The sequence below is a fragment of the Nicotiana tabacum genome, chromosome 16 (genome assembly GCF_000715075.1).
Source record: "Nicotiana tabacum cultivar K326 chromosome 16, ASM71507v2, whole genome shotgun sequence".
In the NCBI taxonomy this organism is placed as follows: domain Eukaryota; kingdom Viridiplantae; phylum Streptophyta; class Magnoliopsida; order Solanales; family Solanaceae; genus Nicotiana; species Nicotiana tabacum.
The window spans coordinates 25,518,920-25,591,008 of NC_134095.1; the positions used below are offsets into that span (position 1 = coordinate 25,518,920).

The following is a 72,089-nucleotide window of genomic DNA, read 5'->3' on the forward strand; positions in this document are numbered from 1 at the left end:
CTGAAGTAGTCATGCTTGTTGCTACCGGTCCTTTGGATCTGGTTTGATAAGAGTGTGTTGCCAGAGTTCTTTAACAACTAACTTGTCTGGATCAGACAACAACAAACTTTGTTAGCGTTAGAGTTTAACAAATTGGATCACAACACGTAGAGGATGCAATGCTCCTAGGCAGTTAACCGTTTCTACATGCTTTGCTTCAAACAACATGCGTCATCCCGGCTTGCTCATTTGTCCTTTTTATTTGTATTTTCTTTTCTTTCTTTATTAAAAGCGGTCGAATCTTATGGGGATTGCCTACGTATCACGTCCCCGCGCGAATCAGACCAGGCGTAGTTCTGCCATCAAGTAAAGACACATAGAAATTCTTTTGGAGTCACTTAATTTCATTATCAAAATTTGCTATTACACATTACTTCAAACAAGAATAGCAACAGTACAGACTCCACAATTTTTAACTTGGTTTGACTAAACGAAAAGAAAACAACATATGGGAAAGCAACAAAGCCAAATAAACAGGACTCGACCAAAGACTAATTTTCCAACTTAGGGGCCCACGAGGCATCTTTCGGCCCTTTCGCGGCCCTAGGTGTAAGGTCTCTTTGCAAGCTCTTCAACTCGTTCATAATCCGGTGGACGCAGCCCATGATGGAAACAAGGAGGGTCTTTCGAGGTGTTCGCTCACACGCCAGGCATTTCATGTAGATGTAATGCCCGATTTCATCAATCCTTGCTCGAATGTTATCCCTTTCACTGAACAACTGCCTGATTTTTCGGCTCTTCAATCCCAGTGCCTGAGCATTGTCGGCAAGTCGATCCTGGAACAACTCCATTTGTCTTTCCATGCAGGCCATTGCATCGTAACACTGTCTTCTGTCGGCCTGGGCATCTCGTGCTTGTTTGATGATCCGATCATGTAGAGTGGAGTTCGTCTCTCTTAATATCCCGATGCTCATTTCATAATCCCTTATGACCTGTTGCAGACGCTGTCTTCGGGCTGTTGTACCTTTTGCCCATTTGACCTTCATCCTTGCGATGCGAGCTTCTGATTGTTCTAATTCTTCTTGGCTCTCGATGACCTGATTTCTCAAACTTGCTATCAATCTTTCGTCGGAGCGACGTTTCTGTCGGTCAATGTTATTCCTACTGGCTAGGCGAAGGCGGGCCTTTAGGGTCTGGTTCTCTTGGGCTAGCTTGTTTTTTTCAGCCTGTTCCTGGGCGACTTGCACGTTGTTTTCGAATACAAGCCTTTCAACTTGCCGCTTTAGCTTCCCGATTTCAACCCGGTAACCTTCCTCCTTTGCGAGCCAGGCCCATTGTTCTTGTGATGACCCAACAAAATCTTGGAGGTGAGGCCGTTTGGTTGACCGCTCTGCAATGTTCTTCTTATCATGCCAAGCGAGATAGGCTGGCGAGACTTCACCCCTAGACACATCACCTACCCGAGTATTTGCTGTCAGGTACTGACATTCACTACATATGCAACGAACTGTCTTTTCAGGGAATTGGCCGTCACTGCTGACCTCGACTGCATAGGTGCTGAGATCTTCGTCCGGGTGTATCACCTGACACCTTCCTAACTGCCTCATCACCCTGTAAGGGGCATAAGGTTGAATACCCCTGAGTCCCATTAAGAGGAAGTGAGGACCAGTGGCGGGCATGTATATAATTTCTTCCACAGGGAGCCAACCCAAAGTCCAGTTTATTTGTTCTGCAGTGATGGCCCGGAGATAGGATGTCCATTCTTCGAACCCTTCTGGTAATCGGAAACCTGAAACCCTCAGGTTATAACCTTCGATGCAGTCCTCGTTTGTAGACATGTAGCGCATACACTGAGGATGGCGGCACAAGTGTTCGATCATCCACATCTGTAATAACAAGTTGCATCCTTCGAAGAAATCTGCCCCGGCCTTACAAGCCGTGAGGGCTCGGTATATTTCCGACACTACCATAGGAGCAAGGATGCTTTTATCGTTGGTAATCAGGACTTTAACGACTCCAGCCACCTTCAGATCGATATTTCTATCTTTTCGGGGAAACACTACAAGGCCCAAGAATGCCACCATGAAAGCGAACCGCCTATGCTCATTCCACTTTACCAGATTTCCCCTACTGCAGACACCACTTTCTGGATCATTGAATCCTCCTATGTTCCCGTACCTCTGGTATATGAATTGCAGGGTAGAAAAACCTCTATCCAGTTCAGCGTATGGGACCCCCTTGCTTATCTTCAACAGATCCATGAATTTGTGTGAATTCACAGCTCTTGGAGCGATCAGGTATTTGTGTCTCAAACCTTCAGTGACGTCCATGTAACCCGCCACTTCTTCTAAAGTTGGGGTGAGTTCAAAATCCGAGAAACGGAATACGTTGTGGGCTGGGTCCCAGAATGTAACCAAAGACTTTATGATGTCGCATCGGGGCCTGACATTCAACAGACTAGCCAGACCTCCCAGGTGCAGTTTGATCTTGTCTTGTTCTGACTTTTCCAGATCCTCCCACCATAATCGCACCTCCAGAGGGATTTTGCTCCTAACCGTTACTGGAAAACTTGGACTTATGCTCATTCTGCATGTTTATTAGGGTGATTAAGCAAAGATCCAGACTCATTGGACTCAAATACCAAATTGACACACCCTTTTTTCCTAAAAAAACGAAATTTGGTTGTTTCTGAAAAGCGTGATGTCACCTTGACTATTTAAAACTTTTGTTCTTTTGGATAGTACCTATACTTTGAAAAATAAGTTGAGCCCGATGGGGGTTGCCTACGTATCTCGCACCCTGCGAGAATCAAACTGACGTAGTTCGGGCGGAAAACATAAACCAAATTTTGTGAACCATGTTTCTCATGACAAACTATTTTTCCTTTTCTGTTCAAAGTGAAACAAAAATCCATTTTTCTCTTTTCTATTTTCTTTGGTCTTTAATAAAACAAATTAATAAGACACTTTTTTTTTCACAACATTCCCGATATTCAAAAGCCGGTCAGCATGCAAGCCTTGAAACAAGTAAATGCACACAGCAAACAAGATGTAGCAGGATGATCTTTTATTTTCAGGTTGCCTGTCCTAGACGGATCCAACCCCCGTGTTGAGTCCCCTTAGTTAAATGCAACGTGATGCAAATAAGCGTTCCTACTAGGGATCCGGCATGAAGTCATGTCATACTAAGCTGTAAAACCTAGGTGTTTGTTCTAGACCTGGCTTTCCCGAGCGGACAACTCGAGCCAAGGATGGGAGCTGTGTACCGGTAACCAAAAGGCCATCCGATTTTGCAACTCCTCCGAATCCTCGTTCTATTTTGGTATATGACACTAACAGAAAGAATCCACGACCAGCGTGCGCTCCTCAAGAGAGAGAAGAGAAGGGTTTCGGCACAGTTTATATGTACAGTTCAAATAATATCAAAGCAATAAAAGCAGCATTTAGCACATTAGGCGCAAAACATGTAATAAAATCAGATAATAAATAAAGCCAAATAATAACAATTATTCTAGGCTCGAATTCTTAATCCTGAACCGGTGGTTCTGGGTTTCTTCCCCAGCAGAGTCGCCAGAGCTGTCACACCTCCTTTTTCCGCACCCGATAGGGTGCAAGGGAGTTTTTCCAATTAAAGGACAATCGAAACGGGATTTGTTTATTTATTTCCGAGTCGCCACCTGGGAGATTTAGGGTGTCCCAAGTCACCAATTTTAATCCCAAATCGAGGAAAAGAATGACTCTATATTACAGTCTGCGTACCAGAAATCTGGATAAGGAATTCTGTTAACCCGGGAGAAGGTGTTAGGCATTCCCGAGTTCCGTGGTTCTAGCACGGTTGCTCAACTGTTATATTCGGCTTGATTATCTGATTTTTATACAAATTGAACATATGTGCAAATTTTAACTTTTAACCGCTTTTGTCGTTATTATTATTTTACAAGAATTGCAACGTCGTGAAAACATATCTCGAACCACGTTACATCAATGCACTCGTGGTTATCGATATATCTCGACTCGGTTGAGATTTGGATTTGGGTCACATAAATGTGCACCCGAATTAAGGAAAATAAATTGTTAAAGGCGCGCCTAAAGCAACTAGCGTCTTGTTATTTTGGGGAAGGTCGTAAAAATTCGTTAAACGGCACATCTCGAATTCTAAATACTTTAATATATACATACATTTAGAGGGCCCCGCAGCTTTGTACATTTTTGTTTGTCGAGGCTCGTCTCATTCTTATTTTTAAAAGGAATTTGCGACGTCATGGACACGCATCTCGAACCACGTCACAACCAATGTACCCGTGATCAGAAACACATCTCGAATCCGTCGAGATTTTGATTTGGGTCACATAAATGTGCACCCGAACTTAAGAAGGTAAGATTATTAAATACGCGCTTAAAGAGGATATCGCGTTATTATTCCGGGAGGTTCGTGAGATTTGCTAAACGCCCCACCTTGGAAACTGAATGCTTCGATATATACATTTAACGAGGGCCCCGCAGCTTGTTCTTTGTCTTGTCGAGGCTCATCTCGTCCTTGTTTTAAAAGAATTTCCTATAGCAACTACGTTTCTTGTCGCGTTTGTTTCTACTAATTGGAAACCGAGATATTCCTAGTTAATTACATGCTTGCAGGCTTATTTATAGCAGGATTCAAAATGCTTTTATAGAATAAGAAAATATGACTACGCACACGGACATCTGATTGAACATTACGGGCCCAAATCCAGCTCATGCGGGATGGGCCAGACCTGGGCCACTGTTTGTTCGATGCGGGCCTGCTTGGTCTGTTTCGACCTGAGCTCGACCCCTGTGAGGTTGAGACCATAAACTTGTGTTTTTTGTTCTAAAGGTGTGGCTGATCAATAATTATAACAAAGCAATTCATCCAAAGGAGATGAACTTGGATAATTTCATGCTTGGCATATATTAAACGATATGTTACACAATTAAACCAAGTCTGGGATACAACCTATTGTATTGGGCATATTTTTTACCTAACGGTATACATATATAAACTAACATCCAACTAATCTACATTGATATCTACTAGACACGCAGGCTACTTCCAGTACCCAAACAGGAACGAAAATTATTATACATTACATGATATTTAATGTAACAACCTATGTATAAAAGACATTCTTCAGGTCTTTTCCTTTGTATTCATGCTCAATTTCCAATTACATTGACAGTGTATTAGTTGTGTACCTGGTATAGAGAACAGAAGAAGGAAAAGGATCAGTTGAGTGGTACACAACAAGCACAACAGCAGCAGGTAAACAACACAACACAGCAACAACCAAAACAGCCACAATGATGAAGCTCAACAAGTGATCGAGCAATGGACAGACAATCCCAGAAAACAGAGCAGAGAGACAGCAGGAAAACCCAAGATATCGAATGTAACAGCAACAGAAAATCCAATAACCACAAAGCTCAGCAAATACACAGTACAGTTCCGACAATCAGGAAGACTGAAACTCAATCCACAGCACACAGAAAACTTAGTGTAGTAACAATCACAGCAGAAGACACACAACCTTCTCTTAATGGAACAGTAATAACCCTAGTTAGAATAACTGACTTGGCCAGAACAGCTCAACCAACTTAGTACCTAGTGCAGTTTTGGACAGTGTTTAGTTAAAGTGTTCTGGAAATTTTTCTTTGTTTTCTCCTTTTCTGAAGACTAAAAATCCAGCCCTTTTAAGTTCTGAAAATAGCCTATTTATAAGCCAAACAACCCAGTGCAGCTAAGCTGCCTGGATTCTGCCAATTGCAGACTGCCCATACCTATTAAACCCCATGCCTAAGCATCTTCTTGATGCCAACCATTTTGTTCCCCACGCCTGGCTTATTCCTTTTGTTCAAGAGTTATGGGTTCATTTAAGTATTCTTTTTAATTCCCATGCTCTTATGTCTTGTTCCCCATTGACATTAATTTAATCCTAATTCAGTACCCTACTTGTCAGCTCACTTAAACTAAGCTTTTCCTGTTCTTTTCGAACCCCATACTACCCTTGTTAAACCTTGATTATTACTGCCCTAAACCCATTGCAACATCAGGGCATTTTGAACTTCTGAAAGTTCAAATTCAGGACTGCCCTGGAGTGAACCTTTTCAGTCGTTTTTGCAATGCAAACAAACCCATTTCAAACAATGTCGGGCATTTAGTCAGTGACATGGTTCAATTAGTCATGTGAAATTATTAGCTCATTTGATCCATTAGTTATAGAAAACTAATCGACGACGTTTATCGAGTCGACGTTTATTGAGTCGACGTTTATCGAGTCGACGTTTATCGAGTCGACTAATCCATTAGTTATAGGTCAGGGGAATGTCTGGTACGAAGATGGTGAGGTTTGGTATAGGTCAGGGTTCGACTCGAATCTTCAAATGAAGATTCGAGATGAAGGAAGGTGATTCGAGGCAAATGGATGGAAGATCCATGTTCAGGACAGTGAGGTGGTCCTAGGGTGTTCAGGAGGTGGTCACCGGCGTTCATGCCGCCGGGTTCTGGTGAAAGGGAAACCAGGGCGGCTGCTAGGGTTTCGGGGGGTTCAGGGCTTGGTGAAGACGATGAGTGGAGGGGGGTTCGAATAAGGGGCGTGGGGTACGATAGAAAGCTTATATACGATCTAGGGGTTTAGATCCTGGCCGTTGGATCAAATGAGATCTATGGCCAGGATCTATTCACTTAGGGAAGACGGTGTCGTTTTGGGTTTGATAGTGGGTGAGACCGGGTAAGGCTGGATCGGGTCAAAATTTGACGGGTTTAGGGGGAAGGCCTGGGTCCGTTGGATCAAGGGGTTGGACGGCTCAGATCAATTGCCTAAGACGACGTCGTTTGGGGTTGAATGAGTGGCCTGATCGGGACCGTTCATTCGAATCAAATCAACGGCTCCAATAAGGACGCTGATACGGCGTCGTTTGAATTAGTGTTTGGGCAGGCCGGACTTGGACTGGACTTGTGTGCCGGTTTTGGGCCTATTTTTGTTTCATTTCTTGGGCCCAAACCGATTTTCATCACTTCTTTTCTCTTGTTTTTCCTAATTTTAAAACAAAAATGAAATAAAAATAAAAAATGAAATTAAAATAAACAACAATGTAACACTTTAACATAATTATCACACACATATAAAAATATTCAAGTAAGTTAAATCACAACCTAGAACGAACGATGCATATATATATTTTTTGAATTTTCTTTCAACGACCGAATTGCGGTTTGATTACTATGACAGACATACTTTGTATTTTGATTGATAAGATCAAAAATGCAAAAAATGGGACGAACCACAAATGACTAGTAGTACATGTCATGAAAAATTAAAAATTTGTACAGCGAGGCCACTGGTCACTATTTTTGTTTTCTTTTGGAGTGATTGTTCGTGAAGCAAAAATCACGTGCTTACACATACCATTGCATACATCAAACTTCCGACAGCAAAGGAATAAGGAATCTTGGCCATTCTCTCTTTTTCCTTCGTTGTTGTAGGACACATCTTCTTACTCAACTTCAGATGACCAGGAAAGGGTATGCGAACCAACTTAGCACTTTTCATTTTGAAGCGCTCCAGCACATGTTCTATGTACTTCTCCTGTAATAAGTAAAGCTTTCTTTCGTTTCTCGAACAAGTCTCATGCCCAAAATCTGCTTAGCATGACCCAAGTCTTTCATTGCAAAAGACTTATTCAACTGTTTCTTCAACTCGTCAATCTTGGAAGAATTCCTACCCACAACCAACATATCATCCACATATAGCAAGAGGATGATAAAGTCATCATTAGAAAATCTTTGTACAAACACACAGTGATATGAGGAAGTCTTCTTGTAGCCTTGCTCCCCCATAACAGACTCAAACTTCTTGTACCACTGTCTGGGAGCTTGCTTCAATCCATATAGACTCTTCTTAAGTTTGCATACAAGATTTTCCTTACCGTTTGCCTTGAAGCCCTCGGGTTGTTCCATATAAATCTCCTCTTCTAAGTCACGGTGAAGAAAAGCAGTCTTCACATCCATCTGCTCAATCTCTAAATCAAGACTGGCAGTCAAACCAGAACTGTCCGAATGGAGGACATTTTCATGACAGGAGAAAATATTTCGTCAAAGTCAATACCTTTTCTTTGACCAAATCCCTTGACAACCAATCTAGCTTTGTATCTGGGCTTCAAACTATGTTCTTCAGCTTTAACTTTGAACACCCACTTGTTTTTCAACGCTCACATGCCCTTAGACAATTTCACCAACTCATAAGTATGGTTCTCATGCAGAAATTTCATCTCATCTTGCATGGCTTCAATCCATTGATCCTTGTGCTCATCTTCTATGGCCTCCGCATAACATTTAGGTTCTCCCCCATCAGTGAGTAATACATACTCATTGGGTGAATAACGGGAGGAAGGAGTACGAGGTCTAGAGGACCTCCTGAGTAGAATATCTAACTCGTCTACAGCTTTGTGAGTATGAGCATCTACCTCATCAACATTATCATTGTTATCACCATCACCATCAATATGTTGATCTGGAATATGATTTTGGGCATCACCATCATCATTGAGCCCACTAATGCCATCCGCATTTGTATGAAGAACTTGATCAAAATTAACTAAACCTTCAGAACTTGGAGATTTTAACTTCTCCGCTTTGTTAATATCTTCAATGGTTTGATCCTCCACGAAGATAACATCACGGCTTCTCACGGCCTTCTTCTCAATTGGATCATATAGCCGGTAACCAAACTCATCAAGGCCATAATCAATGAAGATGCACTGTCTTGTCTTGGTAGTTAATTTTGACCTCTCATCTTGAGGCACATGTACAAAAGCTTTGCAACCAAACACTTTCAAGTAGTCATAGGAAACATCCTTGTCATACCAAACTCTGTTTGGAACATCACTTTGCAAAGCAACCGTAGGGGATAGATTAATAACATGTGTGGCGGTCAACAAAGCCTCACCCCAAAAGGAATTCGGCAACTTTACTTCAGAAAGCAAACATCTCACTCTTTCCATCAAGGTCCTGTTCACCCTTTCTGCTAAACCATTAAGCTAAGGAGTCTTAGGAGGAGTCTTCTAGTGTCTGATACCCTGTTGCTTACAGTATTCGTCAAATGGTCCACAATATTCACCACCGTTATCAGTACGAATACACTTCAACTTCTTTCCAGTTTCTCTTTTAACTAAAGCCTGAAACTGCTTAAAGACACCTAACACTTGTTCTTTCGTCTTCAAGATGTAGACCCAAAGTTTTCTAGAGCAATCATCAATAAAGGTAGAAAAATAAAGTGCACCACCCAAAGTCCTTGTCTTCATTGGACCACATAAATCTGAATGCACCAACTCAAGCAACTCTGTCTTTCTTGAAGGAGGATGAGACTGGAAAGAAACTCTTTTTTGTTTTCCAGCCAAGCAGTGCTCATATTTTTCTAATTTTGCACTTTCAAAATTTGGCAATAATTTCTTCTTGGCCAGAACATTTAGTCCTTTCTCGCTAATGTGGCTAAGCCTCTTATGCCATAACGCTGAAGAGTTATTGCTCTCAACGGCATTCACCATATCAACACAGGTAGAGGTCGTAGTCCAGTATAGACCCACGACATTTTTCCCCACGAGCCACAATCATGGAACCCTTAGTGAGCTTCCACTTTCCAGCACCATTGGTACTGACATATCCCTCATCATCCAAAACATCAACAGAGATCAAGTGCAAACAAACATCAGGTGCATGTTTTACATTGTTTAAAACTAGTTTAGTTCCAATACTAGTTTCCAAACAAATCGTTCCAACACCATCCACCCTAGATACAGTCTCATTACCCATACTCAAAGTTCCAAAGTCACCTTGAGTATAGGATGAGAAAATTCCTTCCTTGATATCACATGAGATGCGGCACCACTGTCCACAACCCAGCTTGACTCATCACAAGCAATATTTATCAGATCCGCATCAAGGACGGTAACAAGATCTTCTGTAGTGACGGTGGCCACACGATTGTCATTTTCTTTCTGTTCTTCCTTGTCTCTATTCTCCTTTTTCAAAATCCGGCAGAACTTCTTTGTGTGCCCTTTCTTCCCGCAATGATAGCACTCAATATCTTTAAGTCTGCTTCTAGATTTGCTTCTATTATGTTCTCTATTTTGAGAACCCCTATTCTTGCTTTTCCCCCTAGAGTCAGTCACCAAGACATCTGATGAGGAGGAACCTTGAGATTTTCTTCTCATCTCTTCATTTAAAAGGCTGCTCTTGGCAAGATCCATAGGGATCACACCATTTGGAGCAGAATTTGATAATGAAGTTCTAAGAATTTCCCAAGAATCTGGTAGGGAACCAAGTAGAAACAGGCTTTGAATTTCTTCATCAAATTTAATGTCCATAGCAGATAACTGGTTCACAATCCCCTGAAAATTATTCAGATGATCTGTCATCGCGGAACCATCATGGTATTTTAAACCCAACATCTGCTTTATTAGAAACATCTTATTGTTTCCAGTTTTCCGAGCATACAAACTTTCAAGGTGCTCCCATAGGGTCCGAGCATGTGTCTCCCCAGAAATATGGTTCAAAACATTATCGTCAACCCACTGTCTAATAAATCTGTAAACCTACATATGTAACAGATTTCACTCTTCATCTGATTTATTATCAGGCTTTATAGTGGTGAAGACGGGTTGATGAAAATTCTTGACATAGAGCAAATCTTCCATTTTGCCCTTCCAAATGGCATAGTTTGTGCCATTCAAAGTAACCATTCTACTAGTGTTGGCTTTCATTGTTTATCACGAATACAAATGCTATTTATTATGAGACCAAAATAATTCTTTTCTGATGTGGAAGTTCAGACTGTGTTGCAACCACAGAGCATACTCAGACAGAACCTTGGCTCTGATACCACTTGTTGGGAATAAACCCCGTAAAAATAATATTCACGGTATTAGTGAGAAACGCAAAACATTAAGTTATGGTTAAATCAGCAAGAATAGAAATGTAGAAATAATGACACCAAGATTTTACGTGAAAACCCTTCTGAATAAAGGAAAAACCACGGCGAAGAAGAGCAACTGATATCACTATAGCGAGAAATTTTACACTGTGTAGTAACGAGTAAAAAATACTCCTAAGACCACTACACCCTCAAAAGAAATAAACACTCTTTTGTTTTTTCCACCTCACTACAATATCTCTCACACTCTATTTTTCTTCACAAACTATTTTCTTATAGTTTATGGAATACCTTGCTCACTCTCTCTCTTTCCTTTCTTTGTTGGTGTATAGAAATGAGAGTCAAAGCTCTCCTTTTATAGCCAAAACTTCACTCTCTAAAGCTTACAATATTTGACAATTTGCACACCCTTTTCACAATTTCAACAAGGTTGACTACCAAACCAAACCAAATAAATAAAATTGACTACCAAATCATACCAATTCAACAAGGTTGGCTACCAAACAAAACCAAGTCAACAAAATTGGCTACCAAATCATTTGAATGAGATGGACACCATATCACTAACTTTGAAAGAATTACATGTCTCTTGAACCCTTCAAAGCAAAGAGATCCTTTTGCTTCTTTACTTCCAACTGTTAAATCCAAATAAGTAGTAAAGTTTCTATCTCAAAAAAAGAAAATATACTTACCAATTGAAGAGAGAGAGAGTATAACCAAATAGACCCTTCAAACATAATTAGAACGCAAATTAAAGCTAAGCATTTGAATGCACGATGGGTTTCAAATCACTTGATCCAAAATAAAGTTTATTTGACAAGGTAATTTTCATATACTTTACCAGTCTTACCTATCTGACAATACATTAGCTACATTGTCCGAACATTATCTTATACGGAGTCGATCCTGTTGAAGTTTGGCAAAATGCCAAAGTCCCACGTCGGTTGGGAGAAGAGTTGGGGGGGGAATTTTTCCTCCTATAAAAGAAGGCCTAATGTTTAGGATTTAAAACACACCTCTCATTTGCCTTCTCATCTGTTTAAGGAATTTGTATCTTCTTTCTTTAGTATTATTTCACTTGTATTTTGGAGTGGAATAAAATATTGGTGTGTCCTAGGAGTAGGCAAAGTTGGCCGAACCTCGTAAATTCTGGTGTTCCTTTTATTGTTGCTTTATTGTCTTATTTATTATTTGGTGGCTGTCATAATTTTTGGTATATTAGTTGTGACTTATTCACACTATATACATTTGACTTCCGCTACAATTGGTATCAGAACCAAGGTACTGTCTAAGTATACTTTGTGGTTACAACATAGTCTGATCTTCCACATCAGAAAAGATTTATCTTGGTAACTGAGTCAAGGTTCTGTCTGAGTATGCTCTGTGGTTGCAGCTTAGTCTGATCTTCCACACCAGAAAGAAAATAATCTTGATTTGTGTCGTCAGCTATTAAATAATATTTGTGTCAAAAATGGGAGATAATAAACAAGAAGAATCTACATCAAGTGTCAACAATACGTCATCATTGGCATCTTCGCTTATGACAAGAATCGTGTCAAATGCGAAATTTACGGTAGAAATATTTGACGGGTCCGGACATTTTGGGATGTGGCAAGGCGAGGTTCTAGATGTCTTTTTTCAACAAGGGCTAGATCTTGCCATTGAAGAAAAGAGACCAGATGTTATTGAAGAATAAGATTGGAAAATTATCAACCGTGTTGCTTGTGGTACCATTCGATCCTACCTTGCTAGAGAGCAGAAATATCCATACACAAAGGAAACTTCTGCAAGTAAATTATGGAAAGCACTGGAGGATAAATTTTTGAAGAAAAACAGTCAAAATAAATTGTACATGAAGAAGAGACTGTTTCACTTCACATATGTTCCTGGTACCACGATGAATGAACATATCACCAGTTTCAATAAGTTGGTCACAGATTTGCAAAATATGGATACAACTTATGATGATGGTGACTTGGCCTTGATGTTGTTGGCATCACTTCCTGATGAGTACGAGCACCTTGAAACTACTCTACTCCATGGAAATGACGAAGTTTCTCTCAGAGAAGTTTGTTCGGCTTTGTACAGCTATGAACAAAGAAAGCGAGAAAAACAGAAGGGCGGAGAAGGAGAAGCACTATTTGTGAGGGGTCGTCCTCAAAATCAAACGAGGACAAAGAAGAGAAGATCCGAGTCAAGATCCATACCCAGTAAAGATGAATGTGCCTTTTGTCGAGAAAAAGGACACTGGAAGAAAGACTGTCTGAAGTTGAAGAATAAGACCAAACATAACAATGGAAAGGCCATTATGGATTCAAATGTAGCTGATTGTGATGATTCAGACTTCGCATTAGTTACAACAGGGTCATCAACATCATCAGACATATGGTTGATGGACTCGACTTGTAGCTATCATATGTGTCCCAACAGGGACTGGTTTGTGGAATTTCAAGAAGGAGAATATGGAGTCATCCACACAGCGGACAAAAGCCCTCTTACCTCATATGGAATTGGTTCAATACGATTAAGGAACCATGATGGAATGATCAGAACATTAACAAATGTTCGATTTGTACCGAATTTGAAGAAGAATCTCATCTCTGTAGGAGCCCTAGAATCAAAAGGGTTCAAAATCATTGCAGAAAATAGAGTGATAAGAGTATTCTCCGGTGCACTAGTTGTAATGAAGGCTAATCGTAAGAACAATAATATGTACCGCTATCGTGACAATACAGTTATTGGGACAACGACAGTGACATCCAGTGACGACAAAGAGGCAGAAGCAACAAAGCTATGGCACATGCGCTTGGGACATGCTGGAGGAAAATCCTTGAAAACTCTATCAGATCAAGGATTATTAAAAGGAGTAAAGGCTTGCAATTTGGAGTTTTGTGAGCATTGTGTCAAAGGGAAACAGACAAGGGTTAAATTTGGTACAGCGATCCATAATACTAAAGGCATTTTGGATTATGTACACTCTGATGTTTGGGGTCCTTTCAAAACACCTCCATTGGGTGGGAAGCACTATTTTGTAACCTTTGTTGATGATTTTTCCCGAAGAGTGTGGGTGTATACAATGAAAAGCAAAGATGAAGTCCTGGGAATTTTTCTCAAATGGAAGACGATGGTGGAGAATCAAACAGGCAGGAGGATCAAGTGTATTCGCACAGACAATGGAGGTGAATACAAAAATGATCATTTCAATAAGGTCTGTGAAAATGATGGCATCGTCCGACACTTCACTGTTAGACATACACCACAATAGAATGGAGTGGCAGAACGTATGAACCGGACCTTGCTGGAGAAGGTACGGTGTATGTTGTCCAATGCTGGCTTGGGCAAAGAATTTTGGGCTGAGGCAGTTACATATGCATGCCACCTCATTAATCGCTTACCATCTGCTACTGTTGATGGCAAGACACCATTTGAAAAATGGTATAGAAAGCCTGCTGTAGATTATGAATCTTTGCACGTGTTTGGCTCAACTGCATATTATCATGTGACAGAGTCAAAATTGGATCCAAGGGTAAAGAAGGCTATTTTTATGGGAATTACTTCTGGAGTCAAAGGATATCGCTTATGGTGTCCTATGACAAAGAAAGTAATATTCAGCAGGGATGTTACCTTTGATGAATCTGCTATGGTAAATAAGGTAACAGAAAATACCAAACAAAATGAAGGTGCTTCTAAGCAGGTGGAGTTTGAGGGAAAATTTATTTTTCCTACACAAGAAGCAGAGGAGGAAACAAATGAAGATTACCCACTAGAAGGAGAGCCAGTAAAGGAGATTCCAACTTAGGAACCTCAATAACAACTTGAATCAATAGCAACCAGCAGGCCAAAAAGAACAATAACGAAACCTGTTCGTCTCATAGAAACGATTGCTTGTGCAACCTCAATTGTAGCTGATGATGTTCCTACCACTTATAAAGACGCAGTCCAAAGTTCAGAAGAAGATAAGTGGAGGATTGCCATGAATGATGAAATACAGTCCCTTCATCAGAATCATACATGAAGATTGGCCAATCTCCCGAAGGGAAAGAAAGCAATTGGGTGCAAATGGGTATTTGCAAAGAAGGAAGGATTTCCTAACCAAGTAGATGTTCGCTACAAAGCAAGATTGGTGGCCAAAGGATATGCTCAAAAGGAGGGAATTGATTACAATGAAGTGTTTTCTCCAGTTGTAAAACATTCCTCCATTAGAATTATGTTGGCTTTGGTAGCACAATTGGATTTGGAACTAGTTCAGATGGATGTAAAAACTGCATTTTTACATGGAAACTTGGAGGAGGAAATCTACATGACTCAGCCAGAAGGATTCAAAGTTGCTGGAAAAGAAAATATGGTATGAAAACTTGAAAAATTATTGTACGGATTGAAACAATCTTCTAGACAATGGTACAAGCGATTTGACGAGTTTATGTTGTGGCAAGGGTACAAGAGAAGCAAATACGATCATTGTGTGTATTTGCGCAAGCTTAAAGATGGTTCCTTTGTATATCTTCTCCTATATGTTGATGATATGTTGATAGCTTCCAAGAATTCGGAAGAAATTGATAAGTTAAAGATTCAACTGAAGAAGGAGTTCGAGATGAAGGATTTGGGTGAGGCAAAGAAAATTCTTGGCATGGAGATAATTAGAGATAGACGTTCAAAGAAACTTTGTTTATCTCAAAAGGAATATTTGAAGAGAGTACTTCAACGTTTTGGCATAGATGACAAGACTAAGCCAGTTAGTACTCCACTTGCTTCCCATTTTAAGCTAAGTACTACTATGTCGCCAATGGATGAAGCTGAACGAGAGTATATGTCAAAGGTACCATACACAAATGTTGTAGGTAGCTTGATGTATGCAATGGTCTGTACGAGACCTGACATTTCACAAGCTGTTGGAGTTATTAGCAGATATATGCATAATCCAGGAAAGGAGCATTGGCAAGCTGTGAAGTGGATTCTACGGTATATTCATAATACTGTAGATGTTGGGTTAGTTTTTGAGCAGGACGACAATCAGTCTGTAGTTGGATATTGTGACTCAGATTTTGCGGGTGATCTGGACAAACGAAGATCAACTACTGGTTATGTGTTTACTTTTGCAAAGGCACCAGTTAGTTGGAAGTCTACTTTGCAGTCAACAGTTGCTTTGTCTACAATAGAGGCAGAGTATATGGCTATTACAGAGGCTGTGAAGGAGGCAATTTGGCTTCAAGGATTGCTAAAGGAGCTTGGTGTTGAACAAAAAAGTATCACAATTTTTTGTGATAGTCAAAGTGCTATTCAATTAGCGAAGAACCAAGTTTATCATGCAAGGACGAAGCACATTGATGTTCGGTATCATTTTGTACGAGAAATCATAGAAGAAGGTGGAGTCACGATGAAGAAAATTCATACTACAGAGAATCCTACTGATATGCTGACAAAAGTGGTGACTACGATCAAGTTTCAACATTGTTTGGATTTGATCAATATTGTTGAACACTGAAGATTGAAGATGATGACACAACCAAAATTTGTTATTGAGAGAGAATTGAAGATGTAGAATTTTGCCAAGGTGGAGATTTGTTGAAGTTTGGCAAAATGCCAAAGTCCCACATCGGTTGGGAGAAGAGTTGGGGGGATTTTCCTCCCTATAAAAGAAGGCCTAATGTTTAGGATTTAAAATACACCTCTCATTTGCCTTCTCATCTGTTTAAGGCATTTGTATCTTCTTTCTTTAGTATTATTTCACTTGTATTTTGGAGTGGAATAAAATATTGGTTGTGTCCGAAGAGTAGGCAAAGTTGGCCGAACCTCGTAAATTCTGGTGTTCCTTTTATTGTTGCTTTATTGTCTTATTTATTATTTGGTGGCTGTCATAATTTTTGGTATAGTAGTTGTGACTTATTCACACTATATACATTTGGCTTCCGCTACAGATCCTGCATTTTCTTCTATGTGTCTACCAGTACATTATCTTACATCTTCAGAATATAAAATTTCTTTTTCGATTATTCCTCTATTCCCTTTCTTTATTATGATTTTAAATGATCAGCTATCACTATTATAGTTGAAGGAATGGTAAAAATTATTGTTTCCTCAAATTTAGATTTCAACAGTGCATTTTCTATGGACTTTATAAGTTTCCAATGGTACTATAGTTTTATGCATTTTCTATGGACTTTAGAAGTTTCCAATGGCATTATAGTCTTATTCCTGGTTTATTTCAGGGATAAAATATTCTACTTAAACTGAAATATAATAGAGCTACTAAGGTGAATTTCTTGCATATGAACAAGGATTCCCTAGATTACTTCCTGAAGATCATTTTACTACCAACATAGATCTTTCGAGAAACTACAAGAAAATAATCGAGAAATTGTGAACTTACCCCGTGAGAAATTTCAGTGTAAGAATTTTACTTGAACCCTGCAATGCAAAATTCTTCTGAGCTTTGCTGGATTTTGATGATACCCAAAACGGAAAACTCAGTTTCCATATCCAAAATCCTAAGAAAGGTGAATCTGTTTTGCCAACGGCTAGCAAATTCTCTTGCGAGGTTTATAGAAATAAAAATACCTAGATACTACAACCAAATATAGCAAATGAGATTGATTCAACATTTACTAAAAGAAAAGAAAAGAGAAAATATACATGAAAGGAATTCAATGTTAACTCTTAAGAAACAAAAGCAAAAAAGAAATATATAGACACCCAGGTAGAGAAATAGAAGAAAGACTAACCTTTTGGGAAGAGGAGTGAATGCCTTCAGAAACAAAGAAAACTCATAGAAAGATGACAAAAATATGAATTGAACACTAAAATAAATTAATTCCGATCACCATGAAGGAAGAAGATCAGGTGAAATGGAAACGATTGAGCTCACCATAGCATCTCTAGAAAGAACCGTACACTGAAGAATAGAGGAGTAAGATGGAAAATAGATGCGAAGTGGAAGAAAGATGTATAAAAATTTAAAGGCAAAATACTTATCACGCCTCTAAACTTGTCACGCATTATTAGTTACAGTCTTAAATTATTCGTGGTCTTAATTACACCCATTAATTAGGCTTTTTGAGAGCCATCATCCCCTTGGACACTGATGTGACAAATTGTGTGGGTGCACTCGCCTGTCACGTGGATTTTTCTGTATATGTGGCATTTTTTTGAAAAATAAAATATATTTTTACCTTTTTAAGTACGTGAAATTTTTATATAATGTTTTTTCGAATACAATTTATAATAAAACTTGGATAGAACTACATTATTTAGGTTAAGTTTTTTTATTTGGCTAAAAATAATAAAATTTTAGTTAATCTTTTTTTGAATTTGATCTAAAAATAAATATTTATACAATTAAAATAAATAGTCAAGGCATCTAAACAGTTATAAAAATACATAGTTTGAAATTAATTATTTTGGCTATAATTTTTTATATAGCTCTAAATTATGATGCTCTGAAAATATATTTTTTACATATTTTACTTGAAGAAGTAAAAATACACAGCTGAAATAAATAGTCATTAATTTAGAGCTATATAAAAAATTATTGCCAAAATAATTAATTTCAAACTATGTATTTTATAACTTTTTAGATGAATTGACTATTTATTTCAATTGTATAAATCTTTATTTTCAGGTCAAATTCAAAAATAGATTAAATAAAACTTTATTATTTTTAGCCCCCCAAAAAAATTAGCATAGATAATGTAGTTCTATTTAAGTTTTATTATAAATTGTATTCGAAAAAAATTATCTAAAATAGTAACATACTTAAAAAGGTAAAAATATATTTTATTTTTCAAAAAAATGTCACATATACAAAAAAAATCTACGTGGCAGGCGAGTGCACCCACACAATTTGCTACATCAATATCCAAGGGGGTAATGGCTCTCAAAAGGCCTAGTTGAGGGGGGTAATTAAGACCACAAATAATTTAATGCTGTAATTAATAATTTGTGACAAGTTTAGGAGGGTGATAAGGTATTTTGCCAAATTTAAACACGTGTCATTGAAAGGAGAACAATTGTAGGACTACAGTTGAAGTGCAGAACACGTATCCTGTACAATCAACATTGACTTTAGTACAGTTGCTCGTCGCTATGTTCGTCCCTTCTTGACACTTGTATATAGTAGTACCAGACATGAAAGCTCGTACTAAGCACGGGCCCAACATGTTTTTTGAGGCAAATTTTATTAGGAAATGCGCTATACGTTACATAATCATAAGAAAACCTCTGTACATGTACAAAATAATTGATCATAAACAAAAGATTTCTATGTTCATCAATGTGCATTTTGTAATAGCATGCACTCGTATCTACAATATATGCAAAAGACATAAAGTACATTGTTAGTAGAATCATATTCAAATATTACAGGCGTAGTACCTAATAACTTAAGACATAATATCCAAAACCAACTACCTAATAACTGAGATATAATAATACCTAAAACTATAGTAAATGTCAGCATCTTCAAACACAACCTATACATATCTTAGAATCATCATTTTTATGGGTAGGAGCAACTTCGTAGCCTGACCTTTGCCATTCCAAAAGCCACATAACAGAGAATTTTTGGAGTACCTTCAAAATGCTAGTAAATACCAATCAATTATAAGAAACTGAAATTGGGAGGCATACAAAAAATAGATATTATTGAGTTATAAAGTAAGGCCCTGTCCGATAAACAGGATGAACTTCTACACAGAATATACTACTTTAAAAAAAGGATTTCAGTAGCCAATACATTAGAATTTTACCCTGAGTCAAAAATCAGAAGAATTCATGTGGCAGATATATAGAACTCAGAAAAAATTAAGAAAAAGAAGCCAAGAAAGGCAATCACGATTAGATTCATTGATCCCTACCTTCCAACAGTACATAAGTTTCCCAATGATCTTAACTAAGTTGAACATTCTTTAAGAACTTAAAATTCTTGGGTACAATACTCACACTCCATCTCTGTACTTGTGCTATATTTCAGTTGGCTTGTCGAAGAAGTCCTAGGAGAAACTTTCTATGTCCTATTTGTAGCTAACCAAGATTTTGAACTGTAGATACTTAAAGGACTTACCTTATAAACTTACGTTGATAGTGTTGGTGGTTTCAATTTCAGCCTCTTTTCTGAAGATCCACATTTTCCAACTGCTTCTTCCATTTCTTGTACAAATATAATTAGAGAAATAATTTTCATTTGTTTCTCTTACCAACACTATGTCAAAATCATATGTTCCATTTCTACACAAGATAAAACTGATAGTACTGCGTGCAAGTTGTCAACATTTCTCCAGAGCAATTTTCTCAATTGAATTCGAAATATTCTATCTGCTAGTTATTCTTGGATGTGCTTAACAGACAGAAGTAGTTGCATCTGTGAACGATTTACTTCAATTTGTTTAGACATAAAGAAATAGGAGAAGAAAACCAAAAGAGTACCCGCATAATAAAACACATTTTTCCTCTGCATTTAAAAAAAATCATAAGCATGTTTCTTTCAAAAATCAACCCTTCTGGGATGAAGTAATGGAAAGCAAACAGAAAAAAATGGATGGAATGCAAGCCAAGTTTATAGTCAACACCTTGAAAGTTCTTCTTAAAGGTAGAATTGTCTCTCTTTCCTATAAGATGCATAAGGTGTTCTTTTTAGCATTCACAAACAATCCATTAATGGAGATGGACTCCAATGCCATGTCTAGCAGATTATTAATTTTTAGTATCTTACAGAATGGATCAAAACCAAGTTACTCCAATGCTGGATATTATAGAAGGAAGCATTTGAAAACTTAAGTTTCAGGTCTAACTCATATTAAAACAGTTCTAGAAAAAGAAAGAAAAAACTTTACAGAATAGCATGGTGTGGCAGTTCTAATCTTCTTCAAGATCAATATATATTTCAACAATATTTGTATGGTAGTCTTCCAAGTTAGCCTTTCATAAATGCTTCGTTTGCAGGAGGGGGGCAGGCTTTTTATTTGTAATCCCTACTATTGTTGACTGCCCGTAAATGCTGACCAGTTAAGTTTAGTACTAGTCACCTGTCTTGCCATTCTTTTGGCCTATCATATAGTAGTTAAATAACACTTCAATGGTATCTTCAGGAAAAGAACTTATGAGAGATATTTATGCCTCTATTTCTGCTGCAACACCTGATGACATATTCCTTAATTTGTATCTTTTAAACTGGTTGTACGAGGAGATTAGAGTATAGTGCCTATAAATGAATTGCATTGACAACTGAAGGAATGAATCATACAATTGAACAAAAATTTTCACTAAGACAATACCTTAAGCAGCAAAGTTAGACCATTAACAGCGCTGACCATCTGTTACCTATGAAAGCATAGACGTTATCCTAAAGGATAGAAGTGAAAGGCACATTCTTTTTAGTGTGTAAGCGAAAGCCGTCAACCACGTGCCCAATTGAAATTATGTAACGAAAAGAGAGAAGGATATTGCAACACTTCAGCCCAATTTTATAGTACACTCCTGATAGGATCAAACCTATTGTTGTACGTGAAAGTAGACAAAACAAAAGAAAGAAAAATAAAAAAGAGATGAAAATATGATGTAATCGCTTACATCGACATTCTTGTGATGTAAGCGCTTACCTCGGCAGGGCATTCAAATGCCTATAAATAGGGGTCTACATTTTCATTTGTAGAACATCCCAAAACTTCTTCTTCCTCTCTTCAATTAATAAAAAGCTATTCTTTGTGTGGCCGTGGAGTATGTAAAACTTGTCGAACCACGTAAATCTTGTCTTGTCTTGTCTTGTGCAATTTATTGCTTTTCTCTCTTAAATATTCTTTTCTTTCTATTAGCTTGATACGCTTCCCAACAACTGGTATCAGAGCACAGACAGTGTAATTCTAGTAGAAAAGTATAGTATTGGTGCAGGTACTATTCACAAGAATAGTGCGACACTATTGATCATCGTTACTATTCACAAGCACTATTCACATAAATTGTTTTTGTGAAAAATGGCATCGGAAGAAGGAAAGGTTAAGATTGACAAGTTCAATGGCAAAGATTTTGGATTCTGGAAAATGCAAATAGAGGACTATTTGTGCTAGGAAAATTTAAACTTACCTATGACCGAGATGAAACCGGAGACTATGTCCAAAGCGGATTGGGATCTATTAGATCGTCAAGCTCTTGGTGTGATTCGTTTTACGCTAACACGAAATGTGGCGTTTAACATCATTAACGAGAAGACCACTGCAGGCCTGATAAAGGCGTTATCAAATATGTACGAGAAGCCATCTGCTTCAAATAAAGTCTATTTGATGCGTCGATTGTTCAACTTAAAGATGACAGAAGGTGGATCAGTCACGGAACATATCAATGAGTTTAATACAATATTAACTCAGTTGAGTTCTGTTAATATAACAATTGATGACGAAATCAGGGTGTTGATTCTACTATCATCTCTACCGGAGAGTTGGTCTGCAACAGTAATTGCAGTTAGCAGTTCATCAGGAAGTAACAAACTTAAATTGAATGATATTAGAGACTTGGTTCTAAGCGAAGATATTCGCCGAAGAGAATCAAGTGATTCCCCAAGATCTGCTTTTAGTACCGAAAGCAGGGGAGAATCAACCAAAGAGGACAGAGTTATGGTCGTGGCAGATCAAATTCAAGGAGAAGAGGACAATCCAAAAATCGCAAGGACATTACTTGTTGGAATTGCGATAAAAAGGGTTACTACAGTAGCCAATGTAGAGAACCAAAGAAGAAGAAGGAAGAAAATTCAGCAAATGTAATTGTTGAACAAGTCGGTGATGCACTAATTTGTTGTGCAGATAGTCTAGTCGAATCTTGGATTCTGGACTCAGGTGCATCCTTTCACTCTACATCATGCAAAGAATTATTGCATAATTATATTGCTGGAAAATTTGGGAAAGTTTATCTAGCAGACGACGAACCTCTCGACATTGCCGGAAAAGGTGAAGTTCATATAAAAACTTCACAAGGCACGCTATGGAAATTGCAAAATGTATGACATGTTCCTGGCCTCAAGAAAAATCTGATATCTATGGGTCAGATTGACGATGAAGGATATACAACAACATTCGGCAACGGATCGTGGAAGATAACCAAAGGGAATTTGGTTGTGGCACGAGGCTTCAAAAGGGGAACACTGTATGCAACTGCAATAGAAAGAGATACTATAGCAACAGTTGATCATGGTCGTGATACAACATTGTGGCACCGGAGGCTTGGGCATATGGGTGAGAAGGGAATGAAGCTTTTGGCATCCAAAGAAAAGTTGCCAAACCTAAAACATGTTGAATTAGGTTTGTGCGAAGATTGCATTTACGGGAAACAAAAGATAGTTAGTTTCTCAAAGGTGGGAAGGATGCCAAAGAAAGAGAAGCTGGAACTAGTGCATACAGATGTGTGGGGACCAGCTCCTGTAACTTCTCTAGGAGGCTCACGCTATTATGTCACCTTCATTGATGATTCCACAAGAAAGGTATGAGTTTATTTTCTAAAAAATAAATCTGATGTGTTTGTTACCTTTAAATGATGGAAAGCTGAAGTTGAAAATCAGACAAGTCTAAAGTTAAAATGTTTGAAGTCTGACAATGGAGGAGAGTATGATAGCCAAGAGTTCAAAGCATTTTGCTCGGAGAATGGGATCAGAATGATCAAGATAGTTCCTGGAACACCGGAACAAAATGGTGTTGCTGAGAGGATGAACAAAACCCTGAATGAACAAGCCAGAAGTATGAGAATACATTCTGGATTGCCGAAGTATTTTTGGGCTGAGGTTGTTAACACGGCAGCTTACCTCATAAATAGGGGACCCTTTGTACCGCTGAATTTTGAAATTTCTGAGGAGGTATGCATAGGAAAGGAGGTAACTCTCTCACATTTGAAATTTTTTGGTTGTGTTGCTTATGTGCATGTAAACTCTAATGATAGAGATAAGCTTGATCCTAAAGCAAAGAAATGTTTCTTTATTGGCTATGGTGATGATAATTTTGGTTATCGGTTTTGGTATGATCAGAATAGAAAGATCCTAAGACACAGGAATGTCACATTTAATGAAAATGTAATGTAAAGGAACAAGCTTGAAGTAGAACCAACCAACACCAGCAAACAGACAATGTCTGAAATAGTTGAGTTAGAAGAAATCTCAGAAAATAAAGTGGCTAGAGGGATTACAACTGATTCTGAAATTGAAGATGAAGAACCAGAAGCCGAATTTGAAGAAGAACTAGAAGTCGAACCTGAATCAGAACCAGAACCGGAACCAGAGATGGAATCAAATGCAGAACCAAATCTGAAATCAGGACCTGAATCAAATTCGGATTCTGTTACTCATGAACCTACATTGAGGAGATCTAAAAGAGTCACGAATGCTCCAGATAGGTTAACTCTCTCTCTCTCTTCACTATTTACTTCTTACTGATGCTGGAGAACCAGAGCATTTTGTTGAAGTAATGCAGGTGATAGAATCTGATAAGTGGAAGCTAGCCATGAAAGAAGAGATGAATTCTCTTCAAAAGAATAAAACATGGATAGTGTTATGCAACACCTTCCTGATGTTCTTTGGAAGGGCAACGTAAGGCTAAACAACCGATGTCAGTGCGGTTGCAGTCCGCCAATGAGGTCCCCTCCGCACTCTAGACTAGATTGTCAGTACCGTGCGGGAAAACCAATGTCACGAGCAATTGCGGAAGCTAAGAGAGAATTGGGTTTTGAATGATGATGATGATTTTATTGATGACTGAAATGTTGATTACAAAAGATGCGGTGTCGAGGGGGAGAGACACCAGTACAGAAAATTGTTTGGTTGAAAATGTTTGAGTGTTTGGTCCCCCTTAATAATGCTTAAAAAAAATAAACCAACATTACATGACTAGTCCTAATAAAGCTGTAGAAGCACACTGAATGAAAATGATGTAAACTAGCCTATAATTACAATGAAAAGGACTTAGTTTATTACAAGGTAGAACTAAGTCCGATGGCAGCAACTTTGTCTTGCGGGTCAGGGTCTGCGCGCGCGTTGCTGTGGGCGCGCGCGACACTTGCTGTGTTGGCCTGAGGCTGGGCGCTGGTGCTTGGCATCAGGGTCTGTACGCAAGGCGCTGCTGGAATGGGCCTGCAGCTAGGCGCTAGCGAGGCATCAGTATCTGCGCTTGCGGCATTGTCAGGGCGCGCGACGCTGTTGTCATTGGCCAGCCCTTAGGCACTGGCGAGAGGCATCGGTGGGGCGACAGAGGCGCATGCGCGCTTGTCACTTAGCGTAGCCAAGACCACGGGGCCGACCATGGTGCTAGGCATTGTGAGGCTTACTAGGCCGCCATGGGGCACAGCCAAGGGGTCATGGGGCGTGTCTGGAAAGCGGCCCATGACATTCTCCCCTACCTGAGTTGGCGCTGTCCTCGGAGCCTTATGATGATGATGATGATGATGCTTCTGGTGGTTGTTGGATGGGAGGTCTGTGCCCCTCTGTTCTGTGAGCTTGCTGTTATAGCGACGCAATGATTTCATGCGGCTGACATGGAAGACTGGATGGATCTTCCACCAGGATGGAGTTTTCACCTGGTATGTGGACTTCCCAATGCGTTTTTCGATGGGCAGGGGCCCGATGTATTTTTGTTGCAGGCGAGGGTCATGGGTCCTCTCTGCAAACAAGTATCGCTTTGGGATGCATAGCATTACTTTGTCCCCTGTTTGATGTTGGGCAAAGCAAAGATTTTGTTCGGTAAATCTTTTTGCCCGCTCTTGGGCTTTGACGAGATAGCTCCACACTATCCCCATGTTGCGCTCCTATTCACTTGAGAAGTTGGCAGCTCGAGGAGATTTCGGCATGGTTGTTGCATTCACCGTTTGCGGGAGAAGCGGTTGATGTCCGGTAACAATTTCAAAAGGGCTTTTGTTTGTATGATGGCTCTTTTGAGAATTAAAACACAGTTGAGTAGCATCCAGGAGCTTCACCCAATGTTTCTGTGATCCGGTTGCAAAGTTGCGGAGATATTCCTCCAGCATGTCATCGAACCGGTCTGTCTGGCCATCCGATGTTGGATGGATGTTTGAGTTGTTACTCAATGTTGACCCAAAGCACCTGAAGAGATGGGTCCAAAAGTTGCTAGTGAAGTGTGAGTCGCGCCTACTAACAATGTCTTTGGGCAGGCCCCAATGTTTGACAATGTGCGAGAAGAAGAGTCAAGTTGTATCTTCTGCTGATGCGTTTTGCGGGGCTGCTATGAAGGTTGCATAGTTTGAAAATTGATCTATGACAACTATGATGGATGCAAGATTACCGACTTGGGGCAATCCCGTGATGAATCTGAGGGAAACACTTTCCCATGGTCTCTGAGGGACATGTAATGGCTGCGAGGGTCCCATCTGTGATGAGTGATTCGACTTGTCCTTGTGGCATGGCTGACAAGTCTTCACACGCTAAGGAGCATCACCAGTATTTGAGGCCGATAACATGATGGCTGATTGTTGCTCCGAAGGGTAGCCGGAACCAGGAGTTCATGTCTGTTGACTACCTTCTCCAACTGCATGGCCGAGATGTTTTCAGCGACCATCTTTATGGGAAAGCATGGTATGGTGCAGGGCTTGGCCCCGTTTCCTCCCATCATCAGGAGCATGTTGGCATATGGTACCGGTATGGTGTTGGTTTGCCTCATGAACTCCAAACCCACTATGATGTCGAAGTCATCTATGATTGCGATGCGCAGGTCAATGCTTCCTTTGTATGGGCCAAGTTTCACAGGGACATTTGTAGCTGTTCCACCCAATGTCTGGGGTGGTGAGTTGATAGCCTTGACACGGCCTTTGCTCTTTTGCACAACAAGACCCAGACGCTCTACTTGAGTTGACGACAAGTAGTTGTGGGTGGCACCCGTGTCTATCAATGCGTGAATGGGCTTGCCGTTCACTTTCAATTCGACGAACATTAGGGTCCTCGCTTGTTTAGGAGGTCTCTCGTCTATCTTTTCCTTCCCTTTCTTGGTGACTGGGACTGAGATTTTCTTAGGAGGACATGCACCGGTCCCCGCTAAGGCATGCGGGATAGAGCCAACAATTGCATTGAAGGCACCTACCTGGTCTTCTTCTGATGTGTCTGATGCATTTGACTCATCCTCGACAGTCTGATGAGCATTGACCTTTATGTTTGGGCATTTATTGTTCCAATGTGCCCCGCCGCAATGACGGCATTCTGAGGGAGGCTTTCTCCCCTGATTGTTGTTGATGGATGCAACACTGTTGCTGCTGGAGGGAGGAGTCTTAGTTTTAGATGCACTTCGATCTCCCCCACTTTTGCTTAGGCCACCATTGCTAGGATGGTTCCCGTTGAATCTGTCACACCTCTTTTTTTCGCACCCGCGGGGGTACAGGGGAGTTTTTCCAATTAAGGGACAATCGAAACGGGATTTGCTTATTTATTTCAGAGTCGCCACTTGGGAGATTTAGGGTGTCCCAAGTCACCAATTTTAATCCCGAATCGAGGAAAATAATGACTCCATATTACAGTCTGCGTACCAGAAATCCGGATAAGGAATTCTGTTAACCCGGGAGAAGGTGTTAGGCATTCCCGAGTTCCGTGGTTCTAGCACGGTCGCTCAACTGTTATATTCGACTTGATTATCTGATTTTATACAAAATATGAGCTTATGCGCAAAATTTTATCTTTTTACCGCTTTCTTAATTATTGTTATTATTTTTACGAGAATTGCAACGTCGTGGAAACATATCTCGAACCACGTTACATCAATGCACCCGTGGTTGTTTGACATATCTCGACTCGGTTGAGATTTAGATTTAGGTCACATAAATGTGCACCCGAGTTAAGGAAAATCATTTATTAAAGACGTGCCTAACGCAACTAGCGTATTGTTATTTTGGGGAAGGCCGTAAAATTCGCTAAACGGCCTGTCCCGAATTCTAAGTGTTTTAATATATACATTTAGAGGGCCCCGCAGCTGTGCATTTTGTTTGTCGAGGCTCGTCTCATTTTTTATTAAAAGGAATTTACAACGTCATGGAAATGCATCTCGGGCCACGCCACAATCAATGTGCCCGTGACTAGAGACATATTTCGACTCCGTTGAGATTTGGATTTGGGTCACATAAATGTGCACCCGAGTTTAAGAAGATAACGTTATTAAATACGCGCCTAAAGCAACTAGCGTATTATTATTTTTCGGTGAGGGCCGTGAAATTTGCTAAATGGACCGTCCCGGAATCTAAATATTCATTATGATATATATATATCTATGAGGGCCCCGCAATTTGTCTCTTTTATTTGGCGAGGCTCGTCTCATTTTTATTTATTTATTTATTTGTTTATTAAAAAAAAAGAGGACAAGGCTAAAATAACTACATTTTTGCTACTTTGCTAGGTCATGGGTTGTGGATTGAACTTATTTGATGAAACGAGTATTTTTTCGCGGAATTAAAATTACTACTATGATTTTAACATTACTACTGCATGTATAAGCAATTATTAAGACAAACTAAATAATTAACACCTTTCGGAATGTGTACAAACACTTATCGCAACAAATATTTGGATAACAATAATCTGAGCATGAGGAAACAAGATGCCGAACAACTACTTCACATAACGAAACAAAGGGAAAGACATTCACGGCCAAATTTCAATGCCATACGGAGTTAATAAGCAAGAAATAGCAATTAGCAAACATCATATGTATATGTCTCGCTCAATTCGCGTATTATCCGCATGAACTAGGATGGTATTTCAAAACATCACATATACATATTACTAACAGTAAATATGAAGGACACGGACAGAGATGACCTACTTGAGATTAACGTCCGATGCGTTGGACCTGCGACGAAATCTCGGACAACAACCTTGACGTAGCGGACCTCGACGAACCAAAGACGACCTCAACGGACTGCACGACGACAGTGAAGGAACAACGATAACATGGGCTGATTGGTTGTCGTGTTTGGACAGAACAGCTGAAGCAGTGGTGGTGGGTCGACGAGGAAAGCAACAGCAGCTGCTTCTTGATAGCAGCTAGGGCGCGGGGTCGTTTACGGGTTCAGCTAGTGAGGAAGGAGCGGCTATGGAGGGTTTTAACAGTAGGGTTACGGGTGGTTGACGGAGGTGGAAGGGTCACGATGGTCGCCGGATTCTGCTGGTTCAGCAGGTGGTCGTGGGGGTGTGACTGGTTTCAGTTGACGACGGAGGCAAAGTAACAGTGCTCGTCGGATTTAATGGAGGAAGAAAGCGATGGTCGTTCGGACGTGAGGGGGGGCGTCGCGACTGGTTTTGGGTAGGTGTTTGGACGTGGTGTTTGGGTGGTGGCGTTTGGACAAGATGGTGATGGAGTTGGGCTGGTAGGTTTTTTACAGTAGGGTTTTGGTCTTCTTCCAAAAGAGGAAGAAGATGAACAGTGATTGTTCAAAAATTTTCCAAGTCCCGTTCGTTGGTTTTGGTCGTCGACTGGACAGTGACGACGAGGGGGGGAGCTGGTGGTTGACGGTGGTCGTGAGGGTGTGGGACTGGTTGGTTTGGGTCGGGTTCCGACTGGTTTTGGGTGAGGGTTCGTTAGGGTTTTTTGTTCTTCTCCTTTTGGAGAAGATGAATCAACAGTGGTGCCCTTCAAAAATTTTCAAAAGTCCTCCTTTCCAAAATTTTCCAAGTCCGTTCTTGTAGCCTTTGCCAAGACAAAATGAGCCCCACGCGTGGTGGCGTTCGAGACTTGTGTCCCCCACGCGTGGTGGGGTTCCCCGTGTGTCGTGTTCCGTCCGTGTTCCCCATGCGTGGTGGACTCGGATTATTATGGGCTAGGTCCGAAATTAGGCCTAAAAACGGGTAGTTTGAACCCGAATATTATTCTTTTGCCCGGACCCGATTAAAACACGACTTTGTTCGACTAATCCTATATAAGCAAAATAGCTACCAAAATAAGACTAATATTTAAACAAAACTATATCTTTTTTAATGTTTGTTCAAGATTAAAATAGCTACGAAATATTAATAAAACTATATTTTTGTAATTTTCGTTTTTATATAAAGATAAAATATAAAGTAATATTTTTGTATTTTTCAAAATTTAAAATGACTACAAAACATTAATAGGACTATATTTTTTTTTGGTAATTTTCGAAATTATATAAAGTACAAAATAAGGTACTATTTTTTGTATTTTTCAAGTTTATGAGAAATACATAAACTAAAAATTTATATATATTTTTTTGTAATTTTTCTTTTTGCAACGAAATAAAGCAAAATAGTCAAAATAGCTATATTAGACCCAATTTCACATATTCACGCTAAAAATGTGAAAATTCTCGGGGAGGGTCAAAATTCAGATGTCTACAGCTGCCCCTCTTTGACTGGAAACACGAAGAGTTTTACGACAAAGAACGACTAGACATGTTTTTGACCCGACCATTACTTGGACGGACTACACTAAGGAAAGGAAGGGAATGTGACCGAGCCCTGGTATCTGAGCTGCCTACATATCCTTGGTTATACAGGAATCAGGCCACGTGTAGTTCGAAAATGAGAGAGATGGTAAAGTGTACCGAGGTGAAGAGCCGATCGAGGTGCCGTTCCGTTGAGGTTCCGGTCCGAGGTCCTGTCATTACATCAAAAATGAAAACTGAAAAAGACTAACTAAGCCTATCAGCTAATAGTTACAAGGATTCCTATCTTTAAGTCTTCTGAAACTTGATCTTGAGTCTTGAATGGTGCTTCATACAGACTTTGGATTTGAACCTTGATACTTGCTAGTTGTAGGTGCTAGTTCTTGAGCAGATCACATTTGTTCTTCACTTCCATATTTTTTTCTCTTTTTTTTTTGTGTCCAGCTTTTGTTGACCATCTCAGAATGTTGACTCGCATTCTTGAGGCGAGCTTTTGCTATTTATAACTTGGTTGAATGCTGGGAATTTTTGTTGTAGCCTTCTGCTTCCCGGTGCTGGGGATTGTTTCCTGCTGGGGATTCCTGTTGTAACCTTCTACCTTCCGGTGGGGTTACTGATTTCCAAAATCTGCAGTATAAGACTAAAAAGTATTCCTCTTGTTATACAGGTGGGCGCCTGAAACATGAAATGTAAAGACTGAAATGTGTTCCTCTCGTTATACAGGTGGGCGCCTGACTTCAACACTTGAAATGAAAAGACTGAAATGTATGCCTCTGTTCTATGGGCGGGCTCCCAACTTCAACACTTGTAATGAAAAAGACTGAAATGTATTCCTCTCGTTATACAGGTGGGCGCCTGGCTTCAAGAAAACTTAAACATTGATAGTCTTAAGAAAACTGAAAATGACTCTTTTTTTTTCAAATTCAAACGTTTAAGATTTTGATCCTAGGAGAAGGTTCGTCAGACTAGGTCTTGTTTTTTTTGGTATCTTAGGAGAAAGATTCATCAGACTAAGATTTTGATCCTAGGAGAAGGTTCGTCAGACTAGGTCTCTATCTTAGGAGAAAAATTCATCGGACTAAGATTTTGATCCTAGGAGAAAGTTCATCGGACTAGGTCTTGTTTTTTTTGGTATCTTAGGAGAAAGATTCATCAGACTAAGATTTTGATCCTAGGAGAAGGTTCGTCAGACCAGGTCTCTATCTTAGGAGAAAAATTCATCGGACTAAGATTTTGATCCTAGGAATCTTAGGAGAAAGATTCATCAGACTAAGATTTGAATCCTAGGAGAAGGTTCGTCAGACTAGGTCTCTATTTTTTGTATCTTAGGAGAAAGATTCATCAGACTAAGATTTGGATCCTAGGAGAAGGTTCGTCAGACTAGGTCTCTATCTTAGGAGAAAAATTCATCAGACTAAGATTTTGATCCTAGGAGAAGGTTCGTCAGACTAGGTCTCTATCTTAGGAGAAAATTCATCGGACTAAGATTTTGATCCTAGGAGAGGGTTCATCAGACTAGGTCTTATTTTTTTTGGTATCTTAGGAGAAAGATTCATCAGACTAAGATTTTGATCCTAGGAGAAGGTTCGTCAGACTAGGTCTCTATCTTAGGAGAAAAATTCATCGGACTAGGTCTTGTTTTTTTGGTATCTTAGGAGAAAGATTCATCAGACTAAGATTTGGATCCTAGGAAAAGGTTCGTCAGACTAGGTCTCTATTTTTTGTATCTTAGGAGAAAGATTCATCAGACTAAGATTTGGATCCTAGGAGAAGGTTCGTCAGACTAGGTCTCTATCTTAGGAGAAAAATTCATCAGACTAAGATTTTGATCCTAGGAGAAGGTTCGTCAGACTAGGTCTCTATCTTAGGAGAAAATTCATCGGACTAAGATTTTGATCCTAGGAAAGGGTTCATCAGACTAGGTCTTATTTTTTTGGTATCTTAGGAGAAAGATTCATCAGACTAAGATTTTGACCCTAGGAGAAGGTTCGTCAGACTAGGTCTCTATCTTAGGAGAAAAATTCATCAGACTAAGATTTTGATCCTAGGAGAAGGTTCATCGGACTAGGTCTTGTTTTTTTTTGGTATCTTAGGAGAAAGATTCATCAGACTAAGATTTGGATCCTAGGAGAAGGTTTATCAGACTAGGTCTTGTTTTTTTGGTATCTTAGGAGAAAGATTCATCAGACTAAGATTTTGATCCTAGGAGAAGGTTCGTCAGACTAGGTCTCTATCTTAGGAGAAAAATTCGTCAGACTAAGATTTTGATCCTAGGAGAAGGTTCATCAGACTAGGTCTCATTTTTTTTCACAACAACTTAGGAGGAAATGCATCTCCTATGGGTAAAACTTAAACCTAGGAGGAAATGCGTTTCCTACGGGTAAAGGTAAACTTAGGAGGAAATGCGTCTCCTATGGGTAAAACATAAACTTAGGAGGAAATGCGTCTCCTATGGGTAAAACATAAACTTAGGAGGAAATGCGTCTCCTATGGGTAAAAGTGAACTTAGGAGGAAATGCATCTCCTATGGGTGAAACTAAAACAAACTTAGGAGGAAATGCGTCTCCTATGGGTAAAACTTAAACTTAGGAGGAAATGCATCTCCTATGGGTGAAACTAAAACAAACTTAGGAGGAAATGCGTCTCCTATGGGTAAAACTTAAACTTAGGAGGAAATGCATCTCCTATGGGTAAAACTCTAATGATTTCAGACTAGAAAGTACGTCTCCTATTAATGAAACCTTCGCTTAGGAAGTGCGTCTCCTATGCGTGAACCATTTCCTTTTTTTTTGAATTATTTACTTACATGTGTTGTCTTCCCTCGAAACTGTTGGGGATTATTTAGATGGGGATGACTTTTCCTTTTCTCTTCTTTTTTTTCATTATTATCTTTTTATTCTTTTTTTTTTATTTATTCTTTTTTTTTTTCCTTTTTTTTATTCCTTTTTTTTTGTTTTGTTTTTGCATAGCTTCTTCCTTCGAAGACTACCTCCCTTGAGAGCCGTTTTGCCTTTCCCCGAAAAGGGACCGCTGAGGATACCGACTTTCCAACCTTGTGTTGGACTCCTCGCAACTGCTAGGGATAACGCTGTTGGGGAATTATTTACTTACCGGTTGGGGGGTAAAATGTTATCAGCTGGGGGTACCTGACTTCCAGAAAATTTTCTAAATGGAAGGAAAATTTTCTGCCCCAGTTTGATAATATCCCTTGTGGCATGCCATTTCCTTTACCTGTTTCAAATCAAACAAAATTCGGTGGTTGGTTGTGATGGAGTTCCCTTTCTGCTGGGGATATCCCTCTTCTTTTGTGGCATAGCTCGGAAACTGGCATTTTCCCGACCTTCTAGTCTAGTATGGATTTCGCCAAATCATGCTCACTGCTTTCCTTGCTTTGTTTACGGGCCTTGGCCTTGAGGTTTATAGACTTGGCAAGGATATCCCTCTTGACACTCGTCAATCCTTTTGTCAATTCCCTTTTGCTGGGATATCTTTTTGACACTGGCCTCGCGCTTGTTCCTTGCTGACTAATACCATTTGGATGTACTAGTCAGATCTCATCTTGCACATTCGGAAAGCTGATGGCATATTTTGAAGTCAATTCACACTTGTTTTTGACCAAACAGACTCTCTTGGGGATTTTTCTATGAAAGGAAAAAGATAAAAGGGAACAGAGTAGAAAGACAAAGAGAAAAAAAATGACTCTTTAACAAAAGAAACTATAAATAAAAACCTATCAAATGCAGATACTGACTCTAATGGTCATGACATGCACATGTGGCCTATCCTCCATTGTCAATCGTCTTTCAAGACCTTCAATTGGCAGTTCCCCATCTGATTCTTAATCCTATTTGACTTGTAGCGCCCGAAGGGTTTTCACTATCAAGTCTCTCTCATTTTGGCTTTTCTCTCAGCTTTCATCGCCTTATGGTGCCTGTGAAGGTTTTCACCGATAAGACTCTCTCATTTGTATCGTTTTCCAGCTGGGGATTTGGAGTGTTGCCGGTACGACTCTTTCTGTTGGGGATTAGAGTCCTTTCTGCTGTGGAACAGAATGTTATGTTCGCCGGTAAGACTCTTCATTTGTCTGACTTGGCAGCTTTTGAAGACTGATCAGAAGGTCTTTCTTTGGACCGTAATGTGGGTTTTGGATAGGGCTAGAAAAAAAAGGGTATTAAAGGCTCAAAAAATGCATTAATTTTGGGTTATTAATTACAACCTTCGGAATTAGATTTATTTACATCAAACACAACATTTGCCCCAGTTTCTTGCTTGGGGATATTTTAATTGATTGATTGTTTTTTCATTTTTTCCAAAACTATGACCGAGCCGTGAAGCGCCTACGTATCCTCTTTGAAGAATCAGGTCAAACGTAGTTCCCAATTCCTCTGTTTCATTTGACTTTTTTTATTTTCCTTTGTTATCATTTTTCTCTTCTTTTCTTTTTTCATTTTTCTCTTTTTTCGTTTTGTTGTTTTTTTTTTGTTTTTTTTTTCATGCCATATGCTTGCGTTTTCTAGTCGTTTTTACTGATTCCGAACGAGGGGTACGAAAGAAAACAATAAGGCTCAAAAGGGGTTAACGAAGGATAAAGTGTTTAGGTAGCAGAACAAAATGACTTCGTCATTCCAGTCTTCAAAACATGCCAAGTGCAAACAACGCAATTTGAACATAGATTTATAGTCTCTTCCGATGGTGCCGGACTTGACAATTATGTTAAACATTTTATTTTTCCTTGTCATTTCAAAAGCACCATTGGTCGTCACTCTCATTCTCATTATTATGGACGACTCTCATGCCAATTTGGCGAATCTTGCTTTTAACGGTTTTCTTTGTGTTTAACTTGCCCCAGTTCCACATGACTCGGGCTTCAAATAATCCCAAACCGTTCTTATTTCCTTTAAATGCTTTGATCACCTTCCCAGGGTTTTATGATTAACTTTTAAGAATAGGCCCAAACTGGGTGCGCATGTCATGTCCCTAGAATCGGCATTGAACAAAAAGGATAAAAGGACTAAACAAAAAGATGACGGGAAATAACAAAAGACCGGCTTTGTATTAGACTACCGGTGAAATGGTTTGAATAACCAAACCAAACAAACCTGAACAAAACCCAAAAAAACAAACTGGACAAAACTTACACCAACCGCTATGACAAAATGGAAAGATAAGCGGAAGATATTGACACAAAACAATATCCGAATTACAATCCTAATAATCCGAACAAACAGAAATAACAACAAAATAAGCCACCACAAGCTTCTCTCTTGATAACCATGGAACGGATCGTCCTCCCACTTTATCAAAACTAGCATCGTAGCCACTGAGCTTCGCATCAATATTGCCAAGACCATTACCAGCTTCAATATAATCAACCTCCGTCAACAAGTTCCCAATAGGATTCAAGTGCCTCTGTTATCAGACCTGCTCCCCGCAGAGTGTGTATCATGAGGTGCAAGTAAAGGATTCTGGGTGTCATTGTCCGGCTTACCACAAATCAACCACCTTAACTTCCTTTGCGAAACGAACAGGTTAGAATGGACTCAGTCGATCCTCATTATTAATGACATCTTTTTTTCTTTTCTCTTTTTTTCTTTTTTTCCATTTTTTTCTCTTTTTTCATTTTTCATTCTTTCTTTTTTCTTTCTTTTTTTTCGATTTTTTTTTCATTTTTCCTTTTTTGATTTTTTCATTTTTTTTGTTGTGGTCGAATCTTATGGAGATTGCCTACGTATCATAACCCCGCATGAATCAGACCTTGCGTAGTTTGGACAAATAAACGATAAATAATAATAAAACATTTTTTTTTGAATTTTCAATTTCATAATAAAACAAATTTGATTACAAAAGTTTAAAAACTAACAATACTAACAGATTTTGACAAAAGACAACAAACGGTCTCGAAAATCAAATAACCCGCATACTCTAAAAATATGACAAGCTCAAAACAAAAGGCCAGCTCCCTTTCTCCGTTTGACAAATGCAACCAAACGGTAATTTTTGCAAATGTGGACCCTGTCAAGCTTCACATGAATTTTGAGGTCGGGGAGGATTATTTTATGACACTTTACAAACTTGTCCGTTCTTTTATGAAAATAGCCTTTCGACAACTGAAAGATACTCTAAGGCTATTTCGGCAAGAACGGTTTAAGACGCGGCCGAAGCTGGCTCGGCTTATTATGACAAAATCAAACGGTATTCACCTGACCGCTGACTCTTTGTTTTTGTTTTTTGTTTTAAAAATTACAAAAAAAAACCCAACAAACTTGATTACAAAAGTTTAAAAACTAACAATACTAACAGATTTTGACAAAAGACAACAAACGGTCTCGAAAATCAAATAACCCGCATACTCTAAAAATATTACAAGCTCAAAACAAAAGGCCAGCTCCCTTTCTCCGTTTGACAAATGCAACCAAACGGTTATTTTTGCAAATGTGGCCCCTGTCAAGCTTCACATGAATTTTGAGGCCGGGGAGGATTATTTTATGACACTTTACAAACTTGTCCGTTCTTTTACAAAAATAGCCTTTCGACAACTGAAAGATACTCTAAGGCTATTTCGGCAAGAACGGTTTAAGACGCGGCCGAAGCTGGCTCGGCTTATTATGACAAAATCAAACGGTATTCACCTGACCGCTGACTCTTTGTTTTTTTTTCTTTTCAAAATTACAAAAAAAAAAACCTGGTGTTGCAAACACGGCCCTTCAGCGCCTCGGGGACGAAGATTTCTAAGGCTGTGTGGGTCAACTGGACAAAAAATCCTAAACATGACCCAAAAGGTGGCTGTTTATGCAAAGTCAGCCTTTCGACGTCCCTTTAGGGAACATTCGGCTATTTATGACAAAACAGCATCACCTGACTTATTTATGACTCTTTTTATCGATTTTCAGATTTAGAAAACTCAATATTGCAACAAGGCCTTTCAACGTCTCGGGGACGAAGATTTTTAAGGCTGTGTGGGTCAACTGAACCAAATCTTAAATATGACCCAAAAGTGGCTGTTTAAGCAAAGTCAGCCTTCCGGCGTCCCCTTCGGGAACATTCGGCTATGTCTTGATAAAACAGCGTCACCCGACTTCTTAGAAATTTGACATATATATTTTGCTATTTTTTTTGTAAAAGGGAAAGTTGGACATCACCCGACTTATTTATGACAAAATTAAAAATCTTGACATTTTTTTTTGTTTTTTTTTTATTATTTGTTTTTGGCTTTATTTTTAGCAAAAGGTGGGGTTGGACCCGATGAGGGTTGCCTACGTATCTCACATCCGGTGAGAATCAAACCCGCGTAGTTCGGGCAAATAAACTATTTTTGAGAAGACCCTTAATCATTTTCTACATTTTTTTTATTACAGCAAATAAACAAACTATTATTTTTCATTCATAATAAACAAACAAACAAACATAAAACATTCCTTCTTTTCTTTTCTTTTTTTTTCAAAATTCTGGCAGAGTTTCGACACTACTTGGACATTGGTTTTTTTCTCTAAAAATAAGTAGTTATATCTCTACACTGTTATTTTCTCCTCTTTTCACGATTTTCTAATTTTTGGAAAATGATGACAACATACAAAATCTTTTGTATTTTCTCCTCTTTTCACGATTTTCTAATTTATGGAAAATGATGACAACATACAAAATCTTTTGAATTTTCATGCTCTTTTTTTTTTATATATTTTTATTTTTTATATTTATTGTATTTTTTCAAAAATGTGGCATGGGGGACATAGGGAATTCCAAGACTTCTTGGATTCCGCAAATGTTCCCCATGTGCTTTTCCCAAAAATGAAGCATGGGGGACATAGGGAATTCCAAGACTTCTTGGATTCCACAAATGTTCCCCATGTGCTTTTCCCAAAAATGAAGCGTGGGGGACATTTGGAATACCAAGGCTTCTTGAATTCCACAAATGTCCCCGTGTGCTTAATTAATATGATAGCATGCTTATCTAAAAAAAATCGTGCAACTTTCTTATTTAAAGTGATTAACATGATAAGGAGTGTCATTTGTCCGCAACTATCATTGGTCCGCCAAATGACCCATTCACCCTTGAATAAACACAACATGTAGCACATAGGATGCCAAAAGATGGTCCATATTTTCAGGTTGTTTGTCCTAAACGGACCCAACCCATGTGTTGAGTCCCCTAAGTCAAATGCAACGTGATGCAAATAAGCGTTCCTACTAGGGATCCGGCATGAAGTCACGTTATTCTATGTTCAAAACCTGGGTCGGTGTTCTAGACAGTGTACTCGAGCGGACAGCTCGAGTTGAGGAAGGAGCTCCTTTCCGGGAACCAAAAGGCCAGCCGGCTTAGAAACTTTCCGAGCCTCTTTTATTTAGGATATGACACTAACAGAATAGGGATTCTCAACCAGTAAGCACATCCCCGAAGGTAAGAAGAGAAGGGTTTCGGCACAGTTTATATACAGTTCAAATAATATCAAAGCGGTAAAAACATCATTTAGCACATTGAGTCCAAACATGTAACAAAATCAGATAAAACCAAATATAACAATTCATCTAAGCTCGAATTTTTAACCCTGAACCAGTGGTTCTAGGTCCTAATCCCCAGCAGAGTCGCCAGAGCTGTCACACCTCCTTTTTTCGCACCCGCGGGGGTACAGGGGAGTTTTTCCAATTAAGGGACAATCGAAACGGGATTTGCTTATTTATTTCAGAGTCGCCACTTGGGAGATTTAGGGTGTCCCAAGTCACCAATTTTAATCCCGAATCGAGGAAAATAATGACTCCATATTACAGTCTGCGTACCAGAAATCCGGATAAGGAATTCTGTTAACCCGGGAGAAGGTGTTAGGCATTCCCGAGTTCCGTGGTTCTAGCACGGTCGCTCAACTATTATATTCGACTTGATTATCTGATTTTATACAAAATATGAGCTTATGCGCAAAATTTTATCTTTTTACCGCTTTCTTAATTATTGTTATTATTTTTTACGAGAATTGCAACGTCGTGGAAACATATCTCGAACCACGTTACATCAATGCACCCGTGGTTGTTTGACATATCTCGACTCGGTTGAGATTTAGATTTAGGTCACATAAATGTGCACCCGAGTTAAGGAAAATCATTTATTAAAGACGTGCCTAACGCAACTAGCGTATTGTTATTTTGGGGAAGGCCGTAAAATTCGCTAAACGGCCTGTCCCGAATTCTAAGTGTTTTAATATATACATTTAGAGGGCCCCGCAGCTTGTGCATTTTGTTTGTCGAGGCTCATCTCATTTTTTATTAAAAGGAATTTACAACGTCATGGAAATGCATCTCGGGCCATGCCACAATCAATGTGCCCGTGACTAGAGACATATTTCGACTCCGTTGAGATTTGGATTTGGGTCACATAAATGTGCACCCGAGTTTAAGAAGATAACGTTATTAAATACGCGCCTAAAGCAACTAGCGTATTATTATTTTTCGGTGAGGGCCGTGAAATTTGCTAAACGGACCGTCCCGGAATCTAAATATTCATTATGATATATATATATATCTATGAGGGCCCCGCAATTTGTCTCTTTTATTTGGCGAGGCTCGTCTCATTTTTATTTATTTATTTATTTGTTTATTTTTTTTAAAAAAAAAAAAAGAGGACAAGGCTAAAATAACTACATTTTTGCTACTTTGCTAGGTCATGGGTTGTGGATTGAACTTATTTGATGAAACGAGTATTTTTTCGCGGAATTAAAATTACTACTATGATTTTAACATTACTACTGCATGTATAAACAATTATTAAGACAAACTAAATAATTAACACCTTTCGGAATGTGTACAAACATTTATCGCAACAAATATTTGGATAACAATAATTTGAGCATGAGGAAACAAGATGCCGAACAACTACTTCACATAACGAAACAAAGGGAAAGACATTCACGGCCAAATTTCAATGCCATACGGAGTTAATAAGCAAGAAATAGCAATTAGCAAACATCATATATATATGTCTCGCTCAATTCGCGTATTATCCGCATGAACTAGGATGGTATTTCAAAACATCACATATACATATTACTAACAGTAAATATGAAGGACACGGACAGAGATGACCTACTTGAGATTAACGTCCGATGCATTGGACCTGCGACGAAATCTCGGACAACAACCTTGACGTACCGGACCTCGACGAACCAAAGACGACCTCAACGGACTGCACGACAACAGTGAAGGAACAACGATAACATGGGATGATTGGTTGTCGTGTTTGGACAGAACAGCTGAAGCAGTGGTGGTGGGTCGACGAGGAAAGCAACAGCAGATGCTGCTTGATAGCAGCTGAGGCGCGGGGTCGTTTACGGGTTCAGCTAGTGAGGAAGGAGCGGCTACAGAGGGTTTTAACAGTAGGGTTGCGGGTGGTTGACGGAGGGGGAGCTAGTTGCGACGGTCGCCGGATTCTGCTGGTTCAGCAGGTGGTCGTGGGGGTGTGACTGGTTTCAGTTGACGACGGAGGCGAAGTAACAGTGCTCGTCGGATTTAATGGAGGAAGAAAGCGATGATCGTTCGGACGTGAGGGGGGCGTCGCGGCTGGTTTTGGGTAGGTGTTTGGACGTGGTGTTTGGGTGGTGGCGTTTGGACAAGATGGTGATGGAGTTGGGCTGGTAGGTTTTTTACAGTAGGGTTTTGGTCTTCTTCCAAAAGAGGAAGAAGATGAACAGTGATTGTTCAAAAATTTTCCAAGTCCCGTTCGTTGGTTGTTTGGTCGTCGACTGGACAGTGACGACGAGGGGGGGAGCTGGTGGTTGACGGTGGTCGTGAGGGTGTGGGACTGGTTGGTTTGGGTCGGGTTCCGACTGGTTTTGGGTGAGGGTTCGTTAGGGTTTTTTGTTCTTCTCCTTTTGGAGAAGATGTATCAACAGTGGTGCCCTTCAAAAAATTTCAAAAGTCCTCCTTTCCAAAATTTTCCAAGTCCGTTCTTGTAGCCTTTGCCAAGACAAAATGAGCCCCACGAGTGGTGGGGTTCGAGACTTGTGTCCCCCACGCGTGGTGAGGTTCCCCGTGTGTCGTGTTCCGTCCGTGTTCCCCACGCGTGGTGGACTCGGATTATTATGGGCTAGGTCTGAAATTAGGCCTAAAAACGGGTAGTTTGAACCCGAATATTATTCTTTTGCCCGGACCCGATTAAAACACGACTTTGTTCGACTAATCCTATATAAGCAAAATAGCTACCAAAATAAGACTAATATTTAAACAAAACTATATCTTTTTTAATGTTTTTTCAAGATTAAAATAGCTACGAAATATTAATAAAACTATATATTTGTAATTTTCATTTTTATATAAAGATAAAATATAAAGTAATATTTTTGTATTTTTCAAAATTTAAAATGACTACAAAACATTAATAGAACTATCTTTTTTTTTTGGTAATTTTCGAAATTATATAAAGTACAAAATAAGGTACTATTTTTTGTATTTTTCAAGTTTATGAGAAATACATAAACTAAAAATTTATATATATTTTTTTGTAATTTTTCTTTTTGCAACGAAATAAAGCAAAATAGTCAAAATAGCTATATTAGACCCAATTTCACATATTCACGCTAAAAATGTGAAAATTCTCGGGGAGGGTCAAAAATCAGGTGTCTACAATGACGTCGTGGGGAGGCTGTGGTGTAATTTTGGGTTCCCAAATGATAATTGCCAAGGCATTCTGCAGCTTGAATAGCCTTGGGCAGGGTGTCTACCCGTTGTCTCTGTAGTTCCATACGGGTATGAGGTTTCAAACCTTCTATGAATGCGAAGAGTTTGTCTTTGTCCCCCATGTCGCGTATGTTTAGCATGAGTGCGGAGAATTTGCGCACGTACTCCCGCACTGATTTGGTGTGGCGGAGTTCCCATAGCTTTCTCCTTGCATTGTATTCCACATTTTCGGGGAAGAACTACAGGCGTATGGCTACCTTCAATTCATCCCATGTCTGGAGAGTATCTTCACCGACCTTGATGGATTCGTATTTGACCCGCCACCAAAGTTTGGCATCGCCCTGAAGATACATGGCAGCAGTCGCTACCTTTTTGGATTCTTCCAAATGGCCCACGGCATCAAAGTATTGTTCGATGTCGAAGATGAAGTTTTCCACTTCTTTAGCATCCCGGGATCCGTCGTATGGCTTTGGCTCCGGTATCTTAAGCTTTTGTGGAATGGGGGTGAGGTTTGCTGCACCCCTGATGTGGTTGTCGCCTCCTCGAAGTAGGCTCTGTAGGGCAGCATTGACAACATTGAGCTTGCCTGTCAAGTCATCTATGGTTTGCTGCATGGCAGTTAGTCTGTCTGCCCCTTGTTGCCGATGGGCTAAATCATCGGCACGCTCCTATTTGAGGTCCTCAAATTTGCCATGAATATTGGCAGTTTCGATGGCTGCCGTTTGTCGGTCATCGTCAGAGTCACGACTGATGTTTGCAATGTCATTTTCTGCCTGCCGCATTCGGCGGTCCAGGTCGTCCAACCTTTGCACTAGGTTGTTGTTTTGATCAAGCACCGTATCCACGATGGGTCGTAATCGTTCAACCGTCTCTTCTAGGAATGCTAGATGCTCCCCATGATTCACCATGGTCAGAAATAGTGATGATGGCAAATGTGTTCCCTCATCCGATGTCGAGCCTAGGCTCTGATACCAACTGTTACGCAACGCCTTCCTGATGTTCTTTGGAAGGGCAATGTAAGCCTAAACAACCGATGTCAGTGCGGTTGCAGTCCGCCAATGAGGTCCCCTCCGCACGCTAGACTAGATTGTCAGTGCCGTGTGGGAAAACCAATGTCACGAGCAATTGCGGAAGCTAAGAGAGAATTGGGTTTTGAATGATGATGATGATGATTTTATTGATGACTGAAATACTGATTACAAAAGATGCGGTGTCGAGGGGGAGAGACACCAGTACAGAAAATTGTTTGGTTGAAAATGTTTGATTGTTTGGTCCCCCTTAATAATGCTTAAAAAATATAAACCAACATTACATGACTAGTCCTAATAAAGCTGTAGAAGCACACTGAATGAAAATGATGTAAACTAGCCTATAATTACAATGAAAAGGACTTAGTTTATTACAAGGTAGAACTAAGTCCGATGGCAGCAACTTTGTCTTGCGGGTCAGGGTCTGCGCGCGCGTTGCTGTGGGCGCGCGCGACACTTGCTGTGTTGGCTTGAGGCTGGGCGCTGGTGCTTGGCATCAGGGTCTGTGCGCAAGGCGCTGCTGGAATGGGCCTTCAGTTGGGCGCTAGCGAGGCATCAGTATCTGCGCGTGCGGCATTGTCAGGGCGCGCGACGCTGTTGTCATTGGCCAGCCCTTGGGCGCTGGCGAGAGGCATCGATGCTGGAGAACCAGAGCATTTTGTTGAAGCAATGCAGGTGATAGACTCTGATAAGTGGAAGCTAGCCATGAAAGAAGAGATGAATTCTCTTCAAAAGAATAAAACATGGATACTTACGGAGTTACCAAAAGGAAAGAAGGCATTGCAGAACAAGTGGGTGTACAGAGTCAAGGAAGAGCATGATGGTAAGAAGAGATACAAAGCACGATTAGTAGTAAAAGGCTTTCAGCAGAAGGAAGGAATTGACTACACTGAGATCTTCTCTCATGTTGTCAAATTAACTACTATCAGGTTGGTGCTAAGTATTGTAGCTGCAGAAAATTTGCATTTGGAGCAGCTAGATGTTAAAACTGCTTTCTTGCATGGTGACCTTGAAGAAGACATCTACATGAAGCAACCTGAAGGTTTTCAAGTTTCTGGTAAAGAAAAACTTGTGTGTAAGTTGAAGAAGAGTTTGTATGGTTTGAAACAAGCTCCCCGACAATGGTACAAGAAATTTGATAGATTCATGCATAAAAATGGTTTCACACGATGTGAGATGGACCACTGCTGTTATATCAAAAATCTTGATGAATCCTATATTATTTTACTGTTGTACGTTGATGATATGCTAATTGCAGGATCTAGCATAAATGAGATCAATTTGGTTAAGCAACAACTGGTAGAGTAGTTTGAAATGAAAGACTTAGGACCAACTAAGCAAATGCTTGGGATGAGGATTAGCAGAAACAGGTCGGAAGGAACCTTAAAATTGTCTCAAGAAAAGTACATACAGAAGGTACTAAGCAGGTTCAGTCTTCATGATGCAAAGACCAGAAGCACTCCACCCGGAAGCCGTCTAAATTTGTCAAAGGACCAATCACCTAAGACAGACGAAGAAAGGAAGTACATGTCCAAAGTTCTGTATGCTTCAGCAGTAGGAAGTTTGATGTATGCTATGGTTTGCACTAGACCTGACATAGCCCATGCAGTTAGAGTTGTCAGTAGATACATGTCAGATCCAGGAAAGGAGCATTGGGAAGGTGTAAAATGGATATTGCGATATCTCAAAGGCACCTCAGGTATGACACTTTGTTTTAAAAGGAGCAATATTATCTTACAAGGTTTTGCTGATGCAAATTTAGGCGGCGATCTGGATAGTCGAAAAAGTACCATGGGCTACTTGTTCACCTTGGGTGGTACTGCTATTAGTTGGATGTCCAGACTTCAGAAAAGTGTTGCTCTATCTACCACTGAAGCAGAGTACACGACAATCTCAGACGTTGGAAAAGAGATGATTTGGCTCAAGAATTTTCTTAAAGAGCTAGATAAAGAGCAGGACAATTGTGAGCTTTTCAGCGATAGCCAGAGTGCAATTCATCTTGCCAAGAATCCAGTGTTTCATGCAAGATCGAAGCATATCCAGTTGAGGTATCATCATATCCGAGAGTTGATAAATGAAGGAACTCTTTCCTTACAAAAGATACCAGGATCAAAGAACCCGTCAGCACGTTGACCAAAGTTGTCGGTGTTGACAATTTGAGGCTGTGCACTGCCTCAGTTAGCCTTCAAGACTGATAGAGTGAAGGCGCCACCAGAGAATAGCAAATCTTTCTTTATTTTCTTTCTTGATGTAACATAGGTTTGAAGGGGAGATTGATAGGACCAAACCTATTGTTGTATGTGAAAGTAGACAAAACAAAAGAAAGAAAAATAAAAAAGAGATGAAAATATGATGTAAGCGCTTACATCGATATTCTTGTGATGTAAGCGCTTACCTCGGCATTCTTATGATGTAAGCGCTTATATCGGCATTCTTATGATGTAAGCGCTTACCTCGGCAGAGCATTCAAATGCCTATAAATAGGGGTCTACATTTTCATTTGTAGAACATCCCAAAACTTCTTCTTTCTCTCTTCAATTAATAAAGAGTTATTCTTTGTGTGACCGTGGAGTAGGCAAAAATTACCGAACTACATAAATCTTATCTTGTCTTGTCTTATGCAATTTATTACTTTTCTCTCTTAAATATTCTTTTCTCTCTTAAATATTCTTTTCTTTCTATTAGCTTGATACGCTTCCCAACAACTCCGAGGGGAAGGTAATCCAAAAGCTACACAAAAAACAGGCAGGAAATGATCTCCGGAGTTCATCTCATTCTACCAGAGACCTCGATAGCATTATTTTATAATTATTAATTGTAAACTACACAATCTCTCAATTTTCCAACCAACTAAAGAAAAAGGCTTAAATATATTATTTTCTACTCTATAAGTTCTAAAGGAGGATGCAACACATTAGGGCGTCAAGTAATCAATGCGTAGTGCTTGATAAAAGCTGTTCTCTCTTTCTCTCCCCATATATATCAAATTAAAAGTTGATTTAATGCATTAAAGAGAAATATAAAGGTCAACATCTAATAAAAATTAATAGTTAAAGAAATAAAACAGACCAAATTCACCATCCAGGAGTTCTTCACACAATCTTTCTAACGCATCTAATACATCTTTCAAAGAATGAGAAGCTCAAGCAAACCTTTGACCAATTCGTATATAGTTTTTGCTTTTCGCAATGTAATTGAATTTCTCAAAAAGCCACACGTGAAAACCAACTTAAAAACCATTCACTTTCAGCAGAATCAGGGATGATTTAATACATCTAACAATAAGAAGATTATTGCAATTTATATGTTAGTACAAATCACAATACTCATCCAACAATGAAGATTATTGCAGATAATGAGGATACGATATTATAATACAACTATAAGGAAAGTTAAAAGAAACCTTTAAATAGAAAATTTACTATACGCTATTGGGGTCTTCATATGATGTTTCAATCTAGCTATCGTCTTTCTCAACTTCCTCCTTCAACTTCGAAAGAGCAAAGTCTGAGTGTACACAAAGGCAGACAAATAATAATGGATATATGATGAAATTTATTATTAAGACTAATAGAATATATAAATGTCTGATGTAAAAACTCATCAATAAAATTTAGTATCTTCTTTTACAGAGATGTCACCTCCAAAAATATTAAGTCATAAACAAAGTTTTTTACGGGCCATCAATTGTTTCTACCAGAAAATTAGTTCTTCCGTGTTGGTCGTCCTTTCTCATGGGAAGCTACAGACCTATGGCCCTGAAAGAAGGAGGCGGGGGGATTGGGGGGGGGGGGGAGGTCTGAACCAAAAGGGAACCAGAAGGTTATCAGTACTAATAAAAAGGAAGCAGCGCATATGAAATAATCATGAAGGCTTACAGCTGATACAACCTTTGTATTAGGATTTTTCTTGTTAAATTTCTTCTTGATTCCTCACTGCTTAAACAATGAACATTTGTCACAACTACAGATCACGACTGCATCACTAAGGAAAAAGAAATTCCTAAATTTTTCCGTGGTAGCTTCAAAAGCAAACTAAAATGACATGCTTACAATTTTCAGTAAAATACAATGAAAAAAAATCAATACTGCATAATTATACTTAAAAATGAGAGGAAAATGATGAAATAACAGTAAACATCAATAAAATGAAAATCAAAATATAAGGGAGGCTTCATCGATCTTAGATGCTTTTTAATTAAACGAAAAAAGAAGAATTTTGACTCTACTCCAATAATAGATAGAATTTACAGCACAAGCTTGCACCTGGGTTACTGGGTATCTATTCTCAAACATGCATGAGCAAATCAAAAAATTATTGACATGCACGAACAAATCAAACAAATAATCCGAGCGTACAGAAATATTATCGGATACCCACCAAAAGAATAAGAAACCAATTAATACCCAGCAAATGGTAATCACCAAAGAAAATATTGTAACCAATTAAAGATTGCAGGAAAAAAAAAAACTCACCGATAGAACAGCATAATTTGAAAAATGAACATAGAAATTCTGGAATAGAGAAAGAGAAGAAAAAAGTGAGAAGAAATTACAAAGACTTACCACAGAAATTTCTAGAATAACTATAAGAAAATTTAGTAAATTTTACGGGAGTCGGTAGTAAAACAACTGTGACGACTGGTCGTCTCATTAGTTACCGCTCTGTTTCCCCTATTTTAGCTTCTTTACGTTTCGTTATTCGTGTTTTATGTGATCGGATTAATTAGTTCAATTCGGAGAGGATTTGGTAAGAAATGAGACACTTAGTCTCTTTTAAGAAGGTTTAAGTTGGAAATGTCAACCAGATGTTCACTTATGTGTTAGAAGGCTCGGAAGTGAGTTCTGATGATTCGATTAAGCTTTGGGAGGTGATTTGTGACTTAGGAGCGCAATCGGAATGGGTTTTGGAGTTGTAGTGAAGATTTAGGCTTAAATTGGCGAAATTGATATTTTGGCGGTTCCGTTTGATAGGCGAAATTTTGATATAGGGGTCGGAATGGAATTCCGAGAGTGACAGTAGCTTCATTGTGTCATTTGGGATGTGTGTGCAAAATATTAGGTCATTCGGACGAGATTTGATAGACTTTTTGATTGAAAGCATAATTTAAGAGTTCCTGGAGTTCTTAGGCTTGAATCCTATGATAAATTGGTGATTGATGTTGTTGTGAGCGTTCCGAAGTTTTGAAAAAGTTTGAACGATGTCATGGGATGTGTTGGTACAATTGGTTTGAAGTTCCGGGAACTCCGGGTAGGTTCCGGGATGTTTTAGGCCGAAAATCATAGCTGTAGCAGGTCCAGAAGGGTTGCAGGTCTCGGAACTCACTCGCGCGGTCCGCACAAAAAGAAGTGCGGCCGCGGTATGTGCTGCGCGGACCGCATAAAATAATGTGCGGCCGCGGTAGGTGTCGTGCGGACTGCACAAAATGGTGTGCGACCGCGGTGAAGAACATTCCGCTGGTCCTACTTCGGAAGCCCATATCTTTTGATCTACAAGGAGTTTGAGATGATTCAAAAACGAAAGTTGTAGCTCTTCGTGTCTAGTTTCCAGAAGGTAAAGATATCTTAATTTAGACATCTGTAGCGAAAGTTATGGTCAAAATACTAAAGTCTGTCGCTGTAGAAGAAAGCTTGTGCGGCCGCGGTCGTTTTTGTGAGGACCGCACGGGTTTTGTGCGGACCGCGGTCTATTTTGTGCGGCCCGTGATGGTGGAAATCTGTGGGGTACTCTATGAATACGAGGTTTTGGATTTTATTTGATATTTTGACCTAGAGAGCTCGGATTTTGGCGATTTTTCGTAGGTTTTTCAAGAAATTCATCGGGGTAATTGATTCTAACTCATATTTGGCTAGAGTACATGAATCTATCATTGAATTCATCATTTAATTCGTGATACGGGATGGAATTTGGGAAGAAAATTGTGAACTCTTTCAAAAATATAAAATGATGATTTGAAGGACCAAATGGTATCGGAATTGGATAATTTTCGTATGGATAGACTCGTGAGAGTATAAGGATTCTAGTTTGTGAATTTTGTCAAATTTCGAGATATGGGCCCGGGGGTCGGGTTTGACCAATTTCTGGAATTTTGTGATAATTCGATTGTTTTCGCTTGGGCTTTGTTCCCTTAGCACATTGTGACGTATTCGTTCTGATTTTGGATAAATTCGACGCACGTGGAGGCCAATTCGAGGGGCAAAGGCGTCGCGAACTAGAGAATTAGCCGGTTCGAGGTGAGTAATGGTTGTAAATGATGTCCTGAGGGTTTGAAACCCCGGATTGCACATCATAGTCCTATATTGAGGTGAGACACGCGTTGGGTGATGAGCGTGGGGTCTTTTACTACTGGGGATTGTGGCTTGGTCCGTCCCGATTGATGATTTTACCGCGTATTTGACTGAAATTTATTTGTTATCGTCATAATTTGGTCCGATTGCCATATTTGGGCTTCGTGCCAACTATTTGAACTCTCCGGGGATTTTTATCACTAATTCCTTACTGTTTGACTTATTACTTGAACTCAGTCCTGTTTATATTTACTGTTTTACAAACTCAGCCACTTTTATTCGTATTTGAACTTAAAGGATATTTTTAAATGATGTTTTGGGTTGAGAACTACTGTTTTACTAATGCTCGAGGGGCTTATGATGATTTTCGGACTGAGTGAGGCCAAGGGCCATATGTGAGAATATGCTGAGTGATATCAGGCCGAGGGCCTGAGATACTTTTTATTGCCACAAGATGGCTTGATATTGCGCTTGGGCCGTAAGGGGCCCCTCCAAAGTCTGCACCCCCATAATGAGCACGGGTACCCATCATGATTTGAAAGTGAGCCCGAGGGGCTGATACTGTACTGAGAGTGAGCCTGAGGGGCTGATATTGTACCGAGAGTGATCCCGAGGGGCTGATACTATTCTGAATGATTGTTACTGTGCCCGAGGGGCGGATTTCTACTTGTTATTCACCTGCTAAATTACCTGTTTTACTTGGTTTAAAGGAACTTCATTTGATTTCTTCATGGATTTACTGCCTTAAGTGATTTTACTGCTTGATATAGAATTGCTTTGTGCCTTTACGTGTTTTCTTGCTTTCAACCATTATTTGTGATTATTACTCATTGAGTTGGAGTACTCACATTACTCCCTGCACCGTGTGTGCAGATTTAGGCGTCTCAGAGTCCGCTCCTGAGTGTTGATCCTCCCAGTGCAGGTAGTGTTTTCGGAGACTACGAGGTAGAAGTTGGCGTCTGCAGCCCCCGTGCCTCCCTTATCTTACTATTTTCATGTTCTTGAACTTCTGTAACGGATTTCGTATCTAGTAGACGGGTATCCGGAACTATTAGTTGCTCATGACTTGTGACACCCCGGTTTGTGCTGTGTTGGGATGGTTTCTACTGTTATTATCGTTAATTCCGCAAATTATGATTATTATATCATGTTTTAGAACTACTCATGGTATTTAAGTGTTTAAAAGAGGTGGTCTTTTTTGGTCTGGCTGGCCTTATCTTCACAAGAGACGTCATCACGACCGGGTTAGGAGAATTGGGTCGTGACAACAACGAAGATTGATGGAAGATAAATTGACAGTAGAACTTTGAAGCACGCTGGCCCAATTTGTGCAAAATTGATTAAAAATTAGAGGCAGTAGAAATTTCTAGACTGAGAGGAGCATGTTAGGTAGGTGGGAGAGAATAGTTTTACACAACAATATGTTGTACACGTATTTTCTTGGAAAAGATTGATGTCCAATTACCAATTTATCCCTATATGAACTTGCAATTATCAAAGTACCCTTGTTCGTACTTGTTCATACACCCCAACTCCCCTTTCTAAATAATAGTAAAAAGTAATAAAGTAAACTAATGTGAAGATAGTTATTGCAATATCTACTACTCTTTTTGAAAAAAAAAAAAAATCATTAATGAACAGAACATCATGAAATGAAAAAATTACTTACTAAATGATTCTTTTTATAATAAAAACGTAACAATATTAATGAGAAACTTGTTATATGTTAGATTAATACTAGTTAGAGGAGCAACTTAAATCCTGGTGTTTAAAATTTAATGAACTGTAGTTCAACAATGAAAAATAAAGTTTAGACGAAACTTGTTATATTTATATATGACTGAAAAAATGGATTCCCAAAAATGTCCAGCTTTAAACAGAAAAAATTATTTAATTTGAAATTAAAAGTTATATATTCGCAATTTAGAACTGTAGATATACTGAACAAAAATTAGAATCCTGACCAAACTTACAGATCTGGTTGAAAAAGTACAAAACTATTTAATCTTTTCTAAAAATGTCACGTTTAAAAATTCCACATGCTCATGAAAAGCACCTTTTCTAAGAGTGTAAGTTGAAAATTGCCAAGTTCTGGAAAGGTGCATGTGTATAGTCAAAAAAGTTAAAATAAACACACACTTGCCCACAAATGTGCAATTCTTTGGCGCCAATTTATACATGCTCCAAAAAATAATAATGGATTATATATATATATATATATATATATATATATATATATATATATATATATATATATATATATATATATATATATATATTATGTAGTAGATATAATTATTTTTCGTCTTTCCTACTATCCAATCTTGCCTAATTTTTTTCGGCTTTATTGTGTCGGCATTGGCTGTATGCCATTTATCTAAATTATATCTCATCTAAAATCAGGAACTCAAGGCCTAGAGTAGGCCCATTTGATTCGATCCATTAACTCGCTGCCAGGCCTTGTTAGGCAACTTATAGCCCGTTTGGCCAAACTGCAAAAATCAGCTTATTTTGAGAAGTGTTTTTTTCTAAAAGTATTTTTCTCAAAAGTATTTTTGGTGAGAGGCAATTTTTGTTTGGCTAATTAGTTTGAAAAGCACTTCTGAGCAGCAATTAGTGTTTGATCAAACTTTAAAAAATTGCTTCTAAGTGTATTTTTCTCAAAAGTGCTTCTAAAAAAAGTGCTTTTGGAGAGAAGCTACTTTTTTCTGCTTCTCCAAAACTGTTTCTGCTTTTCTTCAAAAGCACTTTTCTTTCCTTCCAAAAGCTTAGCCAAACACCTCAATTTTTGGCCAAAAATATTTTTTACAAAAAAAAAGTACTTTTCGCCAAAAAGAAGCTTGACCAAACATGCTATTAACCTATGAGGCTGCTAGCTTTGTTGGAAAGTTATGGAGTTTTAACTTATCGTGGAATTCTGCAAGTTTCACCCGTGAAATTTAAAATTTCGTGAAAATAGCTATTTTTCAATTAGAAAGCGGAAAAGTGAATTATACTTTGTTGGTCCAAGGATTGAATATCTTGTACACTTTCTTAAGAAGCCCATCAGTCACGAATTCCATCTTGATTCTTTTTGGTTACAAATTTGTGATTCTGAATATATTTCGTTCTAAATTTCCATTCCTTTATTTTTCATTTTCTTTTCTCTACTTTCATCTAAGCCTCTAAAATTGTGAAGAATCTCGCACTAAAAGATTCTTAACCTATAAATGATAAGAATGGAGATAAATAAGTTTAGTTTTAGTTACTGGAGTCCAATACGTAGGTTTATATATTGTTGAAATACATGTTTATACCACCTGCTAATCATTTTTTCCTTAATCTACGCAGTGAGTTTAAGCTTTTCGCCTGTCTTTATATTAAAGCTCAACTCTTAAAGTAAGTGAGGACGTCGTTAGTATGAGATGAAAATGAAACAATGCAATAAGCCAACCCCATTTATGCTTATGCCGTGAGAAATGTTATGTTTGAGCTTTATTTACACTCTTTATCTCTTTAAAAGAATATTTTGACTAAATTACTTTTATCTTTTTCTTGATGAGTAATTAATGATATTGTTCCCGGAGTAATTGTATGACCCAAAATATAGATCTTGGTTTTATACAATTAAGATTTGTTGAGAAATAAGGTTAATCATAGTCAAAATAATATTCAATGATAGATCTAGCACTTTGAGGCCCATATTTACCGTATTTACCATATACTATTAAAGAAAGCAACCGTGGGACAATAATGGAGCTGTAATTAATAGAAAACGTAAAGAAGAACAATAAATAGTAACAAATGACTTTCAAATAGTAAATGAGATAAAGACAACCCGACAAAGATGAAATTTTCGGATGCCTTTCTGATAATGATGGATGATGATAAGCAACATATTCCAATTCTTCTTGGATCGGGGGAGAGGGATAAAAGAAAAGAAGTGTAAAGTCAAACTTTGTTTCTATTCAATAAATTGAGAATCTTGTACATAGAATGTTGATGAAATTCTTTACAAAAGGTCTCATTCCTTTCTGATCTACACATCTTTCTATTTATAAGGGCACATGGGCCAGAAAACTCTAGATAGCACAACAGAAAAGAATATCCATAGAATATTCTCTAGGGAATCTAAATCCTAAGACTGGTTGTTATTTCGTGCTGAGAGTCGACGCTTGTCCTCGTCCTTATCTTCCATCGATCCAGATTGACCTCGACTTTGCTTTATCTTTCACCTTTGATTTCGATCTTTTGGAATCATATCGACACGTCACAGCCTTCAACAGATTTATTACCGTTGACCCGGTCAAACAGATAAAATAAAATTTTTGCTCATACAGCTAGTCCCTCTGCTTGTCGATGTCGTCCTCGGGGACGAGCTGGATAAGTAGATAGTAATGGTCGTGGTCGTTGTCATAAGCGAACGATGTGGCATTATGAGAGCCGCATATTTCCAATTCATACCATTTTGATTTTCTCGGGTGACCTTTGGAGAGAAACGAATGTGGCTGAGACGTGATGTCAGGCATCATGATGATGTCTGCTCCTGATGCGTCATGTCGGAACACGCGTAGCTCACAGATTGGCTCTTCTGTTTCGACTGCAACTACAATCATGACGAGTCGCTTCAAATCCCAAGGTTCCTCCTTTATAAAAGGGGGGATGATCATAGAGTCCTTCTTCACTTTCGCTGATATAGCTTTTCTCATCTCCTCTGAAGTTTCTTTCCCTGCCTATCACTCTCTGAAACTTTCTTCCATTTTCTCAACTCTTTTTCCTTATAGACTTTATAAATTTCGCAAGCATGTATATCTTACCTTCTGGCGTTCATGGTGGAGACGTTTCTGGTATAAATGAAGAGGTTCCGGCTACCCCGCTAGTGGTTACGGCCCTCGTCCGTGGGGAAGTCGCCACTACCACCATTGACGTAGAGGCTCTTCTCTCGGTGGAAGAGATAATTCCTCGCAACCCTGACACAAAATTGCACCTTCAGCGGCAACTGAGGTGGTGACTTAGTTTTTCCGGTATTCTCTGACGGCCAATCATTTGGCGGAGTTTTAAGTCCAAATATGGCATTCCTTACCAAGTGGATCTTGTACCCGCAGGCAACAACGTGGTGTATACTTACCGTCCAGGGTATTGCGTCCTTTATGCCTACCCCTTCACCATCGGCTATTCCTTTATTTTTTCCCCTTCGATGGAGGAATTCTACCGCCACTACCGGGTTTGTCCGACTCAACTTGCGTCCTTGGTTTACAAAGTAATCAAAATACTTTTAATGTTTGCTGAGCTAGCTGACGTCGAGATCACTCTGCGGCATCTGGTGCATCTGTACATGCCTAACTTCTATCGGGGTACGATGTTCAATATTCTTTACTGAGGAAGCAAATCCCTCATCATGAAGATGGACAAAAAGGGTAGTCGACAATTTTGGCTCGACTTCATTTTCTTCAAGACCGAGTCCATTATGGCTGATGTCGCGAACTTCTCAGAAGATAGAATCATGCCCGTAAGTATATTTACTTATCTTCGTTTCATGTAATGGTACATTTTGACTTTGTGAGTTAACTCTTCTTATTTTGCATCTACTGTTCAGAGTCTTCAGTTGGTGACACATTGGGTTAGGCAGGTCCTTCCCTACGATTTAGGAATCTGAGATTGGTCGAGCTTCTAGCCGAAGTACAAATCGGCTCCCCCCGAAAGGTAATGTTGGTACGTTGTTCTCAAAGATGTTGTACTCTATTTCATTGATCTTATTGTATTCGTCTTTGTATTCCTTTCTAGGACATGCCAAGGAGGTTGCCAAGAGGAACCTAGCGCCGACACCTTCCTTCGGGAGAAGGAGGGGTGTTGCTTCCTCCACTCCTGCTTCTGGTTCAACCACTGTGCATGCTATCCATTCATCTCCTTCCTAGGTTGAAAATGAGGATATTTTCCCACACGACACGGATTTGAGGCCTCAAAAGAGGAGGGCCGTCGATGGGGGATCTGGTGTACTGATAGTGGTTGACTTATATGAAGTCTACCTCGATAACGAACAACCATGGCTGAAGGAGGTGTTGGGGTGGTCCATAAGTGCCTCAATTGGAGGAAGTCAACGACGTGGCTTCTTTGTGGCCTGGGAGGAACGAGGTCGCCATGGGGCCTCTAACAAAAATACTATACTTCTCGAGTGCGAGGAGCTTCCGTCCATTGAATTAGCTCAGGAAGCTTGCCCTGCTGATAAGGGGAAAGGCAAGATGCCCGTCGAGCAGGGTGATGAGCGAATTGAGCCCTTCGACGATAAATCTGATTCTGACTTCGATCCCAAAGAACATGAGATAATCAATTGTGGGACGAGTCAGATCGAGGTGAATGTAGAAGGGGTCGAGGACAATCACGATACCGGTGAATCACTACTTGCTTAAGAATACCGAGGATGTGATCCATGCATTCGGCCCCTTTCACTCCGACATTGAGAACCAGTCTCTCGGGGAGTTGAGTGAAAACACTCTATCTAAGAGTATCACCGACCTTTCTCACAGGGTCAGTCATTTCCTTCCTCTCTATTGTTTTGGCTTGGGCATAGTTTTGGATTTTACTTTACTCGCTCATTTAATTTTTACGTGTAGGCTATTATTGTAGAGATTGAGAATGTGCAGAGAGAGAAGAAGTGGAAGTAGGTCTATTAAAAGATGCGGGCCAAGCTTGAGGAGTTCCGAAGGCGGTATAGGGAGGCTGAAAGGAAGCTCCATGAGGGAGGTGATGTGACCGCTCTGAGGGAGGAGCTAAAAAGAAGGATAAGGAGTTTCTCGCATCCGTAGATCGATTAGTGTTCTTTAAGGGGAATTGAAGAGAAAATATGATGAACTCGAGTTGAGTAGGGGCGTGAAAGCTCGGTGCCGCGACCTCTAGAGTTGGGTTGACCAATTACAAGTTCAATTGGATGAGCGCCAGTTTGAAGTGCACGGGCTCAAGAGGAGGTAGCTGGTAAGCAACAACTTATTGAAGAGGTGGAATCCTCCCTGAAACAAGCTCGGAGAAGGCTGCTCTTGTTGAGTTGGCGAATAGAAGTCTCTATGCTGATTGGGATAATTTTTAATCGACAGCTGATGCTAAAGAGGCTAGGCTTGAGGAGAGGATTGGAGAGTTGGAGATAGAGAATACTGAGCCGTTTGAGTGGATTTCTGCTGCGGAGGGCGAGAATGCTAGACGGCTCAAACGGCCATCCACTTCTCATGCCTCTGAGTTTCCGACAATTCCACGAGAGCAGTACGAAGAGTGGATCCTTACCGAGGCTCGAGTAGAGGTGGTCCGAGAGTTGGGTTAGAAGTACTTCATCTACGTGACAGCCTTGGAGGAAGCTCGAGTGAAAGTTCATGAAGCTCAATTGGTCTGTTGTTACAACCCCGACACGCCTTAGCCTGATGCAGAGGAAGATGACGAAAGATGTTTCCCCGAGCTTGAAGACAACGCCTAGTGAGACTCTTCTTATACCTGAGGAGAGGATGAAGAGGGTGGTGGGGATCAAGGCGATGATGGTCATTAGACATTCTGCCCTTGTTTTGTTTAGTTTTTTGTACTTACTTTTTTTTGGCTCCTTCATGTGCCTTTGTAAAGACTTTTATCTAAATATCAAAATTCTTTTTTGTTTTATACGTCCTATCTTTGCATATTTTTTGTTTCTGTGGTTGTATGCTTTACTTCTATGCTTCTTCCCTTTGTTGTGACCCTTTGGGTTGCAATAGCTGCTGGGCTGGGGAGTTCTTTGGAGAATGTTTTTTTTGTGTAGGTGTGGAGTGGACAAGAGCCGAGGGGTTTTGTTAGGGTTTGTCGAACGTACCTTTTAGTTAAGGTGTGGCCAAGGGCCGAAGGGTCTTGTTCAATCTGGTCGAACGTACATATTTTTAGTTAAGATATGGCCATGGTCCAAGGAGTCTTGTTCGAGCTGGTCGAACGTACCTCTTAGTTGAGATATGGCCAAGGGCCTGGAGGTTTTGTTCGAGCTGGTCGAACATACCTCTTAGTTGAGATATGGCCAAGGACCGAGAAGTTTTGTTCGAGGTGGTCGAACGAAAGTCTTCTTAGTTAAGATGTGGCCTAGGACCGAATAGTCTTGTTCGAGCTGCTCGAATGTAGTTGAGAGACTTAGGAGAACAGTTTTAACAAACAAGCATCTCATTTATTTTAATCACATTGTGTTGATTACATCATTTCGCCCTGAGCCATCTTAGAGAAAATTACAAGTTTTTGGGTGCTGGGTGGCATTTCAGTCCTAGTCCCAGTATATCTAATCCCTTCATTATTCGATTCGGAGATTCTTAAGGAGTTGGGAAATGAAATATGGATGTTCTTGATTACTTCACCTCGAAACATCTTGTTCGTTGCCTCGTTAAAAACCTTCTTGAGAAAACCCTGTTGGGACAAAACTCAAGTGAAGGAAAAAGAGTACAACTTACAGGGCATTCCTTGTGTCTTAGAAATTAAAGTACTTTAGGTGGCTGATGTTCCAATTGTTTGGTAAGAGCTTTCCTTCCAATGTATCCTGTTGGAATGAACCATTGTCTGCCTTGCCTATGATTTTGTGTGGTTCGTCCCAATTGGTTCCTAGTTTCCCTTCTCGGGGGGTCTCTTCCTGCTTGGGTCTTGTCCTTGAGGACGTAGTCCCCGACCTTGAGTAACCGTACCTTGGCATTTCTGTTGTAGTCTACTTGTTGTTTCTGTGCGACTATCCTTACATATGCCATGTCTCTCCATTTTTCGACTTTGTTAAGATCCTGTCTTATGTTTTTGTCATTGTCATTGCCGCTTTTGTTGGTGTACCTTAGGTTGGGTTCTCCTACTTCGACCGGTATGACTGCTTTAGAGCCATAGACTAAGGAGTAAGGTGTTTCTCATGTACTTGTTTTTGGGGTTGTTCTATGTGCTCACAATACTCATGGGAGTGTCTCAGGCCACAGTCCCTTAGCATCTTTGAATCTCTTCTTCAAGATGTTCAAAATCAACTTGTTAGACGATTCTGCTTGCCTGTTGCTGGCCGGATGGTATGGGGTTGAGAGTATTTTGTTGATATGCCACTTTTCGAAAAACTCGGTGATTTTTCTCTTTGTGAACTGGGTTATGTTGTCGCAGCTTATTTTTTTGGGTAGGCCGAATTGGCAGATGACGTTCTTCCATATAAAGATGATTACTTCTTGCTCACGAATTTGGGCGAATGCACCTGCTTTCACCCATTTAGAGAAATAATTTGTCAAAACTAAAATAAATTTAACATTACCTCGTCCCAGAGGGAGTGGTCCAATGATGTCCAATCCCATCTGATGAACGACCATGTCGAGGTGATGGAGTAAAGGTGTTCAGTTGATTGGTGGATTATTGCAGCGTACTTTTAGCACTGTCCGCACTTCTTTATGAATTCTTGAGCGTCTTTCTTCCATGCGAGGCCAATAATATCCTGCCTGTATGAGGTACCTGACAATTGCTAAGTCACCAGAGTGACTACCACAATGGCCTTTATGGACTTCCTCGAGGACGCGTTGAGTCTGGTTTGGCCCAAGTAGTTTGACAAGGGGCCCCCGTACGTCCTTTTATAATTGACGAGGTTGTACCTTGCCGCTTGCATCCTTAACTTTCTGGCTTCCTTTTTATCATTTGGGTAATTTATAATGTAGTTACGCCAGTCCCAAGTTAAGTTAATGGATTTTACCTCGATGTGATCTAAAGTTGAGCTGAGGAGATAGACCATATTTTTGTCCCTAGGGGTTATGCTGTTTGTTGCGGTGGCTAGTTTTTTGAGACCGTCCACCTCGACATTCTAAGATCATGGAATCTAGTCGAGCTGACATTCATCGAATTTGGGTATCTGTTTGTAGATCTCGGTCTTGTATTTTTGTAACCTCTGCTCTTTGATTTAGAAAGTCCTAGTAACTTGGTTGACAATGAGCTGGAGTTGCAACATAGACTTAGGCACTTCACCCCATATCCGAGTGCTAGCCTCTCTCCTATAATTACGGCCTCATACTCGGCCTTATTGTTAGTCATATCTGGGCACCTTGTAGATTAAAGGATGACTTTGTTGGTTGGGACTTCAAGCATGAGCCCCAGTACCGACCCGCATGCATTGGATGCGTCGTCGATGTGCAAGACCCAGAGGTCTTACATCATGCTAGAAGCTTGCGTGGCTTTATTCTCGTCCTCGGGCACCACCTTGGCGTTAAAGACAACAACAAAGTCGACGAGCAATTATGATTTTATTGTTATGAAAGGTAGGTAAGTGATGTCGTGCTCACTTAACTTTATTTCCCATTTGGCCAGCCTCCCTGACAATTCAATTTTGTGCAGTATGCTCTTGAAAGGAAATGTGGTGATTACCGATATTGGATGTCATTGGAAGTATGGTCTTCACTTTCTTGAAGCTATGACAAGATTTAGAGCCAATTTCTTGAGGCGACGATACCTCGTCTCAGCGTCGATAAGTGTTTTACTGATATAGAAGATTGGAGATTGCGTACCTTTATCTTTTTGAACCAGGACTGCACTTACTGCTACTTCTAAAACAGCAAGGTAAACAAAGAGACGTTCTCCGGGCTTGGGCTTTGAGATTAGGGGTGGCGATGACCGGTTCCTTGAGCTCCTTCAACGCGTGTTTGCATTCGGATGTCCATTCGAGGCCGTTGTCCTTTTTGAGTACGTTGAAGAATTTGTGGCACCTGTCGGACGACCTCGAGATAAATCTGGATGGGGTAATGATTTGACCCGTCAATCTTTGGACTTATATCTTAGTGGTTAGGATTTATGATATCCCATCTATAGCCTTAATTTGATTAGGGTTGACCTCGATTTCGTGTTGTGATACTAGGAAACACATAAATTTACCTTGAAGTCATGCCAAACGCACATTTCTCGGGGTTGAGTTTCATCCCGTATTTCCTCAATATTTTGAATGCGTCCTTTAGATGGTCGATGTGGTCCTCACCCCTCAAGGATTTGACTAAATGTCATCGATGTATACTTCCATGGTTTTGTCGAGCTAGTTTTTGAACATCTCTATGACCCACCTTTGGTACGCGACCCCTGTGTCATTTAACCCAAATAGCATGACCCAATAGCAGTACGTTCTCCTATGAGTGATGAATGTAGTTTTCTCCTGGTCGTCCTCCTCCATTAATATCTGGTTGTAGCTCGAGTTAGCGTCCAGAAATCTCAGCAACTCATGTCCTACTGTGGCATCGATGAGCTGATCAATATACGACAATAGGAACGAATCCTTCAGACAGGCTTTGTTCAGATCAGTAAAGTCCACACACATTCTTCACTTCTCGTTCTTTGGACCATTACCATGTTAGCAATACACTTGGGGTACTTCAACTCCCTAATAGAGCTGTTGGCCAAGAGTTTCTCCTCTTCTTTGTGGATGGCTTCGTTGATGGCGGGGTTGAATTTTCATCTGACCTGCCTTACTGAAGGGTAGTAAGGGTCAATGTTTAGCTTGTGCATGGCTATCTCTTTGGGGATGCCTGGCGTATCTGTATGGCTAAAAGCGAACAAGTCTACGTTAGTTATTAAGAAATAACTGAACATACCTGGGTCCTTGAGTTTGCTGCCTATGTAGGCCTTTTTGTTAGGGTCGTTTGGGTCTAGTTAGACGGGATCGAGGTCTTCTATGGTTAAAGCTGGAGCTTTTACTGTTTCTGGATCCGTAATGGTGTATTTGGCTTCAACTTGAGAGGACCCCGACCTTGCTGATTGCTATGCTTCTTTTTCTTTCTCTTTCTTCTGTTGAGTAGTCGTACTATCTAGGGTGATCCGATAGCATTCCCTCGATTAATATTGTTCCTCTCGTATGCTGAATATTCCCAAGGGGGTTGGGAACTTAATAACTTGGCACAGGCTGGACGGGATTGCCCTCATCGGGTGTATCAATGGCCGATCCATGATGGCATTATACGTTGTGTCCTGGTCTATGATGTGGAATATGGTCTCCAGTGTCACCCTACCGTCAAAGACGAGAAGCGTGATCTCGCTCGAAGTTCGTTCAACGGCATTGTTAAAACTAGTTAGTGTGATGTAGTGCAACACTATCTTATCTTCGAGTCGCATCTGTACGAGGACTCGAGGGTGGATAATGCACGCTCCGCTTCCATCGTCAACCATAATCCACCTAATATAAGATGTTCTATCCTTTGTCACTGAGCAACTCTTTTAGGTGTCCTTGTTGCAGCAGAGTCGCCACTTCTAAGCTTAGAGCGTGGAAATCCTCTGTCTTGTGTCCTCGATCGTGGTAGAACTCAAAAAAGGTGTCCGACTTCCTGATGTTTGGGTCAGACCTCATCTTTGACAGTCACTTCACCTTCGGTCCGAGCTTCTCGAGCACGTAGACCACCTTTGTTAGTGACACACAGAAATTGTGAGCAGATAGTAAAGGAGCCATACCTCGGTCTCTTCTGGGGTTTTCTGATCTCGGCCTAGATGGTCCATCTTTGCGGTGGAAGTTGGGGATGGGTGGTCTGATGTAAGGTTGATGACGATCTCTACTGATCGCAATATTGGAGGGCCTCTCCTTATATTATCCCTACGTTCCCTCTTGAGTTCGGATTACACTAAGATGAGTCATCGGATTGGATGTTGAGGTATTCGTCGTCTGCTCTATCGTCAACACAATAGGCATTATGGACCTCGTCTCAAGTGGCTGGTGGATATTTCATCAATCGGCTTAACAACTTTCTAGTCGCCCTCGACCCTTCTCTATTCAGCCCGTTCTAGAAGGCTATTATGACCATTCCTTCAGAGATATTTGGTAAAGTCTTCCTTACTCTGTTGAACCGAGTTAAGAAGTCTCTTAGTCCTTCTCCTGGGGATTTCCTGATAGCGAAGATGTCGTTTACCCTAGTTTCGGTCTTCTTAGCCCCGACATGCGCCATTACGAACTTGTCCGCCATTTCCTCGAATGTTTCTATTGAGTAGGCCGGCAGCTGTGAATACCACGTCATTAAGATTGAGGTCACATGTTTTTTGGTGAGGTCGTTTCCCTTTACTGCGGTGACGTAATGGGTCACATGGTCCTCACGATCAGTTGTCCCGTCATAGATTCAGAGGTACAAGGGCATCTTGAAAGGTTTTGATATGGCATGAGGAGTTGCTTCCTCCTTGCACAAACCTGCCGGCATCTCTTTTTGGTACCAATATATGTGTGGTAAAAAAATTATTCTGATTCTTCATAATATGCTAATTTGGTGAACCAACAATAATGATGTTTAACCGTTGTTGATTCAGTGCACCAACATAAATAATGAAATTGAATAGTAGGCTCTTTACTTCCTTCACAAATTATTTTTAATTTACATTCCTGTCCAAAAATATTACTAATAATAGTGTTTAATATAAGGGTAATGTCGTCATTCAATTTTATAAGGAAAATTTAGTATTTAGACTTTTTACTAGGGTTGTTCCCACCTATACTAAGTATGGTATAGTATGATATGATGATATAATGATGATATATGATATATGATTAGAGACTTCACACTTATATAATATATGATAGTATATGATTATTGTAGAAGAATTTTCGAGAAAGAAAAACGTATCATTTGTTATTTTATCTCGATATTATTATCTAGAGGTTGTTATTCCATATTGAGTGTGGTTTAAAAATAAATTTTAATTTTAGTATTATTAATATAAATAGTACTGATATCGCTTGTACCAGAATAAAAAATTGGGCAACCAAAATAATTAAAGTAGTGATTTACAAATATTTTGCGTTTGAGCTGACATCAAGTAAGGGAACCATCTAGTAATAATCTGTACAAATTTTCCTTTAAACCTTCCCAAAAGATGTTTTTTCAAAATTGGCAAGGGAATCAGAACCTTAAATTTCATATTCAGTCTAGCATTGATCCAATCGGTCATTTTTAATGGAGAGGTACAATTACTATATTTCTTTCACTATATACAATGGCTATCTATACCATATAGCTCACATTCAGTCAAGGTTACTTTTATGCAAACGCTATTCTCTTCCTCTTACCCCTTTTCATGAAATGCTTTTGTCAGGATCCTTTTTGCCCCTTCCATATTTACTTCCTCATTTTCCATCTCTCTATCATAATCTATTTTTGTGAAACCTTTGCCTTCATAACCCACGAGCCCCTTACGATATCCATAAGATAAGACTGACGTGGAAAGATGAGGTATAATTACTATATTTCTCTTCTGCATCTGCATGTGTTCGTATACAAGCAAGATCTCTTGTGTTTAATTCTCGAAAGAATTGATACTGAATTTTTGAATCCACACTTACCATATCTTTCTTAAAAAATATAGAGAAAATAAATAATTATACAATTGGAAAATTGGGAGAGAAATGGCTTATCATCGGGTGAAGCCTATACCTTCGGCCAAAGTAGGCTGCCGATGAGATTTGCACAACGTGTCTCTTCCGAAACGCGGGGAACCTAATGTGTGGGTATTGGAGAAAATATATTGTGAGATTTATATTGGGTATATAAAACTTTTATGATTAGAAAATTTATTGTAGTTACAAAAGAATCTATCTAGAAATATAAATAAAATCTAAAATACAAACAATCAATGGAAGAGAGATGTTTAGTGTACTAAATAAATATCCACTTAGAATACTGTAGTCAGCAGAAGAAATAGTCTGGAGAAATTAAATTAATAATAAAATAATAATTATTATTTTTTGAATATTTTCCTAGAGAATTTCTTTGGGAATTACTTGCAGATTTTCATATGAAATCCCCAAGAAAATTTTCATTTTTCCCCAATTGTTTTAGTATTTTTTGAGATAAAATTCGGAAGTAACTTACTTACATGCAGATTCAATCCCCAAATAACTTGGGGATTTTAAAATCGACTACAAAGGTTTTTCCATCGATAGCACTTTTCTTGTAGTGATAAAACTTTTGTGCAAATCCTATTTTCATGAAATGTTGTTGTCATGATCCCTTTTTTCCCTTTTCTTATTTACTTCTCTTCTTGCTCATTTATCATCTCTTTCTCACATTCTATTTTTGTGAAAACTTTTGGCATCATAATTGTAACGATTCGATCGTTCATTCTGAGAGTTATAACCTCATTTCCCCCATATATGCTTATTTATGTGTTGTTAAGTTGTGTTGAGTTGTATCTAGTTGGTAGGTTTGAGTTCAGAGTAGTTTTGGAGTGAAATGAACAATTAGTCTCTTAGTTAGAAAGCTAAGTTAGAAAAGTCAACCGGAAGTTGAATTATGAGTAAATGAATTCGGATTTGGATTTTTTATGATTCGATTAGCTTCGTTGGGTGATTTTAAACTGAGGAGTATATCCGGAATGTAATTTGGAGGTCCGTGGTAGAATTAGGCTTGAATTGGCGAAAGTTGGAAGTTTAGAAGTTCTTAGGCTTGAATTCGAGGTTGATTTGGTGTTTTGGTGTTGTTTTGGGTGTTCCGGAGGTTCGATTAAGTTCAGGTAGTGATATATGACTTGTTGGAATTATTGGTTGAGGTCCCGAAGGTCTCGGGTGAGTTTCAGATAGGTTTGGGTTGTGTTGCGCTCGTTTTTCTTATGTTTCGACACCGTTTCTTCCAGCATAAATGATATCATATTGAACAAATGAGCTGCAATTTCTTTTTTGATTGAAGCATTAGATCCATATCATAATTACGGACCCGTAGCAAAAAGAATCGTCAAATTTGGACATCGTAGGAGAATTTTATGGTCATTTTACTACGAATTAGGTTGCAAGATTTTTCAGATTAATTACGTAATTGCCACTGACTGTGCATTTAAAAAGCTGCGCTATTTGCAAATATTAAAACCTACATATCTCATTCATTATGAGGTCAAATTGAGTGATTCAAAAGCCTAACTTGACTAGAATTTCACAAGGAATCCATTAGAGGCATAAAAAGAGAGTTTCGAGATCGTTTGGCATGAGAAATGAGGCAGAATATCTGGCAAAAAAATATATAAAACTAGGGTTTGTTCATTCGGTCATGTTTTGAGTTGGGGAGCTCGGATTTAGGCGATTTTGGAGGCGATTTTCACCATACGGATTGGGGTAAGTGTTCTCTACTTGATTTTGGTTATATTTCATGAATCCATCATCGTTTTTGGGATTTGATTGATGATTTCAAAGTGAAATTGAGGGAGTTAGGGTTTGAGTTTTGGAGAGTTTTAAGTGAGGATCTGAGGGACCAAATGGAGTTCGATTTTGATAAATTTTATATGGTTAGACTCGGGAGAGAACGAATTTTATTATTCTGCCATTTTTGATTGATTCTGAGATGTGGGCCCGGGGGCCGGATTTTGGCTGATTTCCGATTTTTGGCATATTTTGTAGTTTTTATTGTGAAATTCGATTCATTAGCCTATGTTGATAGTATTAATCTGATTATGGTTAGATTCGGAGCTTTTGGAGACCGAGTCCCGAGACGAGGGCATCCCGGAGTAGGATTTCACGCTGTTAAGGTAAGTAACAATGTTAACTTTGGCCTTGAGGGTATAAACCCGGAGAATTTGATATCATGTGATTGTTTAGAGGTGATACCAATGCTAGGTGACGATCGTGTGGGTGTATACCTCGTGGGATTGAGACTTGGTCCGTCCCGTGAGGTTGTGAGGCCTAATAACCATTATCTGTGCTTATGAATTTACTTGTCTGCCTTCATATTAGAGATCATGCTTAGGCTTTATTCATTCTCACATTATTTGTACTCAGTAATAGAAATTATTGTACATGTTTACCTCAGTCTCTATTATTTGCTAATATGTTGTGATACTTGATGTGGGTTGTGTTCCCTTATTTGTTGATGATGGTGAGGCTAGTGAGGTACATGATTGAGTAAGGCCGAGGGCCTGGTTGTGAGGATATTAATACCATAGTGCATGAGTTGTCCGCGTAGCACGTGAGTTGACCGTGCGAGTCCAGGTATTGATACCATAGCGCATGAGTTGTCTGCGTAGCACGTGAGTTGACCGTGCGGATCTAGGTATTGATATGGTAGCACATGATTTGTCCGTGCTTAGCTCTTAGGCTTTGGGAGCCCCTCCAGAGTCTGTACACACCCCCACTGAGCGTAGAGTGTTGAGTGTTTTGAGTGCATTGAGTGCTAAGTGCGAGTGATGAGTGATGGAGTGACACTACTGTGAAGTTATATTTATTTATGTTGTAGCTACATTTATCTGTTAAATTTCTTTGTGGCATTTACTGAGTTATAGAATCTACCTGTTTATTTATGTTTATTGTAAATTGTGAAAATAAATAATTGGACTGTTTTACTTAGCTCGTCACTACTGCTCAGTTCCTTAGCTATTTCCGTTACTACTGAGTCGGTTGTACTCATACTACACCCTGCACTTTATGTGCATATCCAGGTGAGTTAGAGCGCGGCGATCGTTGAGTTCAGGCCGACTATCTGTGGAGATTGCAAGGTAGCTGCTAGTGTCCGCAGGACCTTGTTACTCATTTTGTCATTTCTTCTTATAGACAGTTATATATCTTGGTTCATAGTTTTAGACACTCACGACTTAGTGACACCCTGATGCTTGGGGCTAGCTTTCATATTTTATAGTATTTATATTTAGAGTTGGTTTAGTTTATCAGGAATTAAATTATTGGAAATGTTTTATTAAATTCTTATAATCAAATTAGTAGTTATATTTTGGGAATAGGCTTGCCTTGTAACACGATAGGCGCCATCATGATCATGGTTAGATTTTGGACCTTGACAATAACCCCTTAGCATAGCCATAAGATAAAGACGCACGTGCTTACTTTTGAAAAGATGAGGTACAATTACTATATTTCTCTTTTGTATTCATATACATGCAGAATCTCTTTTTCTTCCCGGTAAGCAAGAAATTCGGATGACCAAAATTTTCTTAAAAAGTTTACTTCAGCTTGCAATCCGTATATTCAATAATTAATAATCTGCAAACCTACACAGAAAGTGTTTAGAAATCACTCAATATGGTGAAACAATGATTTGTAATTTATTGCACCATTGAGCAGTCGATAAGACTGACTTAGTGAATAGGAAACAAAAAATAAAGAAAAAAGTGACAATTCCATCATTTTGGTGTTTCAATTTTGAAATTCTGACTCATAAAGTTGAGCCCTATCTACTATTATTTAGGAGGGGCTCAATTCTTGCATTTATGACAACGAAAAATTCTTTTATCTTTTTAAGTCACCTCTAAAGGCAATGAATTTAACTTATATTCATTGGCTTAAAAGAGTAAATTCAAGATAAGTATGATAAGTTGAACAATCTAAAAAATATAGGCAGACAACTTGCAATAACATGTTTAATTATACTCATAGTATAAGCCCACGTTTAGACATAAATTTGGTTGAAACTTGAAAACATAATTTTTGAAGTTGTGTTGAAAAATAATTTTTAGAAGTTAAAGTTGTGTTTGGACCAGTATTATATTTGAAAAAATGTTGAAGTTTTATGAGTACAAGAAAATTTTTTACCCAAAAATTATTTTTTGGGAACATGAATTTTTTTTTCAAAATTGGTCACATTCTATGAACAAACGACTACAAGAAAAACACGTATTACATGGAGATTTTATTGGGGATTATATAGGAAAATCTGCAGGAAACTAAGTTTCCTGATAGAAAAACCTTCGTAGGTAATTATTACCTGCGAATTCTTAAAATTCGCAGGTAAGTTACTTGCGAATTTTGAATCCGCGTGTAAATTACCTAGGGTTTTAAATTTACATGTAAATTACTTGCGGATTTTTTCATAGAAAATTCTAAATATTTGTATGGGGTAAAATCGGTTGATAACAAGTGGCTAAATAGTAAGGTAACACGTGGAACCGAGAGAAGACAACAGTGATGTCGACGAATAATCAACATCTGTTACAAAGTTTGTAACCGGTACACGATGGATGCCGAAGGGAGCACAATCGATGGTAATGACTTAAAGGCTTGACATCAGATAATATTTAATGAGCAGCCGTTACAAAGAATAATGCATTCAAAGTTATCCGTTATACACCCATCAATGACATTTTTATTCTCATACAAGAAGAGCTTGATTTTAGGATCTTGTCCCTCTAAAGATATCTATAAACATCAGATTGACAACTCTATTGAAATTAAATACCTGACATATTTCTTGGTTCTATCATCGGAACTGCTAAGTCCTAGTTAGGCTTGTTATTTCCTTTAACTTTATTCATTAATTCAATTTTTGTTCTTACTTATTTATCATTTTTGGATCAAATCGATTCGCTTGTCTATAAAGCACGCTACAAATTAAATTGTACCATTTTGGGTAAACAGTTTGGCGCCCACCGTGGGGCACAAACACTTGCGTAATTGCTTTGATTCATTCATTTATTACTAACAAGTTTTAGTTATTTCCTTAGTAAAATCAGATATGGCGACTAATGATGTCAATAACACACACAATGTTGGCATTGAACGAGAAAAATTATCCCAGTGTGATGACCTAATCAGCGAGACCCAACTCCTAATTATGCGAAGGAGGAACATGTCGTAGAGACGATCAAACTCTCGAAAGAATAATAGAGAGCAATCATGGATCACCTCTCAAGATAGGATCGGGTGATGACTGAATTAAAATAAGCATTGTCAGGTACTTCATTAATGCGAGCGGAACGGGACCGATTCCTCCAAGTGTTCCCACAAATCAACGGCTCAAAGAATCGATAATAACACCCTAAGGGCGAAGTCGGTCTTGACGAAGCCGGAGGGATCAATAGCGTATAAGGGAATAACAATGCGAGTGATCCTTTCAAAAACGAGCTCATGAGATTCATGAGGGAGATGAACAAACAAATAGATCAGAATGCGAAGGAGTATCATGCTCGGATGGACCAAATTTTGGGCACGCTGCCGGTGTTGAAGGGCCTGGATTCAAAAAAGTAAACGCAGTTTCCGTTTAACTGAGTGTGGCACTTGAATTGATCCTAAAGAGGTTCAAAACGGTGGACATACCAAAGTACGATAGGACTTTGGATCTGCAGGAGCACATCACGACCTACACCATGGAAGTGAAAGAAAATGATTTGGCTCAACATGAGATCGAGTCGGTCATATTAAAGAATTTCGGCTAAACCCTTACAAAGGGGGCCCTAACATGGCAGCCACATGGCCGGATGTCCATAGCCGTTACGAGTCAAAAATAAGGATAAAAGACGATCCGCTTGGCTTATCGGTATCGACCAGGGGATGGGGTCGAGCCAAAATTTTGGACAAGTTTAAAAATGACTTTAATGCAGATCGACGATCCTCTAGGGGTCGTTTTCTGTCATATGAGAGGACCGATGGGCATAACAGCAAAGGGTTTTAGCCATCAGACAGGTTTTTGTCACGACAGATGGACATATCGAGGCTGAAACAATAGGTCGTTATAGGAAAAAGAGGTGTCAGGGGACCGAGATACCCCATATCCTAGGTTATCATATTACAACTTTAACATCAGCCTGGTAGAATTGGTGTCGCCAATGAGGGATCCTAGTTTCTGATGTGAATTCCATGGGACTCATAGCCATAGAACTGGGGACAACCGACATCTTTGAGAGGAGGTGGCGACATTGTTAAAAAATAACCATCTTAGAGAATTTTAAGTGACCATGCCAAAAACAATTATGGCCGAATCTGGGACAATACGGAGCTATCGAAGGCAGAAGTATGATCACATTGGATGGCAATTAACATAATATTCGGAGGGAGCCAGGTCAATAGGGTAACTTTTTCAGTAGTGAAGAAAATGAAAATATCCGTGACTCACGGCAAAAGAGTCCGGGAAGTCTCGAAGGACGACATCACCTTCATAGAGGAGGACGCGGACAGACTTCTTCTACCATACAATGACGTTTTGGTAATCTCCCTCGATGTTTGGGATTTTAAAATTAAGCGTGTTTTGGTTGATCCAGGAAGTTCAGTCAATATCATACAATGGAGAGTTATGGAGCAAGCAAAATTAATCAAAAAAATCATTCTGGCGACAAAGCTCCTAGCTGGCTTCAACTTGATAAGCGTGACAACTCGAGAAGATATTTTGCTTCCCACTCAAGCCGAAGGTGTAATAAAGACCACCATGTTTAAAGTGGTTGATGGCGACATGGGCATAACGTGATCCTCGGGAGGTCGTGGATACATGTGATGAAGGTTGTACCCTCAACATATCATCAATTGTTGAAATTTCTAACGCCGGAAGGAATCAAGCAAATAAAAGGAGACCAACGGCGGCAAGGAAGATGAACGCGGTGATTGTTTCCAATAGCAAGGGTAAATAGACCAATAAATAGCAATTATAGGAACCGATGCCTTCTACCTTTCCGATTGAAGACGATAAAGGCGGGGAGTCATCGGAATCCTACCAGGTTCCGAGATATTTTCCGATACCAGAGGAGACGGATGCGACAAAGTCGACCGCGGAAGAACTCGAACAAGTGGCTTTATTGAAAGTGTTTTTGGAAAGAAAATTTCATATGGGAACAAGATTAAGCCCCGAGCTCAGGTAAGAACTTATAAATTTCCTTAAAGTCAACATTGATTGCTTACATGGTCGCACTCAGATATGACAGGGATACCATTGGAGGTAGCGGTCCATAAACTAAGTCTGGATCTCAACTTTCCACTAGTAAGGCAAGAGAAGCGCCCAATAGCAGAGGTGAGGAACAGGTTTGTCAAAGAAAAGGTAATCTGACTACTCAACATCGATTCGATCTGGGAGGTAAAATATCCTGAATGGTTAGTAAATGTATTTGTAGTACCCAAAAAGAATAGCAAATTTAGAATGTATGTAGACTATAAGGATTTGAATAAGGCGTGCCCCAAAGACTCATTCTATTGCCGAACATTGATCAAATGATAGATGTTATGGCCGGGCACGAGCTACTGAGTTTCCTAGATGCTTATTCTAGGTATAACTAGATTAGAATGAACCCGGAAGATCAGGAAAAAACTTCTTTGATCACAAATTTTGGCACATATTGCTATAATGTGATGCCTTTTGGGCTTAAGAACGCTGGATCCACTTATTATAGGCTCGTTAATAACATGTTTGAAAATCAGATAGACAAAACGATGGAAGTGTATATTGTTGACATGTTAGTTAAGTGTCTAAATGCATGCAATCATTTAAAACATCTCCAAGAAACTTTCGACATTCTGAGGAAGTACAACATGAAACTCAACCTGAAGTAATGTGCCTTCGGGGTGGACTCAGGGAAATTCTTGGGGTTCTTGGTTTCGCAGAGAGGGATCAAGGTAAATACTAACAAAATCAAAGCCATCGAGGATATCACAGACCCGCTACACATCCATAATCAAGACTCTACTAGACACGGCTCATAGACAATCCCTAGGACAGACTTGCTCTGATACCAAGTTTGTCACGACCCAAACTGGAGGGCCATGACTAGCACCCGACCATACTTGCCGAGCACCAACGTACATTTTATCTAACCTTTTTTTATTATCTTTTAGGGTTGACGAGATCAATATAAATGGTAGACATGGATCATGGACAACCAACAATAAAATATGATGGCATGAACATACATAGCAGGGGATGACCAGACAATCAAGAAACTATATATAAGGTACGAGCTACCACGCTACCATGAAAAACTATACAACAAAAACCAGCCGACAAGGCATACCAAACTATACATGAGTCGACACTTGTCTATGAGCCTCTAAATGAACATAAGTGTTGCAACATAGCCGGAACAAGGCCCCGACATACCCATAATGTCTATAACAAAAATGCATACCAAGACCACGGCAAGTCCGGAGAAGGGATCTCGCCAATCATTGCTGAACTGGACAACCTACTGTGGTGGGGGAGCTGTACCTGCCTGTCGATTAGGGCCTGCAGCACGACA

At 39.5% G+C, this 72,089-nt stretch overlaps 1 long non-coding RNA gene across 1 annotated transcript; it reads right to left on the reverse strand.

Annotated features, from left to right (window-relative positions):
- Positions 1 to 4,840: 4,840 nt before the first annotated feature.
- Positions 4,841 to 17,833, reverse strand: LOC107770584 (uncharacterized). The gene is made up of 3 exons (XR_012699764.1): positions 17,641 to 17,833; positions 17,289 to 17,483; positions 4,841 to 5,189 (listed from the first exon to the last, which is right to left on the reverse strand). It is a non-coding gene; the product is annotated as an uncharacterized LOC107770584 (long non-coding RNA).
- Between the last annotated feature and the right edge of the window lie 54,256 nt (positions 17,834 to 72,089).